The sequence below is a fragment of the Benincasa hispida genome, chromosome 5 (assembly GCF_009727055.1).
Source record: "Benincasa hispida cultivar B227 chromosome 5, ASM972705v1, whole genome shotgun sequence".
NCBI classification, from domain to species: Eukaryota; Viridiplantae; Streptophyta; class Magnoliopsida; order Cucurbitales; family Cucurbitaceae; genus Benincasa; species Benincasa hispida.
This window is the reverse complement of record NC_052353.1, coordinates 6,458,078-6,530,166: the sequence shown is the minus strand read 5'-3', so window position 1 is coordinate 6,530,166 and position 72,089 is coordinate 6,458,078. Positions and strand designations below refer to the sequence as shown.

Here is a 72,089-nt window from a genome sequence, read left to right as displayed (position 1 = left end):
AATACAACGAGCTCTTACAATTTAATCAATCTAAAAAGTAACCTAGAGCCAAAATCGAAAACATCCAATTTTGCAAACCAACATGCAAACATTCATAATGCATAATATGAAAACCCACCTCTAATCGATTTTGTTTAGAAAAATATGAAATGAAGATGTAAGAAATTGGCTCTAATACCAATTGATGGGATTAAATCTCCCGACGGAAGCGTCTTGTGAGAACGCCTTGCATCCCACAATTCAATTTTTACAATAAATAAAATCATTATACTAAACAAAATGTATAAACATGTAAATTAGCATACATTATGGAAAAAATTAGAACGATTCTTACCTTTGTAGATTCCCTAATGTCACGAATAAGCCTCTCTAAGGATCCAACAAATGGATCTCTAAACGGTCTTGATCATGAATAACTCCTTGAGCGATCTCAAACATTACCACGAGAGTAACCTCGTTATTCTCTTAGGATCCTAATAGGGGATAGGTGGTATCCAACTATTGGGAGAGAGAGGAGAATAAGGTTTTTGGAGAGTAGAAAGGCTCAGAGAAAATTATGCACAATAACAGTAGGATGTTGTGTATTGTCAGAGTTTCTCTGCATGAGACTATATGAGAATCTTTGTTTCAGTTTATTCTCAAAGGGCCATAGGGAGATCTTTATATAAAGAAGGGTCAAACCCTTTTTCTAATATTTTTCTTTTCTATAATTAATTAAATAATATTTATTTAATTAATTATCTCATTTAATTAAATAACACTTATTAATTAATTAGCCCAATTAAATAACACTTATTTAATTTTAATTTGCACAATAATTAAATAACTATTTATACATTAAACCCAATTTAATATATATATATTTAATTATCATATACATCCCACGTATGTGTGCAAAACCTCCCTATTAATTAATTCTTTGTGAATCTAATTCACTTGAATTAATTAATTTGAATCTTATTCAAATATTACTTTAGAATTTAATTATAGATCATATCCGTAATTAATTATATATTAATCACATTAATATATAGTTTTCTTAAATTAATTTGAACAATTCAAATTATCCCTTTTAAATATTCTTTAGTGAACTAACGATGGGACCTGGTGGATCTGTAGATCAGAAGCTCCAACAATATGAGATTAATTGGCTAAACTCATTAACCAAATTAATCAATATCTGTTAACTATGGGTACATCCCACTAAAGACTCACAACTGCACTTTTCTCACCACAAATATATTTATGTGTCCACGAATATAGATCAATACCAACAAGTTAGTCCTTCAAGAGTGTTCGTAACTCCAATTGGGTCAAATTACCGTTTTACCTTTGGGTTACCTTTGACTCTTTAAGTACCAGTGCTCCTCTAATGAATAACCTATTTATGGTTCAACCAAGAAACAAAAACCTCTCTAAGGTCAACGAAAGGATAGAGTCCTTTGTTTAAGTCTCGTAGATAATACTTAAGGGAACACTCATTTACTTACCCTTAAGGCAGGAAGGAGTGAATTCCATCTTGTATTATTATGTTCCTAGCTCCCCACTTGGACTTGTCCCCAAAATGGTAGGCATATTGGGTCAGCGATCTGGCCACCCTTACCCATGCAAATCAAAGGACAATCCCTCGTGAACAGGAGTGCATAACATACTCAGGATTAAGACTAAGTCGTCTAGGTTATCCTATTGATATAGAAACCTAACTAGTCGACGAAATTGCATCTAGTAGTTACTATTTCGCAGTCCAGTCTTATACAAACTTATTGTATAGGATACCCCCACTCGTATGTCACCTACACAAACGCGTTGGGTTATTACGTTCGTATCAAATACAAAGTGGGTTGTATCCAGTGTTACTAGGATAAGGTATCTAGCCTTATCCTATAGACTCTTTAGGTTGTATCTTGAACATTGATCCCTGTATGTCTCCACATACAGTTCAAGACTCATAAGACAACATTTGATGTTAGTTTATTGGATTTAGGGTTATTAAGACAATCTAGACAACAATACAAACAATAACTTTTATTGAATTAACACCTATAACTCTTTATTGATGACGATTAATTAATAACCTTTACTATCTGCGAGTTTTAGGGCATGAAACCCAATAGGAAAGACTGGCCGCATAACTTGACATGACTTCGCATGAGGCTCTTTGTTTTTTTTTCCTAAGTATTAGTTCCTCTCCATCTCACCCAAGAGCTGAGAGCATCACATTCTAACACTTAGAAATTTTTTTCCTTCCTTTGGCTTGGCTTCACGCCTAACTCTCCTTTGCATTCAACTCTCAATTCTTACTAAGTGTTAACTGCTCCTTAACTATTCGAGAGCACTCCTCTTCAATATTTAGAAAATTTTCCTTCTTCTTTTACATCACATACATACTCATTATATTTCCATATTAATTTGGAGGGCTAAACATAATTAATTAGTAAAAACAAGTTTAAGAGTTTACACGCCACACCTAAGGCGACACGAAGCCGAGCATGGATCTCACGGTGTGAACTTTTAGAGATGTGAGAGTTAAAAATTGATATATCCCATATACCATTTTTCTCCCACTAAAGTGTTCTACCATTTTAAGGTTTTATAACACTTAGTTAAATTCCGACTAATGAATCTATCTAAGTCTAAGCCTACTATAACTCTTATAATAAGGTCTTTACTCTAATATTCAAGGTGAATTAAACCATTTAATTAACCTAGTGACATTGAATGCTAACAGGAGTAAAGTTAATTCAACTCAAATTCCGGGTTAGTTCCCAGGTAGGGGATATTCTGTAAACCTTCATTTTAAGTACCCAACCTAGATAGAACTTCACCAGTAGAATTCGCGCTAAAGTCCTGTTTGTCATATTAGTCATATTTTAAATCTATTAAAACAATAGGACTTATTTCTAATCTTATTAGAATTAATGTGATCTAAGGTCTAAATTGATTTAAACATTTTAAAATTAATTCAAATTCTAAGATTTTATGTTGCATGCAACTCTTTATTATAGGTCGATAGTTACTAAATATTAATTTCGTAATATTTAATTTTATAACTATTACAAAATTAATTATTAGTCCTATAATCATACTTTCTATGGTTTATTTGATTAATAATCAAATTCTAATTAATAAGAAAACCATATTATATGCATTTCATGACTTTAATATAACAATTATATTAAACTATGTGTCATACTCAATGAAAATTAATTTTCAACTTTATTAATATAACACTTATATTAAACAATTCTCGAAAATTAACCAATGATACACAAAACATTAACAAATATAACCCTTTATAATTACCTAGGTAATGTCATGCATCATGCTTTTTCAATTTCATATATTTAACATATCAAAATATATTAAATAACACATGATATATATATATATATATATATATATATATCATGTATTATTACCATACATTATAACGCTTATAATATACTAAAATGCATGAATATGTTTAACCTATGATGAGATTTATCTAAATGACATCCAAAAAGCATTTAAATAGCAATGAACCGATAATTTGGCCCTTAGGATAAAATAAAGCAATAAATTACTAAAATTTTGCGAAATTTATCCTAAAACTACTTCTGCCGCTCTAGAACCGGACCAAACCAACTTATGAAACCAGGCCAACCCAACACGAACCAGACCCAACTAACTTTAATCCAGCTGAACTGGACCGTTTCACCAACCCAAACTGCTTCACCAAGCATGCTTCGTAAACCTTAACCCTCACGAAAACGTAACAAGTAGATTATGGGCAATTTTGAGATATGTTCATCCATTTTCGTAAAAATTGGTCTCGATCTTTATCACAAACAACCTTAATTCTAGAAACAGACTTACAAAAGACTCAATTTACGTGATAAAATGCCCAAAAATTTAGGGACTTTTACAAATTGATCTAATCAAACATGTAAATTTATGGCAAAAAATTTACCATAAACATTCATTCGCAAACCACATTCATAATGCAATTCAACCCATCAACCAAGTGAAAATTTCAAAATTCTAAATTAATTTAACGAGTTGGCTCTGATATCAATTGCACGGTTCAAAGCCTTAGTGCAGCGGAAGAAAATAGAACCTTACTCCAAATTAATTTTGAAATTTTGAAATACCAGTACATTGGGAATTCAGAATATCACAGAGATTTAAAAAAATAGACCTACTGTAATTTAAATCCAGGTTAAGCGTGCGATAGAAATAATTTTATAGAGAAAGGAAATAGATACTCACATTCATATGACGACTTAGATGAAATGATCAATTCTCCTTTGGATTGGAATTTCTTGAAACACCACCAATAGGCTACATTCCTATTTTCTTAGAATTAAGGTACGTGAGTTTGTGGAAACCAAAAATATGGGAAAAGATAGGAGAATTTTGAAAGAGTATTTTTTTTTTTTTTTTTTTTAATAGAACGATTCTATGAAGCTATTATTCATCCTTGCGTTCATCAAATTTACAGGTTTTAATCAAAGAGAGAGGGAAACATGGGAACCATCCCACATTTCTGTTAACTCTCTATGTGGGAGTTAAAATTTGATTTGAATAAACCAAATAACTTGATTTAATTAATTAAATCTTATTTAATTAATGATTTCATTTAAATCATAATTAAATGAAACATTTCTCACATAACCTATAATTTTAATTCAATTAATTAAATTAAATTAGATTAAATAATTATTTAATTCTCCAATTAAATAATTACTAAATTAAATATCAAATATTTAATTTAGCCTACATTTGAATCACATTCAATTTTATTTCTCTCATAATCTATAGTTTTAATGTGCATCTAATACACATTAATTTTAATCTATAATTTTAATATGAATCCAATTCATATTAAATTAACATTTGAACCCCTTCAAATATTTAATTATCCCATAAATTAATTCTGAATCATATCCAAAATTAAATTTATATTATAAAGTTTAATTAAAATGTAAACTTTATATTATAATGTATCATTAAACATTATATTATTTCCTTAATTTTTGAACATTTTAAACTCTATTCAAGATATAGTTATCTCAATTTCCTTTACGAGCTAGGAAAGGGATCTCATGGACCTACAAATCAGAAGCTCCAACAATATGAGATTAATTGGCTAACTTGTTAACCACATTAATCAATATTAGTTAACTGTGGGTACACTCCACTAAAGATCCATAGCTACACTCTTCTCATTGCAAATATATTTCTGTGTCCACGGATATAGACCAATAACAAAAAGTTAGTCCTTCACGAGTGTTCGTAACACCAACTGGGTCAAATTATCGTTGTGCCAGGGTTACTTCATTATCCTTAAGTACCAGTGCTCCTCTAATGAACAACTTGTTTATGGTCCAACCATTAAATAGAAACCCTCTCGGACTAATGAGAGGGTAGGACCCTTTGTTCAAGTCCCGAAGATACCACTAAAGGGAACACTCATCTACTTACCCTAAAGTTAGGAAGGAGTGAAATCCATCTTGTATTATTATGTTCTCAGATCCCCTACTTGGTTTTGTCCCCAAAATAGTAGACATATTGAGTCGGCGAACTGGCCACTATTACCGATACAAATGAAAAGACAATCTCTCGTGAATAAGAGTTTATAATATATTCAAGATTAAAATTAAGTTGCCTAGGTCATCCTATTGAAATAGAAACCTAAATAGTTCATAATCCCATCCATCTTGTATTATTTCACGGTTTGATCTTATGCAAACTCATTGCATAAGATACCTCCACTTGCACATTTGTATTAAATACATAGTAGATCATATTCGTAGTGTCACCAGGATAAGGTACCTAGCCTTATCCCTATACTATAGATCTTTTAAGTTGTATCTTAAACATTGATCCCCGTATGATAGCTTAGGATGCTAGTTTATTGGATTTAGGATTATTAAGACAAAACAAATACAAGACAATCAATAAAACTTATTGAAATAACATCAATTAGTCTTTATTGATGACAATTAATTATTTACATTCTATGAGTTTTAGGGAATAAAAACCAACAGTCAGTCCATGGGGAAAAACTTACTAATTCAAAAAGCAAACACCATTAGTAAGTGCATGATAAAGTCAAAGTATATTATTATGATTAAACGAAATTCATGAACCCGAAAAGCAAATAGAAATCCGTATAAGATATATGACTCAGGCGACTTATTACTTGTAGGCTTTCTTGTACATTGCAAATTTCCTTTTAAGTGCTCCTTGTAAGCAACTTAGAGTTTTCATAAATATCATGTGGCCCTAGCCATATCTACAATAATCCTCCCATACATGAATCAACCCCAACATGGTCCAGTCCATGTGTTGCCTCCATTCCCTTTCCATCATAGCCAACTCGATGAAATAGAATATAGTCATCTTCATCGCATCCTCATCACACTCGAACTCATAATTCGGGAAATCCTTGTTCAACTCAGTCCCATTCATATTGAACCTATTGCTAAAGTACAACTTCCTAAACCTAAGAGCTCTATTCATATCAAACTCAACTATACGCTTGGGCCTATATCTCAAACTCGTCACTATATCAAACTCCTCTCGATCGAAAGAAACCTTTTTACTCAGTAACTTAAAGCCAATGATGTCTTCCTCATCCTTTTGTGCCTCCCCAAAATAATATAATGACACACCCATTAAAAACTAACTTAACATCCAAAAAATGACCAAAAACTGTTTACCTAAACATTTACAACTGTCTAGGTGTTAAATTATTTTTAATATTCGAGATTTTTTTTAGCCAAATGAGAACGACAAGTTAGATTTGCCCAAAAATAGTAAAAAGTACGGATCTTAGGCACCAATACCATCTGTCATACAGACCACAAGCCAGAAATGGAACTCATCAATGAAATAGGCAAAATAACAACAAAGCATACACATAAATTTAGAATCTGCCTTAAATCTTGGTGTAAAACTCGCTTGAGACCGCGTGTTAACAATGAAGAACTCGGGCCATTTACACCAGTGTGCCACAAGATTGGGGTATTGGTCCTATTCTATATAAGATCTCGGGGACGACCTCGGGTCACATTTACCCCAAGATCGTATACAAAATGCCCAAAACTCAATAGTCTTCCACCTAATCTCGGTACACATCCACGGGCCCACTTCACCGAATCTCGGCCAAGATTTAAACAGATTTAATCGAAATAACTTGAAGTATCCACAAAATCATCAATAACAGACAACATACATAAAAAAGGACCAAATATTGAAAAAAAGATAATATCTAATCCAGATTTCTCATATATTTCACCTAGACTCTAAAACCCTAACCAAAGTCTAATTTAAGATGAAACCATAGACTTAAAGAAGGAAATATTGAAATCTCTAAAATAAGGAAGCTTCAGGATGCAAATAACAGTGGAGAAGGAAAATTTCAAATTTCAAAGCGAAAGTAGGGATATCTTGAGCGAGGTGAGAAGTTAGATTGATTTCTATGTATAAAGGGTTTTTTAAAGCAGAAGTATTTTCGTCCTTTCAAACGATTGGATGATTTGAACTCATAATGTTTCAAATTCAATCTCGGGCCCGATCTTGCTCGAGAAGGCCCGAGAAAAACTATTCCAAGGAGTATTCAGAAAGTGTGCTACTTTTGAAATGTGAAAAATAAATAGGGTTATTTTGGGTAATTTTCCAATTACATATGAAGTTAGAAAACTCGAGGAGTAAAATACTATTAAACTCAAACAGGGTAAAAAGTGTAACTTTTTATAATTTTAATATTTAGTTGATTTTACATTTTGTAAGGGGAAGGGCAATTTCAAAAATTTCAACATGGGTGGGACGGATTTGATATCCAACTTTTGGGGACCCACCAAAAAGGCATTTTATGAAAGCTGGGCCTGTGGGCAATATGATCAGTTTATACTCTCATGCTCATGCTATGTGTCACGATCGTATTTTTTCAATCGTACGACACCATAATTCACTTGTGATCATGGTCAGCCTTAAGTAATGCTTAAGTCCCAATTCATTTTTTGCTCGACTCTTTAAAACTTCCTCGGACCTTAGGCAACGTTATATCATCCTCAACTAAACTGAACTCATGCGGAACTGAACTTCATTCAGCCATACACGTCACCCGTACGTGTATTTTCCCTCATGTGCGACTCTAGCCGACTTGTCTTTACTCTAGGCTAAGTCTTAAGGCTAGACATTGCCCATATATAAGGCTACAGTCATCAAAATACAATGTCGCATCTCTCTTCGTCATCTTGGTTCCCAAAAACACGTCCCTTATACTTCTACATCGCTTCAAAACTTCATCCAGATGAGTTTTGACCCCTCATTGGGCCAAAACAGGTTTATAACCTTTTACCAAGACTTACCGGTGATTCAGACACTTATCGGGGCTTTTTGGGACATAACAATGCTTATTGGGATCTACTGACCTTCTTCGGTGCCTACTGGGCTTCTACTGGCCTAATGGTCATCTACCAGGCTTTACTAGGCCATTACAATGCTTATCAAGACAACTCGAGCAAGTATCGGGCCAATTGAGAACTATCGAGTCCTACGGATGCTTTAGGATGCCATTTCGAGTATCGGAATGTCATCAACTTTCTCTCTCCTATTCGGGTATGCTTATCGAGAACCATCATCAACCGACCCATGGGCAACAATCTAACTTGGGACTTTCCAAACATAATCGAGACTTAGACTCTTCCGAGTCTTTGTCGAATCAAAACGGCATACTAGATGTTACATCGAGTCTTTAGCCCATGGAAAAAGGCACAATTCCGGCACACTCGTGCCGTTTGATACTGTCCATGAGATCCCATTCTCGATAAAAGACACCAAAGAAACTTGTCTTGTAACGCTCGCCCCCGCCATGACACACACATGTACCATAAGATAGCTCACTTAGGCCACAAGGCCCAAGAGTGGTGGAGAGCTAACATCATGCCTCCCCCTATAGTGCATTCTGAACATATCTTTGCCACCCATGTATATGAAATGTGCGAATGGTCACTCACCAATGTAGAGCACCCGTTTGAACTCCGGTTGACATGAAATTCGACGTGCTTATATATTTTATCAATATGCATTTAACTCTAGAGCCGCTTGTCCAAACTCGCGACGAAACCCCACCTTCTGAGGTCACGGCCTGAGGCCCCATCTGGGCCCCACTACGGTTGGCAAAAATTCCTGCAGGGTCGGGTTCCTACCACGAATGGGATTAGGAATCCCTGGTTTGATCAGAAATGGGGTCAAATCAGGGATTCTAACTGGGTCCTCGGTCGCGGGGACCCAATTCCCTGGCGGGGAATCCTTGTCTCCGTCCCCACCAAGGCGGGGACAGAGGTGGGGATTGGGGGAAATACCCCCCGTGGGGACGAGGATGGGGAATCGCCCCCTGCCCTGCCCCGCTTCAGCCCCATTGCCAACCCTAGCCCTCATGAGCTTATCATTGATACCACCGATGACATGGTTGCTTGTCGTTTTGCTTAATGTTCAACATGGCATGCTTGCCCACTTATGTTGGTGTGCTGGATGATGTACTGTCCTTCTTGATCACATCATGGCACTTCGCTCAGTCCTCTATCTTTGCCAGATGTGTCGACACTCACGTGTCACCACTTTACTGTCTGCACAAGTGGGTTCATAATCTACTATCTCAAAGTAGATTGTGACGCTATGCAATAAGCTTATTTATTCATACAAAATGTCACACTTGTAGTTAAGTATTAAATTTGATTTCAATTTAATTTCTAGACTTTAAAATGTTAAAATGTTATCTTTGAATTTTAAATTCTATTTCAATTTGATTTTTATGTTTCAAAATGTACACCGTTAACCTCGATTTTTTTTAAATTAAATACTCCCTTTCAATCTTTGACATTAATGTCTATTAATTGATTTTAAATAATCATGACGTAAAATTTTAAACTTAAGGGATTGTTTTGGAGTCTTTGGATTAACTTTTCAAATGTTTAATCTTGAAAATAAGTCATTTTGAAAAAAAAAATATAGTGTTTGGTAACCACTCAACGCAGCTTTTGAAATACTTTCAAAGTCTATTTTAAACAATTTTTTTTATCAAAAGAGATTGAAAAAATGACTTTTCTGAAAAACAATTTTTTCTTTAGTCAAGGGCCCCTAACTTAATTAGTTATAAATTTGTTTTATTTCATTTAAATTAATTAATATACATTAATACCAAAAATCTCAAAGATAAATTTGTAATATTTTGAAACCTATAAATTAAATTGAAAATAAACTCAAATCTTGCCTAACATTTTGAAATTTAAGGACGAAATAGAAATTAAACCTAAATTTTGAGGACCAAAAATGTATCTTTCTCCTATTTTGTTTAAAAATATATAGTATTTTTATTAAAAAAATCTATATGATAAAAATAAGAACCATATGTTAATAGGATTTTATCTACCTAACATTTTGAATTCTAAGGAGAAATAGAAATTAAACCTAAAACTTGAAGACAAAAATGTATTTTTTTCCTTTTTTTTAATATATAGTATTTTTATTGAAAAAAATCTATATGGTAAAAATAAGAACCATACGTTAATAAGATTTTATCCTATACATTAATGCTCAAATGTAAAAAGATGGAAATATTTCAAATTCTTATCTCTGTTTTGATCCAAAGAAATTTAAAATTATTGAAATTAAATATTCTTGTCTGAAATTATAAATAAATACAGAGCATACTACATAAAACTTGAATTTAAGGGGTGATATCTTCGCATCTCAATTAATTATTTACTATTATGAATATTATAATAATAAATAGATGCTTATTATCTTAAAAGTCATGTGTCACCTTTATGTTGTTCACGTGCCTTGTAATTATTCATGTTTAGTGTCCATGTAAGTCTACATCCTACTTGCCACTTTAGATATAAATAATGACATTTGGTGGATCTTAAAATTACACACCCATTGGACAAATTCCATACAAATTGGAGAAAGTGGAGAAATTTGAGAAGATTCTCATTTCTCATTTTGTTATTTTATTTTATATTTATTTATTTTAATATTACATTATATTTTATTACCATCCGTGTTCCTGTTGTGTTCCTCAAATTCACAATATGTTATCAACACGAGTTCATGTCGTTTTTTCCGCTAAAGGTAAGTCCTAAAGGTATGTCGATTTTTCCCTCTTCGTTATAATAAATAAATTTAATGTTATTTTTCATATTCAATATCTATTAAATTTTTAACATAAGTACAATATTTTATGATAGTGCTGCCATGATAAATCTCACAAAATTAGGTCCTTGATATTAATGACAATAATTATTTGTCATGGATACTTGATGTCGAAATCCACCTGGATGCTATGAATCTTGGGGAGACTATTAAAAAAGGAAATATGACATCTAGTTAGGATAAAGCAAAAGCTATGATTTTCCTTCGTCATCATATCCAGGAGGGATTGAAAATGGAGTATCTTACAATAAAAGATCCTTGTATCTTATGGAAAAATTTGAAAGAGAGGTATGATAATCAAAAGACAGTTATTCTTCCTAAAGCTCATTATGAGTGGATGCACTTGGCTACAAGATTTCAAATAAGAAAGTGATGACAACTCCGCATTATTTACAATCAGTTCAAAATTGTTATTATGCGAAGAGAATTTCTGATTCTGATATGTTAGAGAAGACATTTTCTACATTTCATGTCTCAAATATGCTCATGTAGCAGCAATATCGAGAGAAAGGTTTTAAACAGTATCCTGAATTAATTTCATGTCTTCTCGTGGCCGAACAAAAAAAAAAAAAAGACTTATTGATGAAAAATCATGAACCTCGACTAACCAAAACAATACCATTCTCTGAAGTGAATGTTGTGAATTTTAATAATAATCATGGTCGACGTCATGACTATAACAGAGAAAGAAATAATGATTATTTTCGTGGTGATTGTTTTAATCATTCAAATTTCAAAAGAACCACACAAAATGATGATCACAAAGGAAAAGCTCCAGAAGATAAGAGTTCAAGAAATGTTGAAAATACATGCTTCTAATGTGGAATGACTGGGCATTGGTCACGTACTTGTCGTACATCAAAACACTTAGTTGCCCTCTATCAAGCCTCTCTGAAGGAAAAAGAGAAAAATGTGAAAGCAAATTTTGCATATCAGGATAATGATATATTTGACCCATCCCATATGACAAATTTGGATGTCGCGGACTTCTTTGAATATCCTAAAGAGAAGATTGGCGCAGTTGATGGAACATCAAGTGTTTCTTTTGATTTTCATAATATCTAGACTTAATATTATTGTTTACTTTTATCTATCTTTATGTTTTTTTTAGTAACTTTTGTGTATTTTAAGTGTTGTTTTTCTTATTGTAATGATTTTCTTTTAATGAAGAAACATGGATCATTTTCATATGTTGGATATTTAAAAAATGAGCAAAGAAGATCTATGTCTGGCAGACAATGCAACTACACATACAATACTTACAAGTAAAATATATTTTTCCAAACTAACAATGCTGGAAGCAAAAGTCAATATGATATTAGGTTCTGCAAACCTGATCGAAGGTTTTGGAAAAGTAAATATTATTTTTCCTAGAGGAACAAAATATACAATTGACAATGCATTGTTCTCTAGTCAATCAAAGAGAAACCTTCTAAGTTTTAAAGATACATGTTTCAATGGTTATCATATTGAGACTGATAGTAAGAATAATGTGAAATATCTATATATCATATCCACTGTCTCAAATGAAAAATGTATATTGGAAGAGTTGTCTGTTTTATCTTCTGGATTATATTATATTCATATAAGAGTAATTGAAATATATGCAACAATGAGCCTGAAGTTCATGAATCTAAACATATTTATAATTTGACATAACCGATTGGGTCATCTAGAATCTATAATGATGAGAAGAATTATTGAGAATTCAAATAGACATCCATTGAAGAGCTAGAAGATTCTTCAATCTAATCAATTATCATGTGATGCTTGCTCTCAAGGAAAATTGATAATTAGTCCATCACCAGCTAAAGTGGGGATTGAATCACCTACATTTTAGAACGAATTCATGGTGATATATGTGGACCTATTAACCCACCAAGTAGACTATTTAGATATATTATGGTATTAATAGATGCACCTAGTAGATGGTCACATGTGTGCTTATTATCAAATTGAAATCTTGCATTTGCAAGATTACTTGCTCAAATAATTAAGTTAAGAGTACAATTTCCTGATTATACAATTAAGACTATTTGTCTTGATAATGCTGGTGAATTTACATCCCAAACTTTTGATAATTATTGTATGTCAATGGGAAAACTGTTGAACATCCTTAGCTCATGTTCATACATAAAATGATTTAGCATAATTATTTATAAAACGTTTGCAATTAATTGCAAGACCATTATTTATGAGAGCTAAGCTTCTTTCATCTGTATGAGGACATGCTATTTTGCATGTAGCGTCATTTGTACGCTTTAGGCCAATTGTTATCATACGTACTCGCCGTTACAATTAGCTTATGATCTTAAGCCAAATATTTCCCATATGAAAATTTTTGGGTATGCAATATATGTTTCTATTGCTCCACCACAACGTACTAAGATGGTTCTACAAGGAGGTTAGGAATATATGTTGGATATCATTCCCCATCAATTATTAAATATCTTAAACCCCTAATAGGTGATGTATTTACTGCACGTTTGTTGATTGTCATTTTAATGGACATTAGGGGGAGGAATTAAGAAGTTGGAAAAAGAAATTGCATAGAATGCATCATTATTGTCTCATTTAAATCCCTGTACAGATCAATGTGAACTTGAAGTTCATAAAATAATCTATTTCCAAAATATAGCAAATCCATTATCAGATGCATTTATAGATACAAAGAAAGTAACTAAGTCAGATATACCAGTTGCAAATGTTGCATAAAAAATTGATACCCCTGTTGGGAATGTTCTAGGACTTGTAGTTCGTGTTAAACATTCTATTTTATCAATAATAATGACTTGTTGATTTTGTATCTTATTATGAAAATCCAATAAACGTATCCTTGGCTATAGTCTGAATGTTGTAACTTTATGTAGTGACATAAACAAGATCAAGTTGACAATATATAGCCTAAATGGTCTAATAAGTATATGGATGAAATTGGGTATTTTATCCTGGTAACATTATTGGATGCGGCCCACTCTGTAGTTGTTACGAGAAGTTGTAAGGTGCTACAAACGATGTGATCCACAAATCGTTCATGTTGAGACATGAGAATGGGACATCCTATGCAATGAGTTTGCATATAGATTGGACCACGAAAATAGTCACTTTTCTTTATAACGACCGTTTACTGTTAAAACTGACTATTTCATTTATTATATAACCTAGGTTAACTCGATCTTAATCCTAAGCAAGTTATGAACTCCGGTTTGTTTGGAATTATCATTTGATCTGCAAACAGTAAGAGTAGTCCAACAACACTACTCAGTAATCTTACCATTTTGGGGAGAAGACTGGATGAATAGCTAGGGACATAGCCTTGCAAGATGGAATTCACTCCTACCCTATTTAGGGTTAGCAGATAAGTTGTTCTCTTAAGTACTGACTCCAGGTTTTGAACAATCGGGGCCCCGCCTTCTCATGATAGAGAAAAGATTTGATTCATAGAGATTATGAATCAAAATTGTTCAGTAGGAACAAGATGTAGTTACAGGGGTAAAACAGTATTTTTGACCTAGCTGTGATTATGAACAACCTGTTAAAAATCGATTTACTGATTATGGTTATTAAGTGGACATAATATATCTACAGTGAGGGGAGTTCAACTATGGGCTATAGTGGAGTGTCCCATTAGTTAACGAATGGGGTTTAGATCGGACAAATGAGTTTAGCCGATTAATCTCGAATCATTGGAGCCCATGATCTGTAGGTCCGCAAGGTCCTCCTACTAGCTCGTAAATGGATAAGCTCTAGGATAGCTTGAGAAATTAATTTGAAATGTTCAAATTAAATGGAACAAGAGAATAAATATTTAAATATATAAAGATGATTATTATAAAAAAATTAATTTAATATTTGATATTAAATTAATTTATGAAATTAATTGAAGAAAATAAAATTTTGAATTAAAATGATTTAAAATCATTTTTGGTATTAAAAAAGAATGGAAATTCGTTTCCATGGTTCACAAAATGGAAAAAGAGTTTTCTCCATTACCATCATCTTTATGCTCACACAAAATGCATTATCTTCTCTACTTTAATTCTCCAAGCATGAGCTGCAAGTCATGCACTCCATCTCTTTGCATGTTCATCAAATATATATAAAGAAGATTGGAGTTGTTGGAGAGGGGATAATATAGAATTTCGAGAGAAAATTTTCTGAAGAAGAAGCTGTCTTCTTCAGTTAGGCTGCTGTGAGTTTCTTTGATTTCTTCACATCTTCAAGCTGTTCTTGAGTCTCAAAACTCTACCTAAAGCTCCAAGAACATAGTAGGGAAGACTTTAATGTGGTTCACGTTGATAAGAAATGAAGACAACAGCTGAACAGACGTTTTCTTGGAGAGTTCGTCAAAGGTATGTTCTGAAAACCCACTTTTTGAGAAGAGCATGCTTTAGTTTTTGCTAAAATTAGTGAATTAGAAAGCTTATGGATCTTTGATACTTCTGCTGCGTGTTGTTTAACTCTTTCAATTGGTATTAGAGCATCTTTTAAGCTTTCAATTTGGTCTAATTTTGGTAAGGTGAGTGTTTTTTTATGAGATATATGAAACTGATGCACTGATATGGTTTTCTCTGTTTTGGAATTTTAATTCTCTTTAATTTCTCAATTAAATTTGTAATTGGCTCTTGTTTGATGAGCATTTATGTGTTAGCAAGAGTCTTTAATTTATTTGGAGTCATTAGAGTTGAAATTAAGATGTAATTGAAGAAACAAGCGAAGGAGGTCGAGCTGTTGTTCGAGTTTTTTCAGCTTCTGCTTAAATTTGTTGCTAAGGTTTAGTTGCTAAACTATCGTTTAGCTCCAGACATTACACGATGAGAAGAAAATCTAGACGATCATTTAGTAATATGCACTGGTCGTTGTGATGTTGAACACTAAACGATTGTGTACATGCGAGAGCTAAGCGATGCGTTCATTTGCTATACGATAACATTACACGATCATTTAGTTTTTGTTGTGGAAACTAGACGATTCGTTGATTTTGCTAAACGATGGCGCTATATGATCTTCAACAACGATGCACGCTAAACGATGCGATGAAGTATTACGCAATATCACTAAGCGTTCGTTTGGTCGCGGAGATAAGCGATTGTGTAGATAAATGCTATTGGACGCGATGATGTTCTATACGATGGAGCTATGCGATCGTTTAGCTGCGGGCGATCACTAAACAACGACTTGAATGCGCTGGGCGATGGTGTTATGCGATCGCTTAGTAGTATGCGATGGAGCTAAGCAACTGCACTGCGATGGAACTAAACGATCGTCTAGTCCTATGCGATAGAGCTAAACGATCGTCCAACTTTCAGGAAAACTATGTGATCGTGTATTTCCTCTCAACCCCAGGTGATTACACTAACGATTACATCCAGGTGTTACACGATCGACCTTAGCAGCATATTGAGGTTGGACCGAGAGTAACCAGTTCGACCGGTTTACTTAAGGTTCAATCCGATTCAGCCTCAAATGGTTGTGGTTGGTCCGGTTCAGGCTTTGTCGGTCCAGTTCAGACTCGTCCAGCCCGGTTCAAGTTGTTTTGGGTTTGGTTTGGAGCGGTTCGAGTGGTTCAAAGAACGGTTATGAAGCTATTGTAATTAGTTAGCTGCTGTTTTGCTTGTTTATGCCAATGAAACCATAACAGTAGATTTAATTTTTAGCGATGAGCAATTGTTGTGATGAATTATAAATAAAATTCATGTTATTGCTATACAATGTATGCTATGTAGTATTTAAAACCCCACCAATAAATGCATGTTTACAGTGCAGTTGACAATATGTTATATTGTTATATATATATAGTATGCATTTTAGGTTATGTTATATAATAGTATTATTAGAATACTTTTGTTTGAATGTATGTGATGTTAAGTTGTCTAAATTTAGTAAAGTGTTATAAATTTGGTTAGACGTTTTAAAAATCCATAACAAAGAACAGTTGCATGCTCACTTAGGTTAACAACTAATTTTAATCGTTAAAATAGATTGTTGCCTTATAAAATACGGTTACAAACTCATATCGATTCATAAACCTAAGGCAGGGGGTACTTAAGTTGACAGTTTATGGAACACCTCCTACCTGAGGATTATGACTGAACAATTGAGAGTTGTTAACTAATTTTATGAGCTTCGTGAGTGATGTGAGGTAATAAAATGGTTTATCACCTAGACATTGTAGGTTAAATCCAATTATAAGAGTTATATTTGGGTAAACCACTTAGATTTAGGTTGTATGAAATTAGTCGTCATGCCTAAGTAAATTACCCAAACATTATTTAGGTTGTATGAAATTAGCCGTCATGCCTAAGTAAATTATCCAAACATTTAGAACACTTCAGTGGAAGATTAACAATATATTTGATATATAGTTATTAGTTTTCACGTCCTCAAGAGTTCACACTGTGAGATCCATGCTCGACTTCTTGTCGATTTTACCTCGATTGCTCCATACGGAAAGTGTTTGCATGGGTCAATAATAAGATGAATGAGAGAAGTGGTTCATAGTAAGTGGGTGACAAAAATGTGTCATCATTGTCCTACGGTCTCTTCCATTAGTTTGAACTGTGAGATTCCTATGTTGCGCCTGCTGTTGTTTTTATGCGGCACTAGCTAGTCGTTAACCGCAACAATCCCTACGGAAGGTTGTAACAAAGGATTCAGAACAACCCAAGCTTTAGTAAAATGAATAGGGTCTTATAGTTCCATCTTGGATATTGTCTTCTCTCTCAGAGGCATATTCATACCGTCCTATAAGATCTGAAAATGGCGGGTCACACTTACAAGAATTACTAAGTGTTAGTAAAGATCTTGACCGAAAATGATAACCAAAAGAACTATTGGGATATGAGTTATTCTAGATAATAGTATTTGGTCGAGAACTGTCTTGCTTCTGTGAAGGAATTCTTGACTTCCCCACGGTAGCACTTGTTCTAAATTACTTAAGTATTGTTGCAAATAAATAAAGATTTATTGGGTATTTTATTAGTTTGCTAAAATGGATTTAGATGCATATTTAATAGAATTTTTTAAAAATGTTTCAGCAATGTCGAATTCGATTATACAACTGCTTGCTTATGACAAATTTAACAGAGAGGGTTACTCCAATTGGAAATCAAATATCAATACAATATTAGTAGTAGATGACTTGAGGTTTGTGTTGACGGAGGAGTGTCCTCCAGTTCCTAGTTCAACGACGACCCTGAAATGTTCGGGATGTTTATGATAGGTGGGTAAGGGAAAATGAAAAAGCCCGGGCCTATATTTTGACGAGTATATCTGATTTACTTAACAAGAAACATGAGGTCATGACCACAGCTCGTGAGATCATGGGATCATTACAGGAGATGTTTGGGCAACCGTCATCGTCTGTTAGACATGAAGCTATTAAATATGTGTATGTGACACGTATGAAGGATGGGACCAATGTGAGAGAACATGTTCTNGTCATCGTCTGTTAGACATGAAGCTATTAAATATGTGTATGTGACACGTATGAAGGATGGGACCAATGTGAGAGAACATGTTCTTGACATGATGGTTCATTTTAACATCGCAGAGGCTCACGAGGTTATGATAGACGAAACAAGTCAAGTGAGTATGATACTGGAATCTCTTCCTGAGAGCTATCTGCCGTTCAGGACGAATGCTGTCATCAACAAAATCACTTAAAACTTAACGACGTTGTTGAATGAATTGCAAACTTATCAATCAATGATGAAACTCAAGGAAAAGGAAATAAATGTTATTTCTAAACCGAAAAAGTTTTACAAAGGGTCTACGTCTGGTACGAAAGTTGTTGATGATAAGAAAGCCGGTCCTTCTTCTTCTTCTAAAGATAAAACCGTACAGATGAAATAGAAAAGAAAAGGGAAAAAGAAAACCACTGCGAAGAAAAACAAAAACAAAACTCCTAAGGGAAAATATTTTCATTATGGAGAGATTAGGCATTGGAAGCATAATTGCCCAAAATATCTGGCTAAAAAGAAAGCAGAAAAGAATAAACAAGGTAAATATGATTTACTAGTTGTTGAAACATGTATAGTGGAAAATTCTCACCTTACCTGGATATTAGATTCAAGCACCGCTAATCATGTTTGTACTTTTCTACAGGAAACTAGTTCTTGGAGAAGACTTTCTGAATATGAGATAACTTTTAAGGTGGGCACAGGTGAAGTCATTTCAGCTGAAGCAGTGGGATGGGAAGTTATTTTTTTGGAGATTTTTTTATCTTACTCAAGAATGTGTTCTTCGTACCTAAGATGAAAAGGAATCTGATCTCCATTTTTTGTCTTTTAGAGAATATGTATAGTGTATCTTTTAAATATAATGAAATGTTTATTCAAGAGGTGTTCATATTTGTTCTGCTAGACTTGCAAATAACTTGTACATATTACAACCAACGGAAGCAAAAGCTATTTTAAATATAGAGATGTTTAAAACGGCTGAAACTCATAATAAAAAGCGAAAAATTTCTCCTAACGCCTATCTTTGGCACCTCAGACTTGATCATATTAATCTCAACAGGATTGAGAGATTGGTAAAAAACGGTCATCTAAATCAGTTAGAAGACAGTTCCCTATCTCCATGTGAATCATATCTTGAGGGAAAAATGACAAAGATTTTTTTCTGACAAAAGTCTTCGTGCCAAAGAACCTCTTGAACTTATACATTCAGACCTTTGTGGTCCGATGAATGTTAAAGCTTGAGGAGGATATTAGTACTTCGTCAGTTTTATTGATGATTACTCTCGATATGGCTATATTTACTTAATTAGTCACAAATCTGAAACTCTTGAAAAGTTCAAAGAATTTAAGGTTGAGACTGAAAATCAGTTAAGTAAAAGAATTAAAACACTTCGATCAGATCGAGGTGGTGAGTATATGGATTTACAATTCTAGAACTATCTAGTCGATCATGGAATTCAATCCCAACTCACAACACCTGAAACACCACAAGAAAACGGTGTTGCAGAAAGGAGAAGTCGAACCTTGTGTGACATGGTTCGTTCTATGATGAGTTATGCTCAATTACCTCAATCCTTTTGGGGATATGCAGTACAGACTGCAGTTTATATTCTAAACGTTATTCCATCCAAAAGCATTTCAGAAATACTATATCAATTGTGGAAAAGACGCAAAGCAAGTTTATGTCATTTCCACATCTGGGTTGTCCAGCACACGTGTTGGTACAGAATCCTAAAAAATTGGAAACACGTTCGAAATTATGCCTATTTTTAGGATATCCCATGGAAACAAAAAAAGGATACTTTTATGATCCCCAAGAAGATAAAGTGTTTGTATCGACAAATGCAACTTTTTTGGAAGAGGATCATATTAAGAATCATCTTCCTCGCAATAAACTAATATTGCAAGAACTGTTTAAACATACTACAGATAAATCAACAAGAGTTGTTGATCAAGTTGGTCCATCAACAACGGTTGTTGCCCATCATGTCCATCCCAAGAGTTGGGGATGCCTCGTCGTAGTGGGAGGATTATTCAACAACCTGAACGCTACATGGGTTTAACAGAAACTCAAAATATCATACAAGATGATGGTTTAGAGGATCTATTAACCTTTAAAAAGGCAATGAAAGATGTTGACAATAATGGATAAAAGCCAAGGACGACGAACGGGAGTCTATGTACTTCAACTCAGTCTGGGAACTTGTAGATCAACCACAAGGTGTTACACCTACAAGTTGTAAGTGGATCTACAGGAGAAAACGAGACCAAACTGGCAAGGAACAGACCTATAAAGCCAGACTCATGGCAAAGGGTTTTACCCTCGTGGCAAAGAGTTTTACCCAAAGAGAAGGAGTTAATTATGAAGAAACTTTTTCTCTTGTTGCCATGATTAAATCAATAAGAATAATTCTTGCCATTGCCACATATTATGACTATGAAATATGGCAAATGGATGTCAAGACAACTTTTTTGAATGACTATCTTGATGAAAGTATTTTTATGTCTCAACTAGAGGGGTTTGTCGAAACAGGACAGAAACAGAAAGTCTGTAAGCTTAATCAATCCATTTATAGATTGAAACATGTGTCTAGATCTTGGAATATAAGATTTGACACTATGATTAAATCTTATGACTTTAAACAGAACGTTGAGGAACATTTTGTATACAAGAAGATAGTCAACAAAACTGTAGCATTCTTAGTTCTGTATATTGATATCTTGCTCATTGGGAATGAGACAAGCTTTCTTGTTGACGTAAAGAAATGGTTAGCATCACAGTTCCAAATGAAAGATTTGGGTGATGCTCAGTATGCTCTAGGAATACAAATCTTTCGAAGCCGAAAGAATAGAACATTAGTACTGTCTCAGACATCTTATATCGACAAGATGTTGTCAAGGTATAAAATGCAAAATTCCAAAAATGGTTTATTACCATTCAGGCATGGAATTCATTTGTCGAAGGAACAATTTCCTAAGACACCTCAAGAGGTTGAGGAGATTACAGAATTCTATATGCTTCTGCAGTTGGCAGTTTGATGTACACTATGTTGTGTACACGTCCCGATATATGTTTTGTAGTTGGAATCGTCAACAGGTTCCAATCTAATCCTGGACACGGTCATTGGACCGCTATAAAAAATATCCTCAAGTATCTTAGGAGAACGAGGGACTATATGATACCTAAGGATTTGATCCTTACGGGATACCGATTCTGATTTTTTGACCGACGTAGATTCCAAGAAATCTACTTTAGGATCATTTTTCACTGTTAATGGAGGAGCATAAAGCGTATCGCTAACTCCACCATGGAAATGGAATACATGGCTGCATGTGAAGCTGTTAAGGAAGCAGTATGACTACGCAAATTCTTAGCTGATTTGGAAGTCATTTCAAGCATGCACCTACTAATCACACTGTATTGTGATAACAGTGGTGCAGGTTTTAACTCAAAGGAACCCAGGTTCCATTGGAGTACCCCCAAATTGCCCAACAGTCTTGAGCATTTGGAGCATAACAGATTTCATTTCAAACCTGGTTCCATCAGGCGTCGGATATATGATTCTTGGAGAGAAATCATATAGCACAGGGGACGTGTACTCTCTCATAGGACGCGTGCTGTTGTTTGCCATCAGGATTGGGTTCTGTGCAGCGTGTGCCAGTTGCTGATTTTGTTGTTCTTCCCCCATTGGTCTTTCCCTTTCTTGCTGTCTGAGTAACTGTTGCCTCAATCTTTGACGACGGTTGGTTCTATTTCTGTGCCGGAGGTCCATTCAATCTCGGGGTCGTATCTAAACTCAGGAGTGTTCTCCCTGTTCATACACGTTCACAAGCCTAGGCGTAGCTTGTAATACTTCCTTTAATTGAAGTGTCTCTACAACAAATACAAACGGAATTTCTGGTTAGTTCTTGTTGCTGAACTCCCCAGCAACGGCACCAAAAACTTGTTCCACTTTCTATCGTGTGGTTTGTTAGGAGTGCTTAGAGTAAAACAGATTGGAAAATAAATTCTAAGTATGAGTGCTGTATTGTGCCTTGATGCGTCCAAATATGTGCAATGCGTCGGGACGTTAGTGTTATACATAGAGAGCACACAACTCCTTAAAATGACGTTCAAGTTTTCCTTGATTAAACCCAAGTATAAATCTAATCAAGGTTCTTGGCAAGTCAAGGGTCGAACACAGGGATTCAGTTCACTAAACACAGAGAATGCGTTGTACTTGCAATAGGGGTTTTTCTAAATAAATGCAAAAGATGTGTTATTTACACTAACATGATGTGCCTGTGCAATGTGATACAAAAGAGTTGAGTGGAAAATGATGGTTCATGTGAGAATGGAGTTTTTGTAAGTGGACGCGCCGGTTAAAGATACTTGTACACAACTTATGTAGTGTGGATGAAATGGGATGGTTTGCTTCTTTTTTTTCATGCGTTAGACTCCATTCAACATTTCTTAATGCAGATGACATACAAGTCTATCTCTAGGTTATATGCGTCTAACTTAGAATGCAAGCAATACCAGTAAGTCTATCTCTAGCTGTACTAGGCGTTCTGCTTCATGCGACTTAGCTATTCTTTCAAACAACTAAGTTAAAAATGCTTTCATCCAGTTGTCAAGTTGGGTTAGGCGTTGAAACAGAATTATACATAAAGTACTAATGCTTTCAACATAGAAGACAAACAGTAGCAAGAGTGAGGATAAAATATATGACTTTAACAAAAGGTCAATGAGTCTTTACAAAGAACTATATTCAATCAAAATGATATGAAAATGATATTAAGAGAGAGAATGAGTCAAGCTAAAGAATACAATCTCTTGTAGTTCTTTGGCTCAATCTTGTTGTGTACAATCATTTTAAAGAGTCGAGGATAGAGTATCTTTCTCAAGAATAACTTTCTCCACTCCCTGGCCAGCGGTGGTGATGGTTCTCAGTTCCTTCAATCGTCTTGTACCTCGGCACAGCTTCTACAGCTAAAACTAAGTCTAAAAAATTTACAGAGAGTATGGAGTTTCTAATTGTCTCCTTAATTCTGGAGGGTCTTCAAGTATTTATAGGCGCTGATCTCGTCCACTTGGAGGATGGGCTGCATTTAAATCCATGCCCTGGACAGCATTAAATTCCATGTCCTGGTTGGCCGCCTGACCTCTTGGAAGCTTTTCAGACGCCGCCTGTTACAGGTGCCCATGCTTGCAAGTAGTGATGTGACACAATCAGCCCAAAGTAACGAATCTTCTATGCGTGAATTCCTGCCGACGCATGGTTCATGTGTCGACGCTTGTCTAATGCGTTTTTGTTAGTTCTTGCGTTGAAATCCTGCAAAGTAGTGCGTTAGCGCCGCGATAATCAGTGATAAAACTTCTTTTACATGAATTTGCTATTGTTCAAGTAAATCCATGCGTTTCTATTAAAAATGAGGAGAATTTATCATTAAAAACCCTAATTGTTTTAACTTAAGATCAAAGATAACTTGTATTTTTTACAAGTTATCAAGTCACAAGCGTGGAAAACACATTGCACGAAAGTACCATCTCATCCGGGAGATTGTACACAGAGGAGATGTGCTTGTCACAAAGATAGCCTCTGAAGACAATCTTGCTGATCCATTCACCAAGGCCTTCTCAGCTAAAGTTTTTGAGGGCCACCAAGTGAGACTAGGACTCCGAGTAGTGCAATCGCGGCTAAAGTTTTCGATGTCCTAATTTATTGTATTTTTTCTAATGTATCTCAACATTATATTGTATATATTTGTTCTCACTGGAGTTTTAGTCCAAGTGGGAGATTGTTGGGAATGTCCTAGAACTCGCAGTTCGTGTTAAACATTCTATTTTATCAATAACAATGACTTATTGATTTTGCATCTTATTATAAAAATCCAATAAACGTATCCTTGACTATAGTCTGAATGTTGTAACTTTATGTAGTGATATAAACATGATCAAGTTGACAGTATATAGCCTAAATGGTCTAATAAGTATATGGATGAAATTGGGTATCTCATCCTAGTAATACTGTTGGATGCGACCCACTCTGTAGTTATTACAATAAATTGTAATGTAAGACCCTAACCCTTAACCTGGACTATATTGGGTTAAGATAGGGAAATGAGGCTTGGTAAAAAAGGTTGGTATGGAGAGCACATCAAAGGCACGGGCAAGTAGCCCTTTTGAAGTTATTTGATGCAAGAATGCGCCAATGGGAGGGTGTTGGGCCATGAATATTTGAGAGGTTATTTGGATGTTGAAAGAAGCTAAAGTGACCGAGAGGAAAGGCTATGCAGGGACAAGCATGCGACAACCAATGTCTTGAGAGGTTTGCAAAGCATGCAACAGCCTCAGGTTCGCGGACATAGGCGCTGTGTGTCGGTGTTACGCGCGCTGGACAATCGTATAGCAAAGGAGTGGTGCTAAACGATGAGGTAGATGATCGTGTAGCAAATGAGCAGTGCTACACGATGGGGTAGGCGATCGTATAGGCGGGTGCTGGACGATCATGTAGTAAATGTGCAGAACTAAATGATGCGGTAGGCAATCGTGTGGTAAAGTGCGATACTAGACGATGCGGAGTGTCGCACTAAATGATAGCGCTATGCGATGGGCGTCAGCGCTAAGCGATGGACGCGATAACTAAGCGATAGATGCAAGATATCCACGATGAGCAAGAGCAGTGCGGTAGGCTGTGTACTATGTGATAGGCACAAGCGTTATGCGATGGTGCTATGCGGCAGCATTACTAGTTGATGAGCTAGGCGTTGAGACAAGCCATGGTGGACGCATGATGAAATGTCTTTACGTTGCTGAGGCTGGGGTACATAAGGCTTATGAGGTTAGTTGCGTTGGTTTTGAACAAGAGACTAAGGACATACAAAAAATGGTCATTGGGGAATGCATTAGCAAAAGGCTAGGCGATAGTAAGCTATACCAGGAGGCGTTGAATTGAGACCTAGCTTGACTCAAGGGTTATTATGCAATGGACATCCGAGGGCATGTGGGCACATAAGACAAGGCTAATAGTATGCGTTGGTGTTGAACGCATGGTGTGAACTATGCGACCAAGGCAAATTGAGGTTAGTGTCATGTTTCGCAAAAGCCTAGGATAGACGCATAGGGGTGATAGGGTAAGGCCGTGTGAGGATTAAGAATTGGCCGAGATTTTACTATGCGTTGGAAAGGGTGTTGCCATGCGTTGACAAGCCTTGTTGTAGGTGCGCTTCGAGGTTATTGCATGAGGTGATTGCGATGGAATGCATAGGCAAGTATTGATCGCAAGGATGCCAAGGGCATGGTAAATTGAGGCTAGGGGAAGGCCGTATATTAGGCAAATGCTAGCCAAGGGGGGGACGCCAAAGCATGCGCGAGGATAGGACTATGCGAGGTTGGTAAGCGGCTCACAAGCAAAGCTTTCATATGATGTTGGCTATGTTTATCTACTTAAGTGGGCTTCATAGCTCATGTTTTCCAAATGTTTTTCTTCCCCCCCTCCCCAAGGTAGCGAAAGCAGAGCGTTCAGGGAAAAGCCACCAAGCGACCAACACCAGGAATTGGTAATCTCTCATAGGACGGGACTCGGATCGGGGTAGTTGAAGGTCATTAGGATAGCTAGAGCATTTATATAAAATTGTTAAGAATATTGTAGACGTTCTTAATTGTTAATACAAATAAAGAATTGTTGGTATACTAGCTGTCCTAGATGTGAATAGAGTTGGGCAGTTGACATCACAAAAGGGTGATGTTGGTTGTCTTCACACCTTCTTTTGGGTCTTAGATTAAGGCTCGGGAGAAGGTGTGACAGGTTGGTATCAGAGCATAGGTTTACGTAAAACCTGGGAAAAAACGGAAACCAAGTCGATACTAAGTCAGTATCAAAACAAAGGTTTATGTAAGATATGGGAAGTTACGTCTAGTAAGGTTTATATAAAACCTAGGGAAGTTGAGAATAAAAATTGACACTAGGTTAATGTCAGGACAAGGGTTTATGTAAAGCCTGAAAAGGAATAAGAAAGAAAATTGAGTTGATGCCAAGTCAGTGTCAGGAAAAAGGCTTACCTAGGATTTGGAAGCCGGGTATAGTTAAAACTAGTTTGAGCCAAAACCTGAAAAGGTGGATAAAATGGGGTGCAGGTTAAAAACCTGGGAAGGAGATGAGTAAAATAAGGTCCTAGTAGGACCAGGAAAAGGATAAATGATACCAGGTGGGTATTGGGAAACAATTAGTAACGAGTTTGGTTTGAAAGTCGGGAAAACAAAAAGGGTTACAGGAAACCCGGGGAAAAAAGGGAAATAGGGTAAAAAGATTAGTTAAAATTAGATAGTAACTTGAATGACTTTCACTGTAGGAGATGAATCTGAGCAGCAGACCCTGGTGGTGGTAGAAATCCCGAACGCAGGAATTGATCCATGATGCTAACTTAAGGGGAAACCGTGAAACAATTGAGCATTGTTTATCTGATAACTTTGAATATCAAACTTCTGTGCTTAATTTGAGTTTATCGGAATCTCGAGTAAATAGGGGATGTTCGAGGTGTGGTAAAAACCACAGTAGTTTGTGTTTGATGGGGACCAGGATGTGCTATGGTTGTGGTAAAATGGCTATATTCGGAAAAATTGTCACTATTTCCAAAAGAAATCTAGGGAAATACAAGAGTGAATTCAACAAGAAAATCATTTACAAATAGCTGCGGACTCTAGCAGCGGGAGCAAAAGGTTGAAGCTAGTCTTGACATATGACCAAGAATTGAAAATAACTAATATAGATGGGAGTTCATCCTAAGATTTGGTACGATGGGTCAAGACGGACGTTCCCCGACGGATAATAATTGAGTTTGAAGTGCGACCTACTGGTGGACCTAATGAAAGGGAATCTTATAAGTTCTGCATCTTTTGCCAAGAGCTCGGACATGTGCAGAAGAACTGTCTGCAGAGGGATGATAGACCACGAATTAACTTTAGGAACTTGTATTTCCGAGACCGGAATTAGGGAGTAAAATAAAACTTTAAAGGGTGAAAGTGTGAATATACTTAAAATGTATATAACTTGTGTTAATAAATAAAGAGTAATATAATTTGTATGCTGGGTGTATGTTTAATCTATATGTGATTTCATGTAGCTAAGATGCTGAGAAGGGGGAAGCATCGGTCAAGACAACACTATAGGGATGAGAGTGGAAGTGCATCAAGTCATCTAAGGGAATGGACGAGGGATAAGGAGTAAATGCACTTCCACTCTCATCCCCAAAGTGTTGTCTTCTCACTTCTCAGCATCTTAGCTACACGCAATCACATTCAGATTAAACATACACCTAGCATACAAATTATGTTACTCTTTATTTATTAACACAAGTTATATACATTTTAAGTATATTCACACTTTCATCCTTTAGAGTTTTCTTTTACTTTCTAATTCCAGTCTCAGAAATACAAGTTCCTAAGTTAATTTGTGGTCTATCATCCCTCCACAGACATTTCTCCTGCACATGTCCGAGTTCTTGGCAGAAGACGCAGAACTTGTAAGATTCTCCTTCATTAGGTCCATCAGTAGGTCGCTCTTCAAACACAATTATTATCCGCCGAGGCATGTCCCTCTTGACCCCTCGTACCAAATCCTGGGATGAACTCCCAGCTATATTAGTTCTTTTCAATTTCTGGTCATATGCTAGGTCTGGCATCAACCTTTTGTTTCTGCTGCTAGAGTCCACAACTATTTGTAAATGATTTTCTTGCTGAATCCGCTCCTGTATTTCCCTAGATTTCTTTTGGAAATAGTGACAATTTTTTCGAATATGGCCATTTTTACCACAGTCATAGAAAATTCCGATCCCCATCAAACACGGACCACTGTGGTTTTTACCACACCTAGAACATCCCTTATTTACTCAAATTAGGCACAAACATTTGATATTCAATGTTATCAGTTAAACAATGCTTATTGTTTCAGGGTTTCCCTTTAAGTTAGCATCATGGATCAATTCCTGCGTTCGGGATTTCGGCCACTACCAGGGTCTGCTGCTCGGATTCATCTCCTACAGTGAAAGTCATACAAGTTACTATCTAAGTTTAACTAATCTTTTTACCCTATTTCCCTTTTTCCTGGGGTTTCGTGTAACCCTTTTTGTTTTCCCGACTTTCAAACCAAACTCGTTAGGATAGTTGATTGCGAGCAAAAGCTTACATACGATACTGGCTATGCGAGGTTAGTGAGCCAAAGAGATCACATGACATGGGTCCATGGGGGCATAATGAACTAGCTTGAGGTTAGTGGGTGATGGAAGAGTTTGTGTAGATGCAGGCAAAGTAGGCAATGGCTTGAGGAGCGCATGGTATGCGATCCAAGAGGAGGCAACTTTAAGGCTTTGGGGCTAAGGCATTAGTGGAAGGCCGAGAGTAGATGGGTGACAGACCAACTTGCGATTATGATACTAAAATTGCGATCATCAAATGAGAAATGTGACCATTCGAAGAGATATGTGATCACCAAGGAAAACTTGCGTTGGAAATGGCCTAAATATGAGGTGGCTCAAGGACATTACATGCAAGGTGAATCCTTATCTACTTAAGTAGGAGGTGTAAGGCTAGTATGACATGAAAAGTGAACCCTTTGCGTTGATAAACTAAGGTTAAAACAGCTCAAGGTCGTGGTGGCAAGGGATTAGCGTTGGTAGCACGAGGGAAAAACATTTGGATTTGAGGTGTCACACGGAGAGGAGCCCAGGATACCTATAAATAGGGAGCTTGGTGTGAACATTTTACGTGTGCCATTTCCAAGTTCTAAAGTCCCATAGAGTGAGTTAAAGTAAGGTCCTAGGCTGCCATCGCATTCAGAGTGTTGAGGAGAAAGGAATTGTGTTAGGAATGTAGAAGGCCCAGACTGTCACCCAGACCCGACGCACGGCCTTGAGTTGAAACCTAGCTTGACTCAAGGGTTGTTATGCATTGGACATCCAAGGGCATGTGGGCGGATATGACAAGGCTAATAATATGTGTTGGTGTTGAACGCATGGTATGAACTATGCGACCAAGGCAAAGTGAGGTTAGTTTCATGTTTGGCAAAAGCCGATGATGGACGCATAGGGGTGATTGGGTAAGGCCGTGTGAGTATTAAGAATTGGCCAAGATTTTACTATGCATTGAAAGGGTGTTGCCATGCGTTGATAAGCCTTGGTGTAGGTGTGCTTCGAGGTTATCGCATGGGCTGACTATGCGATGGAATGCATAGGCAAGTGTTGATCGCAAGGATGCCAAGGGCGTGGTAAGTTGAGGCTAGGGGAAGGCCAGATATTAGGTAAATGCTAGCCAAGGGGGGGGACGTCAAGGCATGTGCGGGGATAGGAAGCTTTCATACGATGTTGGCTATGCGTTGAATAAATGTTTTGAGGTTAGTAAGCACTAGCATGGGCGACACAGTAGAATCATGGGCCATGCGATGATACCATGGGATGCGTTGATTAAGTTTGAGAATAGTTGATTGCCGACAAAAGCTTACATGCGATATTGGCTATGCGAGGTTAGTAAGCCAAAGAGATCGCATGACATGGACCAAGCGATGGTCCCATGGGGGCGCAATGAACTAGCTTAAAGTTAGTGGGCGATGGAAGAGTTTGGGTAGGCTCCGGCAAAGTAGGCAATGACTTGAGGAGCATATGGTATGCGATCCAAGAGGACACAACTTTAAAGCTTTGAGGCTAAGGAATTAGTGGAAGGCCGAGAGTAGATGTGTGACAGACCAACTTGCGATCATCAAGTGGGAAATGCGATCATTCGAAGAGATATGCGATTGCCAAGGAAAACTTACATTGGAAATAGCCTAAATATGAGGTGGCTCAAGGACATTACATGCAAGGTGAATCCTTATCTACTTAAGTAGGAGGTGTAAGGCTTGTATGACATGCAAAGTGAACCCTTTGCGTTGATAAACTAAGGTTAAAACAGCTCAAGGCCGTGGTGACAAGGGATTAGCGTTGGCAGCACGAGGGAAAGACATTTGGACTTGAGATGTCGCATGGAGAGGAGCCTAGGGACACCTATAAATAGGGAGCTTGGCGTGACATTTTACTTGTGTTAAAATAGCTCAAGGTCGTGGTGGCAAGGGATTAGCGTTGGCAGCACGACGGAAAGATATTTGGACTTGAGGTGTTGCATGGAGAGGAGCCCGGGGATACTTATAAATAGGGAACTTGGCGTGACACCTATAAATAGGGAGCTTGGTGTGAACATTTTACTTGTGCCATTCCCAAGTTTTCAAGTTCTAAAGTCCCAAAGAGTGAGTTGAGAGTAAGGTCCCAGGTTGCCATTGCATTCGGAGTGCTGAGGAGAAAGAAATTGTGTTAGGAAGGTGGAAGACCCAGATTGTCGCCCAGGCCCAACGAATGCCCAGCGGCCAGCGCATGCGCGCATCACCAGTGCGCACGATCACTGCACGCCTTCTGTGCGAGAATTGGTGCCTCTGATGCTTTGCCCAACCCCTTGTGCACGCTGACATGCCCTTTCACGAGCACCAGTGCCCAAATTTAGTCAAAATAACCTCCGAACGGGCTGTTTGAGGGGTTTGGCTGATTTTGGTCATTTTAAGTATGGTAAGTTGGTAAATTCGGTATAAGAGGAATTATAGTATTAATTTGGAATTTCCTTGAAAATGAGAGGAATTCTAGGGAACGCTTCAAAGGGAACTAGGTAAACTTGCAGAAGAGAATCCCTGCAAAAAACAGTGAGTGGTTATTGTGTTGTTGTATTGTTAAATGTAATCTCTCTCTATATATAGGTAAATATACATAGGGGATAATGTTAATTGGCATGATCAGAGATATATGTTTATCTTGTTACTATTCTTGTTAAGATATTGCTTGTATGTTTGTGTTGGAAACTGAAATTGTACCCGGAATATATAGTTAGCATGCTTGAAAAGGTACTTGGCGGGAAAATATAGTCGGCTTCGGTTGGCTGGAAAAGATAGTTAACTTCGGTTGGCAGGAAAAGATAGTCGGCTTCGGTCGACGAAAAATTATAGTTGGTGACGACCGGCAGGAAATATAGTCAAGTTACCTAAGCATAGCTAGTGGTAAAATAGTCGATGTGTACATTGGCGGGATAATAAGGTACAGGGAAAGTTTCCACAGAAATTGTTGATATATTGCTTTAGGGTACGTGTGAAAGTACTGGGGAAAATATATGATCATGTCAGGGATAACCAATGGTAAAAATGGGGATGTTTACATTACGTGGTAACCAGCGGTCAAGCTGGGGTTGATTATTTTAACCAACAGTTGAGTTGGGGATAATCTAGCAGATTGGCTGGAGAAATAATATTGAACTTGTGATAATGTGCTTTTCTGAAATCAAAGTTATTTGTTTATTTAAAGATACTACTCACTGGGCTTCATAGCTCATGTTTTCTAAATGTTTTTCTCTCTCTCTCTCTCCCCCCCTCCCCCCCGGGTAGCGAAAGCAGAGCATTCAAGGAAAAGCCACAAAGCCACCAACACCAAGAATTGGTAATCTCTCACAGGGTAGGACTCGAATCGGGGTAGTTGAAGGTCATTAGGATAGCTAGAGAATTTATATAAAATTGTTAAGAATATTGTAGACGTTCTTAATTGTTAATACAAATAAAGAATTGTTGGTATACTTGTTGTCCTAGATGTGAGTAGAATTGGGCAGTTAACATAACAAAAGGTTGATGTTGGCTGTCTTCACGTCCTCTTTTGGGTCTTGGGTTAAGGCTCGGGAGGGGGTGTGACATGTAAGGTGCTACAAACGATGTGATCCACAAATCGTTCATGTTGAGACATGAGAATAGGGGTTTCCTATGTAATGAGTTTGCATATAGACTGGACCACGAAAATAGTCACTTTTCTTTATAACGACAATTTACCGGTAAAACTGACTATTTCATTTATTATATAGCCTAGGTTAACTCGATCTTAATCCTGAGCTAGCTATGAACTCCTGTTTGTTCAGAATTATCCTTTAATCTGCAAACGATGAGAGTAGTCCAACAACACTGCTCAATAAGCTTACCATTTTAAGGATAAGACCGAATGAATAGATGGGGACATAGCCTTGCAAGATGGAATTCACTCCTATCCTATTTAGGGTTAGCAGATAGGTTGTTCTCTTAAGTACTGACTCTAAGTCCTGAACAATCGGGGCCCCGCCTTCTCATGATAGAGAAAGGATTTGATTCATAGAGATTATGAATCAGAATTGTTCATTAGAGGATTAATAGGAACTTAAGGAATAAGATGTAGTCACAGGGGTAAAATGATATTTTTGACCTAGTTGTGATTACGAACAATCTATGAAAGATCAACTTACTGATTATGGTTATTAAGTGGACATAATATATCTACAATGAGGGGAGTTCAACTATGGGCTATAGTGAAGTGTCCCATTAGTTAACGAATGGGTGTTAGATCGGACTAATGAGTTTAGCCGATTAATCTCGAATCGTTGGAGCCCATGATCTGTAGATCCGCGAAGTCCTCCTGCTAGTTCGTAAATGGATAAACTTTAGGGTAGCTTGAGAAATATATTTAAAACGTTCAAATTAAACGGAACAAGAGAATAAATATTTAAATATGACTTAAATATATAAAGATGATTATTGTGAAAAAAATTAATTTAATATTTGATATTAAATTAATTTAAGAAAATCAAATTTTGAATTAAAATGATTTAAAATCATTTTTGGTTTTAAAAAAAAGAATGGAAATTCATTTGCATGGTTCACAAAATGGAAAAAGAGTTTTCTCCATTACCATCATCTTTATGCTCACACAAAATGTATTATCTTTTCTACTTTGATTCTCCAAGCATGAGCTGCAAGCTATGCACTCCATCTCTTTGCATGTTCATCAAATATATAAAAAGAATATTGGAGTTGTTGGAGAGGGGATAATACAGTATTTCAAGAGAAATTTTTCTAAAGAAGAAGCTGTCTTCTTCAGTTAGGCTGCTATGAGTTTCTCTTGTTTCTTCACATCTTCAAGCTGTTCTTGAGTCCCACAACTCTGCCTAAAATTCCAAGAGCATAATAGGAAAGGCTTTGCGGTAGTTCACGTTGATAACAAGTAAAGACAACAACTGAACAGACATTTTCTTGGAGAGTTCATCAAAGGTATATTCTAAAAACCCATTTTTTGAGAAGAGCATGCTTTAGTTTTTGCTAAAATTAGTGAATTAGAAATCTTGTGGATCCTTGATACTTTCGCTACATGTTGTTTAACTCTTTCAAACCCAACACAACAAATTGTCACTAATGAGTCTGAAACATGTCAGAAGCGTGGTAGACTAATGGGTTCCAAAAATAAAAATCATCGAAAATGAAAAATAATTAATAGTGAAAAAGACTTGGTTAAGGATGTAAATACCCATGAAGAAATCCTCGATATGACTGGTGAAAAAGGTTAAATACCTAAAGATAATAATGAGATTTTAATAAACTATGTCATGATAGAAAAAAGATCGAATCAAATTAATGTAATTATTGACAACATTTTTGCATATAATGTTGCTTTTGATATTATATCTGAAAATGAGGATTCTGAACCAAAATCTGTAGAAGAATGTCAACGTAGAAAAGATTGGCTTCTGTGGAAAGAAGTAATTGGGGCAGAATTAAACTCATGTTCAAAACGTCAGGTTTTTGGACCAGTAGTCCGAACACTAGAAGGTGTTAAACCTGTGGGATACAAATGGATATTTGGGAGGAAGAGAAATGAAAACAATGAGGTCACAAGATATAAAGCAAGACTAGTTACACAAGGTTTTCACAAAGACCTGGTATTGCTTTTGAGGAGACATAATCTCCGGTGGTGAATGCAATTACATTAAGATATTTAATTGGCTTAACTGTGTAAAAAAGTCTGAATAAGCATCTTATGGATGTAGTCACAACATATTTATATGGACATCTTAATAATGATATTTATATGAAGAATCCCAGAATGATTTAAGGTACCTGAAATATATACATCAAGTTCCCGGGAATTGTATTCAATAAAGTTATAAAGATCATTATATGAATTGAAACAATCAGATCGGATGTGGTACAATCATATAAGTGGATATTTATTGAACAAATGATATCAAAATAATCCAATATGTTTGTGTGTTATTATAAATAAATCACAATCAGGATTTGCTATTATAATTTTATATATTGATGACTTGAATATAATTAGAACTCTTGAAGAACTTTCAAAGTCAATAGAATATCTTAAGAAAGAATTTGAGATGAAAAATCTTGGAAAAACAAAATTTTGCCTTGGTTTGCAAATTGAGCTTAGCAGATGAAATATTTATTCATTACTCAACTTATACAAAAAAAAAAATGAAAAAAATTTATATGGACAAAGCACATCCATTAAATATTCCAATAGAAGTTCGTTCATTGGATATAAAGGAAGATATATTTCAACCTCGAGAAGATAATGAAGAACTTCTTGGTCTTGAAATACCATATCTTAGTACTATTGGTGCACTTATATATCTTGCTAATAATACAATACCACATATTGCATTTTCAATAAATTTATTAGCTAAATATAGTTCTTTTCCTACAAAAAGACATTGGAATGTAATTAAGCGTATACTTCGTTGTCTCCAAGGAACAAACGATATAGGTTTGTTTTTTTCAAATAAATAAAATTTTGATCTAGTCGATTATGCAGATTTTAGATATTTATCTGATCCACACAAAACTAGATCTCAAACAGGTTATCTGTTCACATGTGGAGGAATTGCTATATCATGACGATCGGTGAAGCAGACTATGATGGCCACTTCCTCAAATCATGCTGAAATTCTTGCAATTCACGAAGTTAGTCGAAAATGTGCATGACTAAGGTCAATGACTCAACACATTCGTGAAACATTTGACTTGTCTTCTAATAAAAATCTTCCAACAATATTATACGAAAACAACACAACTTATATAGCCTAAATCAAAGAAGGATATATTAAAGGAGATAGAACAAAACATATTTCACCGAAGCTTTTCTACACTCACGATCTTAAAGAAAATGACATCACTGTACAACAAATTTGTTCGAAGAATGATTGGCAGACTTATTTACAAAGACATTACCAACCGCAACTTTTCGAAAAATTGGTGCACAACATTAGAATTCGACGACTCAGAGATCTTAAGTGAGGTTTTTATGAGGAATAATAAATATATTGTATTATTTTAAGAGTATATATTATATGAAATATGTACTCTTTTTTCTTCACTAGGTTTTTTTCCATTGGGTTTTTTCTAGTAAGATTTTAAAGAGGCATATTTCATATAATATATGAACATCTAAGGAGAAGTTTTATGAATATTATAATAATAAATAGATATTCATTGCTTAGTATCTCAAAAACTATGTGTCACACTTTATATTGTTTATATGCCTTATAATTATTCATGCTTAGTGTCCATACAAATCTACATCCTACTTACCACTTTTTCTATAAATAGTGTCATTTGATGAATCTTAAAATTACACACCTATTGAACAAATTCCATACAAATTGGAAAAAGTAGAGAAATTTGAGAATTTTCTCATTTCTCATTATTTTATTTTATTTTATTTTACGTTTTATTTATTTACTAATTTTTATTTTAGTATTAGTTTATATTTTATTACTATCTGTGTTCTCGTTGTGCTCCTCAAATTCACAACATTTACGTGTTTTTTTTTTTTATACTTACCTCAATTTCTTCTATTATTTATAATCTTGAACAAATAATCATAAATTAGAGATAGTTAGGAAAAAGATATTATGATCGAAAATTTCTCTTACGTTTACAACATCCTCCAAAAAAGAATTAATAAATAAAAATCAGGATAGATAAGGAAGACGAATGTAAGGTCGAAAATTTCTGACGTTTACAACATTCTAAAAAAAAAAAAAAAAAAAACACAGAAAAAATGAATTAAAAAAAACAGGGGTAATTAAGGAAGAAAAATGTATGGTCAAAAAATTCTCAAATTGACAACATTATCTCGACTTCGGGGAAGAGAATTGCTTCTCAAACTATGTTTCTAAAAGCAAACAAATTTTTTGTAGAAGGAAGATGCCATTTGCCAAAAGTGTTAAGAGGATTGAAGAGGTGTGGGAACTTCATCATTAGGGAAGTCCAATATAATATCATCAAATTCTTTGTTATTCATCATTTAATTTTGGTACAAATATTTTGTATTTAGTTTCCATTTCATCATGTTAGAGTTTTAGTCAAATTCTGAGTTTAATTTTAATTTAGTCTCTAACTACATTTTGAAATATTACAATTTTACCATTATTATTCAAGTTTTATTTCAATTTGTTAATGTCTATTAATTAATTTAATAAGAGTCAAAAGAATAATAATTATTTTTCACTATTTTTTCGTCACCATTAAAATTAAAATTAAAATTTCACTTAATAGTTATTTTAAATTAGTTAATAAACTTTAATACTAAAGATGAGAACTGATAATTTAAGCTAAAAGTGCAAATCTTGAAATTTAGGAACTAAATTGAAACAAAATGTATGTTGAAACTTGGAGAGAAAATTAAAATCAAACTCAAAACTTTGAACTAAAAATGTATTATTAGAAATAAGTATGATTGATTTGGAGCAATCTTATGTGTGGGTGACATTCTGATAATTTTTATAGGAGTCGCAAAGACAACATAAGGCAAAAAAAATGTTGAGACCATCAGGTACCAACATAAATTTAATACCATAATTTACACAATAGTTAAGTTACTTTAGGGTTGTTTTCAAATATAGGAAAATATCATTGTTTATAAGTGATAGACAGTGATAGACATTGACATTTTACTATATTTAAAAATATTTTTAACAATTTTACCATTTAAAACAATTATCCATTATTTTATTTATTTATTTATTTTATATGTAAAATAAATATTATCTAACACAAAACAAAACTTATTACACACGATGTGACAACAATTCCAAGAACCTTAGAGATAAACACAATAAAATAAAGCACGAACAGAACACAAAGTTTGGTAACTCAATTCGATGCAATACCATCTACGTCTAAGGGACAGTGTTCTTAGGAAAGATAATTTCACTAATATAAAGTCAAACGATTACAACGTTGTGCTTATCTATAAATAAATAACAATTACAATAACACACGAGTAGCTTTACTTCGTGAATGATCACTTAGACTTGCCCTAAATGTGAGATCCCCTCTCAATGAAACCCTAAGTGTGAGAATATTAGTGAACGATCACTTAGTTTTCCCCTAAGTGTGGACTCTCTTTTAATGAACCTTAAGGTCCCCCTTCGGTAAGCAGCCAGGTTGAGGTTGATCCAAGCACATTGTGAGGTTGTTATATTGCCTCGAACGATGCACCAATCCTTTGAATCCGGTACCAACGGGTATCATCCCTCCCCTAGAACAACGTTCTCTTTCAGACCTTTCAACCAGGAGAGCGACTTTTGCTAAAACTCGAGCTGTTTCTTACATGAGATTCCCTCTCACCAAGAACTTTTATCTTTCCACCTTTAAATGAAAACCAGATCACTTGGAAAACTTCGATTCTCCCCAAGTATGAGAATCTCTTGTAAGACCTACATTAGAATCACTCAAGACCGACGATAGCAAAAGTCTCACAATCACATGGATTGACACACTTGTATTTTTCACATCAACACAAGACAACGACTCGATAATACTTCAAAACGACAAACACTAAAAAGAGTATAACAAACTCTAAAATAGCATTGTTGGAATGCATTGAATTTAATTGTTGGCACTCCGAACAACCAAGTACGAGGATCTCGCTGTTTGATGTAAACTCTCTAACCCTATATAAACTCTCTAAGCCTAGAGGTGTCGTTTGATGTAATTTTCTGAAAACATTCTCGCTAATAATACTGTTCTCCCTCTGCTCGTGGACGTAGCTAACACATCGTTAATGAATCACGTATATCTGTGTGTTGATCTTCTCTATCTCTTCGTTCATTTTTGTGTTCTTAATTGTTGATTTCGTAACAATAGCAAAATGGAAAAGAAGAACCAACCCCTCAACATAATCTATAAAGCCTCAAAAAAAGGAAATAAATTTGTGATAAAAGATCACACGAATCAATTTTCTAGATACGAAAAACATAATTTGTCAGGAATAGCATTCATAGGGACATCTTGTGTAAGATACCTCAAGGAACACTTGGTATGACACATCTTGAGAAAAATGTCATAACATCTCTAAAAAAATATTGCCAACACCAAATCTCTAACAAATATGTGGGAAGCCTGATCATGTGGGTCTAGTTTTGTCAATTTATTATTATTTTTTCTTGGATCACTACAGTAGGGAGCTTGTATGTTTGGTCTCAATCGATTTCATCAACATAATAAAATAACAAGAATTATTGGGAAACCATGGAACAATGACCCATATGGGGGTAGTAATAACCTATGCTTTGCTTTTACTCTTTTAGGCTAATAATTACTAGACAATGTTTGAGTAAAGATGCAATTATCTTTTAACCCTTCCACTTTAATCACAAACAAAAAATTGGAAAGTATTTCTTTTAGACAATAATTTAGAAGAGTTTTTCATGCAAAAAAAACGATGATTTGACAATAAAGTAGAATACACAAAGATGATGGTAACTTATAGAATGCACCTATATAGTACTTTTCAACAATTAGTCTTTCGACCACCTTTACATTAATTAATGGAAAATTTCATACTACTACTATAGTATGTATTGATTGCACTCATATTTTGACAGATTATTAGATGATATATTATTTTAATTCATTAATCCTATATTATTTTAAAACCCAATTTTTGAACCACAAGATTTGGAAAGATTCTGATTTGAAATGAATTTATTTGTTTGGATGCAAAAGAAATTCAAAGAATTTGAAATGAGTTATGATTTCAAATCTTGTTTTTACCATAACAATTTTCCATTTAAATTTGGCCGGATTTGCAAGGATTTCAATCTTTAAAAAATTTGTTTCCCATTTGGCCCCTTCTTCATTCACAGTCCATATCTATTGATCATTTCTTTCAAACTCAAGCTCATTTAATCAAACTAAAAAATAACCTACTCAACCAAAATAAAAAAAAATATAACAAAGAATCAGAATCTTCATATCTGGAAAAAAAAAAATGTTGAGATTGAGCATCGAACTACTTCAAAGAACAAGCCAGTTTTTCCCTCCTTACTCGAGGTTTGAAGGCAGGACATGGATGGACTAGCACCTCAAAATCCAGCATTTGGGGTTATTCAGCATTAATTTTTAACTCTCAATATTACTCTTCCAATATCAAGTATGGAAGTTTTTTCTTTTCCTACTAGGATGACATCGAGTAGAAATGAATGGTGTACATAAGTTATAATGTGAAATTGAGGGGGTTGGGATTGATACCCTAAATCTCGTGGGTCCTGTAGTTTGTAATTGTATTGTACAAATAATTTATTTATTTAATAAAATATGAGGTATTTTTATTCGACATTTAGTAACATTTACCCACAAAATCAATAAACAAACACCTAAAGTTATCTTCTGTAACTTAAACATGTATGTAGAGACATATAGATGGATTGTGTTTAAGTGATAACTTTAATTAATATGACCCGCTATATAGATGTTACAATTATTGTAAAGTTCTATAAATGATTTGATCATAATTGATTATGTAGAGACATGTGAGTGGATGTGTTCTATACAAAAGGGTTTTTATAAGATGGACCACGAAATGAATGGTCTCATTATATAACATCGTTAATAGTAGAGATTTACATTCTACAAGGATGACCATAGGTGACATGACTTGAATCCTGAATAAGTTGTGAATTCCTGCCGATGAAGGCAATCCTTTGATTTGCATGAGTGAGATTAGCCAATTCGCCGACTCAATATACCTACCATTTTGGGAATTCGTCTGCTTGGGGAGTTGGAAACACAGCTACACAAGACGAAATTCACTCATTCCCTAATGTCGAGGTAAATAGATAAGTTTCTCTCAGAGTTAATTCCAGGACTTGAACAATGTGGTGTCACGCGCTCTCTTGGCCTGAAAGGGGTTTGGTCATAGTTAGACTATGACTTATTGTTCATGAGAAGGATCAGTGGTACTTAGGAGTTAGATGTAACTACAGAGGCCTACTTGTACTTACGAGCAATTTATGAAGGGCCATCGCGCTGTTGATTGGTTATATCCAATGGACACAAAAATATATTTGTAGTGTGAAGAGTGCAACTGTCGATCTTTAGTGGAGTGACCAACAATTAATGGAAGTTGGGTAATTTAATTAAAAGAGTTTAATTAATTATCTAAGTACCATTGGAGCTTTAATTTACATTGACCAAGAGCAAACTGAAAGGTCAGTGGTTAGTGACAGTCTGAGCCCAGAACTGACACCGTTCGATCGATGATCACCCTTAAGAGAAGTTCTAGTAGACTACCTCTCACATGAATAGGTGGCTACCCAGATCTCCCAACCGACAAACGTAGTTAGAAAATTAGACACCCAATATGAGAAACTTCATTCCCGACCTATGTCCAATGTGTGCAATGTTAGTGCCATCTATGCTATGAACTATGTTGAGAGCCTCGAGGTGCCTGTTGACGAGTTAGTTGAGGTTTTAAGTGAAGAAATAGGTGCTGATAATGTTGATGAGCAAATTGCCAGCTTGCCCAAAAAATGAAGTATAACATTTGATCCACCTTAAAATTTGAAAGTTGATGTCCCTCGTGCTCCTTTCCTTGGGAGGTTAGCTATTGCTAAGGAAGTTGTGCACAAAGAGAGGTGAAATCTATCCAGTCTTCTAATGAAAAGAGCTCTACTGCAATGGGCAAGAAGGATTAGGTTGAGGTTTCTAAAGAAGAAAAGAAAGAAGAGATGGTCAAGTAAAAGGTAGTCATCCCAAGTAACATACCTATTAAGCAGGAAGACCCATGTATGTTTTACGTGCCTTGTCAGATAGGCATTAGAAAATTTGAGCAAGTTATGCTAGATTTAAGGTCTGCTATTAATATTATACATGTTCCTATTTTCATTAAATTTCAGTCTCATATCCTGCACTCACATGATATTTTGGTGCAGTTAACTAAATACTCTATTGTTAGGCCATTAGTATTTGAAATGGTATTTTTTACCCAGATGTAAATACGAACAACCTGTGAAGGATCGACTTATTGATCATGGTTAAATCAAGTGGACAGAAATATATCTACAGTGAGAAGAGTGCAACTAATCGACTTTAGTGGAGTGATCCAATAGTTAATGAATGTTGGTTAATTCAGTTAAAATAGTTTAATCAATTAATGTCAGATCGTTGGAGCTCAGATTAAACCTTAGAATAGTGTGATGAAAAAATTTGAAACGCTCAATTATTAATTATATACGATATAACTAAACATTTAATTATCCAATTAAACGAAATTAGAGTGTGAAAAATATTTAAATATGATTTAAATATACGTGAATAAGGATTCATATTAGGAATTGATGGGTTAATAATTTAATATTTTATATTAAATTATTTTGATTAATTAAAGTGTTTAATTAATTAAGTAATTGAATTCATTTCATTTAAAATTAAAAAATTTGTGGTGGTCTACAAGCGAAGAGAAGATTTTAGCTAGAGATTGGATAAATTGAAGAGTTCTTCAAAGGTAGTATTTTCTGAAACCCGTTTATTTTGAATTGATCTTTCATGCTTTAGATCTAAAATTAATGTAGTTAGAGTGCTTAACATTCTAATTGCTTCTGCATATTGAATGTCAACACCATCACTCTGGATGCGGGCCATTTTGTATCTGATACAAACTAAGTGATCTTGAATCATTCATATGGAGACATGAGTGGGGACATTCTATACAATGAGTTTGCATAAGACCAGACCACAAAATAGTCACTTTTACTTCATAATGTCGTTTATTGTTAAGATTGACTATTTCAATACGATGACCTATGTAATGCAATCTTAATCATGAGCTAACTATGAGCTCTTATTTATTTGAGGTTATCTTTTAATCTGCACGGGTGAGAGTGACCCAAGTTCGCCAACTCAATATGCCTACCATTTTAGGGATAAGATCGTGTAAATAACTGGGGACATAGTCTTGCAAGATGAAACTCACTCTTATCATTTTAGGGATAGTAGATAGGTTTATTCTCTTAAATGCTGACTCCGAGTCTTGAACAAGAAGCTCCATCCTCTCATTGGCACGAGAGGGACTCAATTTGGTGGTTAGACCACAAAATAATTGTTCATTAGAAGATCAGTGAGACTTAAGAAACAAGATGTAATTACAGGACTAAAACGGTAATTTTGACCAAACTGTAATTATGAACAACCTGTGAAGGATCATCTTACTAATCATGGTTATATCAAGTGGACAAAAATATATCTACAGTGAGGAGAGTGTAGCTATTGGATTATAGTGGAGTGTCCCAATAGTTAATGAATGTTGGTTGACTAGGTTAAAGAGTTTAGTTGGTTAATCTCGAACCATTGGAGCTCATGATCTGCAGGTTCATTAGATCCCTCTCCTAGCTCATATCGAACTAAACCTTAGAATAATGTGATGAGAAAATTTGAAACCTTCAAATCTTGTTTAGGAAGCAAGCGTTAATTATATTCGATGTGCTCAACGTGTTATATTTGAAGAGTTGAAAATATTTAAATATGATTTAAACATTGTACACATAAATAGGGATTCATGATCAGAATTGGTGTTTAATTATTAATCTAACATTTGATAATAAATTAATATTATTAATTAAATTGTTTGATTAATTATTTAAAATTAATAATTAGAATTAGTTTTATTTAAAATTATGAAATTTTTTTTTTAAATTTTGAATTTTTGAAATTAAAGAGTTAAATGTTTTTTTTTTTTTTTTTTATGACAGTGGGTTTATCCCATTTTTCCCACTTTAAGATACCTAATCCCACTTGATTTTTGATGAAATTGGTGTCACTTTGAGAGGAAATTGAATTTGCATGTTTTCTTCTTTAAATAGAAGAAAAATTCCTGAAATTGGGGTTGGATGGCTAGCTTATGAAGCTAAATTTCTGTCTCAAATTTAAACAACACTAAAACTCTCACAAACCCTTTTCAACTTCAATTTCATCACAAATTGGATCGCACAATTCGTTCTAAGGTTGGAAAATAGTAGGGAAGACTCTAGATGTGGTCAACGAAGTATTTGTGATAAAAAATAATAAGAGGATTGCTACAATTTTGAGCTACACTAAGGTTTGTACATCAAACTCTATTTTTCGAGTTTTTAACAAGTATGCTTAATTTTTAAAATTAAGGTAATTAGAGTGCTTAAGATCCATATTGCTTCTACACTTGCATGTTATTTACTCTTACATCAAGAAGAATAAACCATCCTTCAAAGGTCAAAAAATTCAAATCATTGATGAAATGTTATACTTGCCACAAATAGGGTCACTTCAAAAGAAATTGCCCATAAAATAGAAATGGAAACTATGGAAGAGACAAAGAAGGTAGAAAAGACAAAGAATATGGAAGAGGTAGGTAACATGAAGATGGAGATGTCTCTATTGAGGAAGATGCATTTATTTTTTTCAGAGATGCTAGTTGCCATTGAGGAAAAAGCCATGAAACAGGATGTGAAAAATTTGAAGGAAGACTGGGTCCTAGACTCAGGATGTACCTACCACATGACTCACTCAAAAGACTGGTTTGTGACTTACAAATCAAGTGAGGAAAGAGCTGTTTTATAGGAGATGATCACAATTGCAAAATTGTGGGAACTAGCTCAGTTGGTTTGAAACTTAAAGACAATAGGGACATCCTCTTGACAAATGTGAGACATGTCCCTAACCTTAGAAGAAATCTAATATCCATTAGGATGTTGGATGACCAAGGGTGTTCTTTCCATGGGAAGAATGGACAGTTCACAATTTCAAAGGATCCTAAGACAATTTTCACTAGTGAAAAATTCAATGGGCTCTATTTCATAAAGAATGTTGTTTCTTCTAGCTCAACTCTCATTGTGCTGTTTCACGTCAGTGAAAATGGCTTGAATGAATTGATGAAACAAGGCCTATTCAAGAACTATTGTGAACAAAAAGGTCGAGATATTGTGAACATTGCGTGTTTGGAAAATCCAAAAGGCTGAAATTTTCAAAGGGAGAACACTCAACCAAGGCTATCCTTGAATATGTTCATGCAGACTTATGGGGTCCATCAAGAACACCTTTATGGAGTGGTTCCGGGTATTTCTTATCCATTATTAATGATTATCTAGGAAGAAGACATAGACTTTTATGTTAAAAACTAAGGATCAAGCCTCTGATCGATTAAAAGAATGGATGACTAGAGTTGAGAATCAAACTAATTGTGAAGTTAAATACTTGAAAACTAATAATGGAATGGAGTTCCTAGGGTAGCATGTTCACTGATTTTTGTATTAAAAATGGTATTACAAGACATAAAACAGTTAGCTATATTCCCCAACAAACTGGTGTAGCTGAGAGGATGAATAGAACTATCATGGAGAGAGTTAGATGCATGCTTTCGGAGGCACAACTACCTAATATTTTTTGGGCTGAAGCGGTTGCTATCGCCACTTTCACTATAAATAGAAGTCCTTGTGTGTCTATCAATTTCTTAACTCCAGGGGAAAAATGGACAGGCACTCCACCTAATTTGTCTTTTCTAAAAACTTTTGGTTTTGTTGGCTATGTACATGTTAGATAGGGCAAATTGGAGCCAAGGGCTGTCAAGTGCATGTTCCTAAGCTATCGGGAAGGAACAGAGGGCTACAAACTGTGGAATTTCGATTTGAAGAAGAGTATTATCAGTAGAGATGTAACCTTCAGAGAAACAGAATTCTATATGAGGTCAGGAAAAGAAAAACAGCCCATGAAAGAAACTGAAGTTGCTGGAAATAGAAGCTTAGAAGTGGAGATTTCAAGTAAATCAAATGTTGTTCCTAAACAAGATGAAGCTTTTGACAATTCTCATGAAAATCCTAATGAAGAAAGGAAGTTGATGATCAATCCCTTGATCAAGAAGCAGTAGAAACTTAAGAAGACTTGACCAACTACACTTTCTCAAGAGATAGACAAAGAAGACAAGTGAAAGTACCTGCTAGATATGCACAAGTTAATAGTGTAGCTAATGTGTTGAATACAGTTGAAGAGTTATGTGAAGAAGAACCTAAAACGTATGAGGAAGCCTTGCCAAGGGTCAGTGGGATTAAAGTGGAAAAGAGCGATGGATGATAAATGGAGTCATTGCACAAAAATGAGACTTGGACCTTCACACGACCCCCAAAATAGAAAATAATACCTTATAAAAGAAGAAGTCAAGTATAAAGCAAGGCTAGTGGCAAAGGACTTTATACAAAAAGAAGGCATAGATTACAATGAAATCTTCTCACCTGTAGTCAAACACACATCCATTTGAGTACTTCTAGCAATTGTAGCTTGTTATGATCTAGAGTTAGAGCAGATGGATGTGAAGACAGCTCTTGTACATGGAAAGTTAGAAGAGTTGATCTACATGGAGTAACCTAAGGGTTATAAGGCTAACAACAAGAGGAAGTTAGTTTGCAAGCTTGAAAAATCACTCTAAGGTGTAAAACAGACTCCAAGATGTTGGTATAAAAGGTTTAATGACTACACCACTAGTATTCAATTCTTTCACAGCAGCTATGACCCTAGTGTATATTTGAGAAAGGGAAAAGGTGATGATTTAATAGACTTGTTACTCTATGCGGATGACATGTTGTTAGCTGGAAAATCCTTGACAGAACTTATGAAAATCAAGAAGCTCCTCAACCAAGAATTCGATACAAAAGACTTGGGGTTAGCCAAAAGAATACTTGGGATGGAGATCTTGAGAAATCTGAAATTTTTGTTTGTCAGCATGATTATGCAATGAAAGTCTTGAAGAGGTTCAACATGGCTACTGTTAAAGTTGTGTTAATGCCCCTTGCTCATTTTAAGCTTTCTAAAGAAGACTCTCTTAAAGATGAAGAAGAAAGAAGCCAAATGGAAAGAGTTTCTTACTTAAATACCACCGACAGCTTGATGTATTTGATGATATGTTCAAGACCTAATTTAGCTTATTCATCTAGCTTAATTAGCAGATTTATGAGTGAACCTGGAAGGACGCATTGGAAAGCAACAAAGTGGATGATGAGATACTTAATTGGATCACCAAGGAGAGGACTCTTTTATAAAGGATAAAGAAGTCAAGACTTCAGGCTTCATGGCTATGTTGATGCTGATTTTGCAAGGAACTTAGACAGAAGAAGGTCCCTGACAGGCTACACTTTCCTATTGGAAAACAATGTAATCAACTGGAAATCTAACCTACAATCAATACTAGCCTTATCTACTATAAAGGCTGAATTTATAGCAGCAAAAGAAGCAGTAAAAGAAGCTACATGGCTACAATGCCTAATTTCTGGGCTAGGTTTCAAGCAAAATACAATAGATATACTCTGTGATAATTAGAGTGCCATTTATCCCAACAATTTCATGAACGAACAAAGCATGTACATATAAAGACGCATTTTATCAGAGATGCAATTGAAAAAGGAGTGATAAACATGAAGAAAGTCATCACAGATGAAAATGCAGCAGACATAAAACTAAAGTTGTCACACGAACCAAGTTTTAGCACTGTTTAAGTTTGCTCAACTTGGCAGATGTTCCAGATGCTTAAAGCTTAAAAAGGAAAGCAGCAGTTTCAAGGAGAATTTGTTTCAGGGGGAAGAATTGTTAAATCTGAAACCAACTACTCCAACAAATTGAAATTAGTTTCTTACCTGATGGTTAAAACAAAATTAATCTCCACCCTTGATCTCCTTATACAACTCAGAAAATACATGAAAAGAAGAAGAAAAGGAAGGTATTAAAGCTGTATAAATACATGCATTCAAATGAAGGAGTGAAAAAAAGAGAGTGAGATTCATTTTTGTAATCTACAATTGAAATTTGAAATTTCTGCTAAATAAAGAGTTTTACCTGCTACTTTCACAGTGGATGTAGGTGTTTAAACACTGAAACACTATAAATCCTTGAATTTCTTCTTCTTCTCTTTGATGTGTTCTTCCTTTTGCCTGCTGGTTATTTGCTTTGTTCTTCATCTTCTTTGAGTCATCTGAAAGAGCTTTTCCATTTGCATGACTAAAAGGAGAGAAACGGGAGATTGCTTTAGTTTGAGTGTACAAATTGGCAAAGAATGAAAAGAAGTGCAATAATTACCTTGGCAGTGACTTCACATGGGAGAGAGAAGAAGTTTTACTAATTCCTTTTGAATTTTTCTTTTCTTTCTCAACTTGGGCCCACTCTCATATTTACTGCACAATTTATTAATTGTTATTTTAATGAGACAACTTTTCTAACATGAGAGGAAGAAATTAAAAGGAAAAAACAACTTACGTGGAATGCATAGTTATTATCTCATTTAGATTCCTTTACAGATCAATATGAATTTGAAATTCAGAAAATAATTCATTTGTAAAATATAGCAAATCAATTACCAGATACATTTATAGATGCTAAGAAGGTAATTAAATCTCATATACTAACTGCAAATTTCCCATGAAAAATTGATATCTCAGTACAAAAAGTTATCACTAATGAGTCTAGAAGAGGTTAGAAGAGTGGTAGACCAGTGGGTTTCGAAGATAAAAATCCTCAAAAAAGAAAAATAGTCAATAGTCAAAAGGACTTGGTTGAGGATGTAAATACCCATGAAGAAATCCTTGACATGATTAATGAGGAAGGTGAAATACCTAAAGATAATAATGAGATTTCAATAAACTATGGCATGACAGAAAAAAGATGAAACCGAACTAATGTAGTTATTGACAACATTTTTTAGTTTAATGTTGCTGTTGATATTATATTTGAAAATGAGGATCCTGAACCAAAATTTGTAGGATATGAGAATTCACAGGTTCAAAAAATGGATGACTAGAGTTCAATAATTTCAACTCTAAATTCACTTTACCTCTTATGAAGATGTGGTTGTCTGAGAAATGCAATCTCTGGTCCCAAATTACTGGTTATTTTAAGTCATGGTGGAAATCAATTCCATAGTTTGAGAGGGGGTTTTGTTCACAAGTGCTCCACTTGTAGCTACATCGATACTACTTTTGTTCTGTTGTAGTAATCTCTTATAAAAGTAGTGAATCAGGAGATGATCTGGGATCTGATGATTGGGGAAACGAGCGTAGAGGCGCTTGAACCTCTCCCAATACTCGTTGAATGACTCTACATGCCCCTGTAGGGTGCTGTAAATCTCTTTCCTTATTCTGATGGTTTTAGATGTTGGGAAAAATTTATTTAGAAACCTTTTCTTCATCTCTGTCCAAGTGGTGATGTACCTTGATTGAAGACAGTACAACCAGTCCTTCATGTCATCCTTCAGAGAGAACGGGAAGGCTCGTAGGTTGCGTTGCTCCTTAATTACATCATGAGGGTGCATTCCACTACACATGATGTGGAAGTCCTTCAGGTGCTTGTATGGATCCTCACTTGTATGTCCAGAAAAAGAAGGCAATAAGTTAATAAGATCAGTTTTGAGTTCAAAATTACCTGTGGTCTTAGGATAAGTGATGCAGAGGGGCAATTGAGTAAGGTCGGAAGCTGAAAGCTCTTTCAAGATGAGCTCTTCAGGTTGTGCCATCATCCCTTGTTCAAACTCCTCTTTAGAATGCTCTTCTTCAAATGTGCCTTCAACACAGATTTTCTCTTCTAAAGCTCATCGTTCTCTAACTTCTTTTCTTCATCTTCTTTCATCCATACCAAGCTCTGCAAAATACAACAAAGAATTTCATGATGGAACTCTAAATAGAGAACTAGTGAGCGAAAGTGGATTGTTCCAAAGCCCATTGAGAAAGAGCACAAACAATTACAGTCTAACATAAGAAATTATGCATAACGAGTAAATTACAACATGTTTCTTTTAAAATAAATACAAAGGGATCGAATATAATACCTTTGAAGAACTCTTTCTTCACGTATCCCTCGATCGTTCAGCAACGCATCCAACAACACGAACTTGAATGCAATGATCAAAACTTGATCTCAACGAGCAACTGGATGAACTTCAAGAACACCACCACAAGAGTTACCTTGGTATTCTCAGTATGAGAATCTAAGAGTTGTGGGCTCTGTATGACTTTGGATAGAGGAATGGAGGAGGTGAACGATCAAGTATGCGACAAAAGAAGGAAGTCTATCATATAGGATTGATACTCGATCGTGTAGTAAGAAAAAGCCTGTCGTATTAGACTTGCTATTCGATCGTATAGCAACGAGTAACTACCGTATAGTAAACTTGATACTTGATCGTTTAGTCTGAGGCTATCGTTTAGTAAAACTATTTTACTCGAGAGTGATGTTTTTGTGAGAATGATTCGAATGATGAATCATCATCTGATTTGGAAAACAATTTTCCTTTTTTACCTCACAATTACCATAAACCACAAATAACCTCCCACTCAAGTCGGTTATTAAGAAAAAGAATAATTAATTATCACATAATTAATATATTATAAATAAATATAATAACTAACTTATCATATTATATTTATAACCTATAGTTTTAATATTGCATCATATGTAACATATAAACCATAGTTCTTTTTCTATTTTATGACATTTAATATAAATCATATTTATATTAGTTCCTCCAATCAAATAATGTATCAAATACATCATATTAATTATATCATATATAATTGAATCAATTTAATTATATCATATATAATCAAATTTCCTCTTGTTAATTTGAACACTTCAAACTAACTCAAAATCTTATTCTCAACTTGAACTCATTTAGTTACCAAGGGGACCTTATGGACCAGTAGCTTGTAGTTCCAACGGTACGTGAATAACTGACTAAACTCTTTAATCACGATATCTACCATCCGTTAACTGTCGGATACTCCACTAAAGACTGACAGCTGCACTTTTCACACTACAAATATATTTCTATGTCTATATAACCAATCAAAGTGTGATGACCCTTCACAAATCGCTCGTAAGTATAGTTGGACCAATTTACCATTTTGTCCCTGTAGTTACATCTAACTCTTTAAGTACCACTAATTTCTCTAATGAACAATAAGTCATAGTCCCACTATGACTGAGTCCTTTCTTCCTAAGAGAGGGTGTTGCCACTATGTTCAAGACCCGGAATTAGTCCTTATAGGAGCAATTTATCTACTTACCTCTACTTCGGGGAAGGAGTGAATTCTGTCTTGTGTAGCTGAGTTCCCAGCTCCCCAATCAGATGAATTCCTAAAATGGTAGGCTTGTTGAGTTGGCAATTTGGCTACTCTCACCCATACAAATCAAAGGATCGCCCTCATGAGCAAGAGTTCCCAACTCACTCAGGATTAAGGTCATGTCACCTATGGTCATTCTAGTAAAATGTAAGTCTTAATTATCAATGGCGTTATATAAAGAGATTAATCATTTCGTGGTTCGATCTTATACAAACTCTTTATATAGGATACCCCTGCTCGCATGTCTCTAGATGAATGGTCAGGATCAGACTATTTTGTAGCACTTTACAACACTTGTAACATCTACAAAGCGAGTCGTATCCACATTGTCACCAGGATAAGATATTTCTCCTTTATCCATCTACTACAGATCATTTAGGTTATTACTTAAGGCATGATCCACTTGTACATCTCTACATACATGCTTAAGTTACATAAAATAACCACGGATGTTAGTTTATTGGATTGAGTAGATGCTTATAAAATAACACTTATTTTTATTAATAACAATATGTTTACAGAATGTTTACAAACTACGAGACAACCAGGAGATTTAGGACACCAATCCTAACAATCTCCCACTTGTCCTAAAGCCTCGGGAGACTAATGTATAATACAAAACAGTACAAAATATAATAAATTAAGGCATACTCTATACTCCAGTAACATATCCCACTTGCCCTAAATAAGGTGCCGCATATCCTATAGACCTCTCTAGATGACCCTCGAACACTTTAGGCGTGAGAGCCTTTGTAAACGGATCAGCAACATTGTACTCCGACGCGATCTTCATGACAATCACATCACCACGATGCACAATCTCCCGGATCAAATGATACTTCCGTTTTATGTATTTGCCTCTTCGGTGACTTCGAGGTTCCTTAGAATTTTCTACAGCCCCATTGTTATCACAATAGAGTGTGATTGACAAAGACATATTTGTAACAACTTCTAAATCAATAAGGAACTTCCTAAGCCAAACAGTCTCTTTAGCAGCTACGTATTCGGCTTCCATAGTGGAGTCCACGATGCATCCTTGCTTGAGTGAGGATGTCAAAATTACCAAACTACCGTTGAGGGCAGTGCTGCAACCCTCCATTGACCCTTGCGTGACGCTGAAAGGCCGTAAGCATTGATTTTGGGATAAGCAATCAGTGTCGCAACGTCAGGCCAACGCTCCAGCTCGACGCTGTTGGACAGAAGCAAACAAACAGGGCAGTGTTGCAACGCTCAATAGGGGCATTGCAATACTACGAACTCCAATGAACGGGTGGCTTCTGCTCGCACGCAATGCATCGTCATAGCAGCGTTGCACCTCTCCTTCGATGCTTGAGGTCTGAGTCGACAACTTTGAAACACTTTTACTAGCATTGAAACGCTGCAATCGTTTTACAAATAGAAGGTTTTGGTTTCAACTGAAGGTGTGAAGAAAATTACAAAAAGGGAGAAAGATTTCGGTCTGCGATTGGAACGATTTCTGGACGATTTTCCACCAGATTCCTCATTCTTTCCTCTTCATTCATTAATCTTTTCCATATGTTCTTCATCTTCCACATTTTTGTTATTGATTTGAGGAAGATGCAAGGCTAGGCAATTTCTTTCTTGGGTTTAGTTGAATGTTCAATTTTTTGAAGATTTTTATTCTAATTAATTATACCGAATTCTATGAACTCTTGGGTATGATTTGGTTTATTTTTAATGGAATGTGATTGAATTGATCTGACAAATTGATTTTATTAAATTATTGTTTGCAAAATCTTCATGGCGTTGTACATAATTGTTGATTATGTTGCAGGAATTAGGATTGCATATGTAGGCTAAAATTGTTTCTGATCTCACTAATGTTTGCCCTAGTTTAATCTTGCCCAAATAATCATGCTATAAGATTAGGCTTTCCAACTTGTAGGATGACACAATACATGAACTTTTTCCAAATGCAATTTAGTTTTTGCTTGGATTTTGTTAATAAAGAAAAGTTTTAAATTAATTTAGGGCCAATTTGATTTAATATCGACTTTGGCTAATTGGGTATTTGGTGCGAAATAGGTGTCAGTAATTCTATCTTACCAAAAAAAAAAATGAAATTTATAATACTCTAACTACAACTAGAACTAACACGTAGTAATAGTAGAGGAAGAGGTCGATCCCAAGAGGACCGCTATTAATTGGCCTAAAATAGACTACTTGAATTCCAAAATGCAAAATATTAAATGGGGGTTATTTGTTTTAAGAATTAGAACCTAAGTGCAAAAGACAATAATTGATATAGGAAATTTATTGATGAGAGAAATAAGAGAGATTGTGAGATAAGATTAATTGTAATGAAATCTTGGGGATTTTATATAAACTAGGCAATTCTATCATTGACTTAACAAAGAATCATGCAATTAGATTATTCAATATTTCATTAAGAATAAATTCCTAATGGCCTAATTAGCTAATTTCACAATTAACCCTAATCTAGGTCTTAATTGGACATTTCACAATTAATCAAATTGTGTTAAACTCATGGGCTTTCTTAACTATTCCAATCTTGAAATCAAAAGACTGAAATTCAAGATTGATTGCATGGATGTTTTGAATTAATAGATTCTTTAAAGAAAAGAGGAAAAGAAGTCCACATTTTATATAAGACTACTAATTCTTGCAACCATAATTACAATTTTGTTATAGAACCATGTCATTTTTGCATACAAAAATTGATTAATCTTGAGTCGTCAATTCAATCTTAATCCATTTTATTTTAAATCTCAGCAAGAACATTCAAAATAAAGTAATTACATGAAAGAAAATTTAAGGAAAAATCTCAAGAAAATACCAATTTACATAATTCCCCAAGATAAAGGATTACCCACTCATGGATGATGAAATTCTTCAAGTAATCTATTGATAGATGCATATTAATACAAAGTCTGAATATAAATCGATCGAATCTCACAAAAAATTACAAGAATCACTCTTGGAAATTTGAAGTCTCTCTCTAAAAATGAGTTTTTCTTCTACGAAGTTTTCCCTCTAAAAATGATCTCTCATAAAAAGAAAATGATATCCCCTCTATTCTGCTGAAGAGCTGAACCAAAATTTATACATGCAGCATAGTATCGTGAGGCATCGAATTTTTGCAGTTTAAAAAGAAGCGAGCTTTCTGACTTATACTCGATCCTCGATGCACGATGATACTTTACTCGATGCTCGATGTTGGATGGTCTTTACTTGATAGCTTTTACTCGATGGAATTTGATGATACTCGATGAAAAATGAATAAGAAGAAACTTGATAGTACTCGCTGACTCGATGGTTGATTACTCGATGATATTCATTGACATTTCCTCGATGCATTACTCGATGGAATGAAATATAGAATACTTGATGCTTGATAGCCTTTTATTCGATGATATTTGATGGTATTCTGCTAAATACTCAACGATACTTAATTACTCAACAGCCTTACTCGATGACATTCTAGGTATTTACTCGATTCTCTTCAATTTGTTGATTTTCTTGGTCTTTTTTTTTTTTAATCTTTTTGGCACGATTTTCTTGTAATGACTCCTAAATGCCCCGGAGACCATTTTGCCTACAAAATTATCAATTAAAGCAAATAGTCAACATAATTTTGGGGGAATTAATATAGAAAATATACATCATTTAAAAACCTAACATTGAGTTGTTAGTATCTCTAATAGGTTATGGAGTTCACAGATTCGATGCAATTAATTAGCATCTAATGATTGAAATTTGAGATATAAACTAAACCCAATACTCTTTTTATTGATTTACTCCAACCCAATTATGTGCTCATTCTCGTTCAAACTTCTTTTCTTTGCATGTCTACTTTTTATTTCGTTTCTTTCACAAAAAAAAAAAAAAAAAAACAAAACCCCCCTTGTCACATGGAATTCTTTAATCAACCTAGCTAATCAATAGTTTTCCTGTGGATTCGACCCCGTTCTTATTACTTTTACTGCATTTTTGGTATAAGTCTTAGGATTGGCAAACATATTTCTTTTGTTCGAGTCAATGATTGAATGCAACAACGTTTCTATTAAATCTAACAACGAAAATCGGGTCATACAAAAAAAGAAAAGTTCAAGAACCAACAAAGAACTGAAAACCCTTAAAAAAATATATTTGGCTCCCCGACAACAACACCAATTTGGTCAGATCAGATTTCGTCACCCGATTCTAGACCAAATAATTTAATTGTATCCATTCAAAATAATGTAGTAGTGATAGCATGGGTCGAACTCAGGAGCTGTTGAATTTCTTAGTTAAATGGTTTTTAGTCCAAGGGTAACCAAAAGAGGGAGTTTTGTGAAATTTGTTACAAATAAATTTAAATGCATAAAATAAAATAAAATGTTGAAATTCAATTTGAGAAACCCTAACTCGAGTTGTGACGGAATTCTCCTATTAAATGTATTCGATCATAAAATTCTCACTACTAGAGTCAAGTAATTGTTTATACCTAGCCAGTTAATTCATCCTAAACAATTAATTAGCCCAATTGAAATCAATGAACAACATGTAAATTCAACTTGGCCTAATTGCATTAAGAACTAGGGCAAATTTAGGCCGAACATCTAACAGGAACAACCTTAATTAAATATTCATTTCATCCGATTCTAGGTTGGTTAGAACAATACTTCTAAATGATTTGCAAGCTAACCCAAACCTATTGTTTTTAGTTGATTAACACAAGATTAAATGTCACGTATCAAATGTCAATCAAAAGCGATAATTAGAAAATTCCCAAGCGTCCAATAATATAATCATAAACATTCAAGAATAGAATTGAATCTGACAATTATAATAAACTAATTTGAAAACTTAAGAATGCATAGGTAGAAAAATCATAATTTGAAGCTAGAAAAGATTACCTTAGCCCATAATATTCATGAAAAGTACCAAAGAATCCTCTTGATACATTCTCAAACTAAAAAGAGAAGAAAAGATGAGAGAAATCGATGTTGAATTGGCTGAAGTCGGTAGAATGGCAGAACTCTTTTGATAATCTAACCTAATTCAGAAAGAAATTGATTTATACTACAAGTGCAACATTGCAACGTTGAGGACAACATTGCAATGGTCCAACTGGAGCATAGACCTCAGGCATAAAAGTAGTGTCGTGACGCTGAAGGGTTTGGCCGTGTGTGCATTTCTTCAATACGTCCATCAAACTTCGTAGTGTTGCAACGTTGATGGCAGCATTGTGACTCTCTCATGCATTTTCAGCTACTACCTTGCAGCATAGCGCAAGAGCGTAGGGCGAGCGATGTGACGCTCTAGCAATGCGTTCAATCTGTCCTTGAGCGTAGAGCTATGCTCTTCAGAGCGTTGCAATGCTTCAATGCAGGGGCATTTTGGTAATTTTTTCTTTGAAGCCCAGATGCTTAAGTTAACTCCAAATTACTTCAATTTAACCTCGAATAACTCCAAATGGTCGATTCTACCTCTTACGTGTCCAATACCTATAAAATAACATAATAAACACATACAATTCAAGAACAATTTCAAATTAAGATAATACATTTTTTGTGCTATCAGTCGCAATTAGGCATAAACTTCAATACATCCAAAACAACAATTAACCTGTCAATCAAAACCTCAATACAAAACACATCCATAAAATTGCTATAGAGAAAACCATACCCCAACTTTCCCAGGAATAATGCAATGCCGAATCATCAAATTCGCGGTCCCATCAGGCTTCGTCTCCAGTTTTGCAATAAAACCCCGAAGAATACAAGAAAAATCACGAGAAAAAAAAAAACCATTGATCCTTTCTCAAATAGAAAAGAAAGTCAAACAAGAAAAAATGCCCACATGGAGATGAGCACGTGCAATACTATCAGACATGGTTGAGTATGTATGAAGAAATTGGAAAAAAAAAATAACCCAGAACAAATCTTCGACTTCTGAATCAGGAATTCATAATCGACGACAACGATGAAGATTTTAGAGAGAGGGGGAGAAAGTGAAACTCGCAAATGAAGCTTACCAGCAGTGGCAATAGGCGACTGATGAGCGACATGGTTAGTGATCGATGGACAAGCGACATAACGACGATGGCAAGCAACCATCGATTGATCAAATTTCTTGAGATTGGAATGTGAGAGCAAGAGAGACAACTAAGAAGGGGGTTTAGGGGAAAGATGTGCGTGAGGAGGAAATATATTTGAGGGTACAACGGGAATACAAAAAATAAAATAAAATGAAAATTTGAATTTATTGTTATTTCTACAAAATCTAAAAAAACCCAAGTTGCATTTGTAATTCCCTTAATTAGTTTTGCCACCCATTATAATTTCCTTTTTACTAACCACTTTTATTATAATGATCTGACTAATTTTACATATTATCAACGCCCTTCAATTAAAAGGTTGCCTTTACTTTACTTATTATACATACAAAAATACTGGTCTTTGGTTGTGCACTCTTTCTCTCTCTCTTTTTTTTTTTTTTTTTTTAAAAAAAGATACACAATTGGGTCAATAGGTGCATCTGTATATCTCCACCAGGTGGGCACATTCTTAGTACCCTCATCATATCACACTTCTTTCATTAATATTCAATAAGACTAGTAGAAGTATATAAAATCAAAAAAAAAGGAAAAAGGAAAAATTGAGGGTGATGATAGAAGGACCATAATCCTTGAAGAGTTTTGACCTGTGTGACTAATAACCCGCAAGGGTACAAATGTCTTCTCAGAGATTTGAAGTATTTTTATATGTGTCCTTGAAAATACGATTGTTCCGTTCAATCTAAAGTGTCATAGCACAACAATCGATGTTATTAAAGGAATGTAATTTCTTTGTAGAAGTGTGTGAACGCTGTGCAATTGGCTATTCGAAAAACATAAAATACAGAGAACAATGTAACAGTACAAGATAAACATTTCTCAATAAGCATGATTTTAAGATGGAGGAGAGATCAATATGAAACTTACCCTTGAAGGCTCTCTTCACGGTATTTCCTCTCCAAGTCACGAACAACACAAACTTAATCTCCGCTGTACAAATCTTCCCATAAACACACTGATTATAAATAATGGACACAACCAAAAGAACTTTCTTGCTATGCTCTGGCAAGGAATATGGATTATGGGATGCTTTTGTGATTTTAGAAAAGAGAAGAAAGTTATAGAGAATTCTTGAGTGAGAGGGAGATATGGAGAGTTCTCTATCTCTTGTTCTTTTGTGTAACTCTTACAGAAAAACAAGATACTACTCTACTATTACGTGAGATGAAGGAAGGGAGATATAACTCCCTTCTCTCCGACGTATGATAACTCCCTTTTTGGGAGTTATAGAGAGTTATTATTATTATTATCAATTTAACATATATATTAAATCCCATTTAACATATATAAAAAATTAATAATAGTAGCAAAATAGTTATACGTTAATTAGAATACAGACAATTGCATCTGTCTCTTATACACATCTAGATGTGTATAAGAGACAGATATCATCTCACTTAACCTATAGTATTAATATGAATCTTATTCATATTAAATTTTAACCTGTAGTATTTATATGAATCTCATTCATATAATTAATACTTGAATCTTATTAAAATATATCACTTTCATATATTATATTGTATTAATTATAAATCATATTCATAATTAACTATATATTATAATGTATCAATATACATTATATCAATTTGAATCTCATTTAAATATTTATCTCTCTCATTAATTATAAATCATATTCATAATTAACTATAATGTATCAATATACATTATATATCCCTTAAATATGTATTAATTATAAATCACATTCATAATTAACTATGTATTATAATGTATCAATATATATTATACTTTATATTGATCATATTAGCATAAAATTTGCCTTAAATAATTTGAACTTTTCAAATTATACAAAAACCATTTATTACTTGTTTTATCCTCAGTGAGCTAGTAAGGGAACCTAATGGACCTAGAAACTAGAAGCTTCAATAATACGAGATTAATTAGTTAAACTCTTTAACTAAATTAATCAATATTCATTAATTTTCTATCATTCTACTAAAGATCGACAGCTGCACTCTTCAAATAGTAGATATATTCTATGTTCATGGATATAATCAATCAATAGTGAGTTGACCCTTCACGAATCACTAGTAACTACAGTTGGGTCAAATTACCATTTTATCCTTGTAATTACATCTAACTTCTTAAGTACCACTGATCCATCTAATGAACAATTGGTTATAGTCCAACTACAAACTAGACCCCTTTCAGGCCAGTGAGAAGGTGGGCGCCTCATTGTTCAAGACCCGAAATCAGCCCTTAAGGAAACAATTCATCTATTTACTCTTAAGATGAGAATGAGTGAATTTCATCTTGTGTAGTTGTATTCCTAGCTCCCCACTTAGACAAATCTCCAAAATGGTAGGCATATTGAGTCGACAAATCTGGATTGTCACCTGTACAGATCAAAGGTATACCCTCATAGGTAGGAGTTCATAACTAATTTAGGATTAAGTTTAAGTTACCTATGGTCGGTCTTAAAACTACAAAGTGAGTTATATTCGTAGTGTCACCAGGATAAGGCACCTGACCTTATCCATGTACTAAAAACCATTTAGGTTATTACTTAAACATGATCCACTTGTATGTGGACCACATATATGTTTAAATTACATTAAGTAACCTTGGATCTTATTTATTGGATTGAGGTACACAATTCTAAATGTCAAATAAAACTTCTTATTTCATTGAATAAACTACTTTCTTTTATACATTACAAACCACGGGACTTAAGGCACAATTCTCAATAGTTATTTCTCATGGTTTGTTTAATCAAGCAAAGGTCCTTACAGAGTAATTGGATGGTGATGTTTCTATTGTGCCATCCCAACTAATTAGTCACCTTGGTCCATAAATTCAAAGCAACACTACAAAAAATGAATAAATTCTCTATATCTTCACTATGGTTACTGTTATGCGGTTAAAAATCTAAATCAAAATTTTTACCTTTCCAACATGCGGCCTAAAAGGTTCATGACTCCTAGTTAGCCTTCTCACGTCCCGGGATTGTCTCAGATACTTGAACTCCTGAATACAATAGGACACAAAAAGCATACATTGACCAAGGGGGAAAAACCTTTGCTTTTCTTTATTCTCTCTAAAGCAATAATTACAACTCAAAGTATGTGTATGGAGTGGGATGAATCCAAATGAGAATCTCACCTCCTATTTATAAAAATTACATATAACAACTTCTACTCATAAGGAGTAGTTGAGATATTTGGGGAAGTGGGAATCTTAAAAATAGTAAAACCGATTTGCTATTCTTTGTCTCATGTAATTCCCTTCACTAAAAATAGTAAATGACCAAGCCAAGCTTCGTTAAACTTAAGAACTTGACTTGTTCCTCACTCAAGTTTCCTCAACTCCGATTTTTACAACATACCGGCCATCTAGTCATTTTCCTACTCTGAAAAGACCCACAAAGTTTGAAGGAGAGATTAGGCGTTAGCAGTTCATGTCGATCGCTCAATGTTTTGCCGACACTGCTTGTGCATGGGCCTGCGCATCAGTCGTTCTGCCAGTGCGTGTGCGTACACACTGTCTCACACACACGCACGTGTTGCATGCGTTGCCTGACACCCGTGTGCAGGGTGTTGAATTTTATGTCCTAAAACTCGTTGTTTGTGAATATTAAACATATTTTATTTTACAATAAAGATGTTATTGAGATTTATTCAGTAAAATTATTATTAAATATTTGAATTGCACCTTTATAAAGCCTAAATCAAGTAAACTAAGAAGCACTGACTATAACATGAATACTTGAACTATATCTGAAGACATACAAGTAGATCAAGTTTGAATAAATAGCTAAAACAGTCTATAGTATAGGGATAAGGCTGGGTACCTTAACCTGGGGACACTATGGATGGGGCCCACTTTGTATTTGATACAAACGATGTGATCTTGAATCATTCACGTGCAGACATGCGAGTGGGGGCATCCAATGCAATGAGTTTGCATAAGATTGAACCACGAAATACTCATATTTACTTTATAACGTCGTTTACTGATAAGACTAACTATTTCAATTCGGTGACCTAGGTAACTTGATCTTAATCTTGAGCTAACTATGAACTCTTGTTTATTCGGAATTATTCTTTAATCTGCATGGGTGAGAGTGGCTTAACATCATCGACTCAATAAACCCCCCATTTTAGAGGAAAACGGATTAGATAGTTGGGGACATAGTCCTACGAGATGGAATTCACTCCTACCCGATTCTAGGGATAATAGATAGGTTATTCTCTTAAGTTGTTGACTCCGAATCTTGAACAATGGGCCCCATCCTCGCGTTGGAATGAGAGGGACTCAATTTGGTAGTTGGATCACAAACCAATTGTTCATTAGAGGATCGGTGGAACTGAAGGAGCAAGATGTAATTACATGAGTAAAACGGTAATTTTTACCCAACTGTTATTATGAATAACCTGTGAAAGATCGACTTACTAATCATGGTTAAATCAAGTGGATAGAATATATCTACAGTGAGAAGAGTGCAGCTACTGGGCTTTAGTAGAGTGTCCCGATAGTTAACGAATGTTGGTTATTTGGGTTAAAGAGTTTAGCTGGTTAATCTTGGATCGTTAGAGTTCGTGATTTGTAGGTTCATTAGGTCATCTTCTAGCTCATATCAGACTAAACCTTGAAACAGTATATTGAGAGAATTTGAAATGTTCAAATTCAGTTTAGGGAATTATAATTAATTATATGCGATATAATTTGATGTTTAATTATGAAATTAAACAAATTGGAGATCTGAAAATATTTAAATATAATTTAAATATGTACATGAATGGGGATTCATGTTCGTGATAGGTGTTTGATTAATTTAACATTTGATATTAAATTAATTAAATTGTTTAATTAATTATTAGAATTGGTTTTATTTAAAATGATTTAAAATGAATTTAATTTAATTTAAAATTAATTTTTTTTTTTGAATTTATGAAATTCAAAATTGCATCTCTTTTTTATTTGAAATTTATGAAATTTCAAATTAATTTGTGCTTAGGAGGAAGCCTTTGAGTAGAATGTTGGGTGATTTTTGGATCAACGAACGTCCACTGCTAATGGTCATTCCAGTGGGCAGAGGGTAAGTTGGGGTTTTTCTCTTCTACTGGAGCAGTGGAGTTCTGTATTTCCTATGAAGTAGCGCTCTTTTCGTACTAGAAGGCCTTCAATTCTTTTGTGTCCTTTACGTTGTCAATTTCATGCGTCAACAAAGATTTACAGAGGTAGAGGCCTACAGGTTTCATTGGATGGGTGGCTTGACATGCTGTGATTGTTATAAATGGAATTCCGACAATCAACTCTTCGTTTCTAGATAACATCTTTATAGTCTTGTTGAAATTATATCTTGTCTTTCTTCATGAGTATGTTAGTGTTACTTTTTCATCATACATAATTTCTTTTGTATTTACATTTCTAGTAAATGTATAACATACTTGATATAGATGTACGAGATGTATCAGAATGTTCAATCTTATTTTAAACCCTTATCTTGCAAGATATATATGGATTAACATGTTCAAATCTAAGAGCAAGCCTATTTTTTATATATACTAACTAGAGGATCTAAATGCTTATTTTATCTGCTGGCTGGTATCTTTTTATCATGTTGGCCTTATGAGTTTCCTTATGGAATATCTTCCATTGCGACCTGCTCATTAGAAATTATTTTGAATAATATTTTCTTATCTGTGTCGAATACCCTTGTGTTCGGTTGTTCTCTTTCATTAATTGAAGCTTTTAGAATACCTTGTTGGCCTGGACCCGAGGCTTATGTGTAAGATTGCCAACTGTATGTAATATATTTATCTAGACAGGATAAAAAAGTTAATACTTTTTACTTCATGGAAAATATGGAAGCAATAAGGGTAGGATGCTTAATTTATCATGCAAACTCTATAATTTATAATGTGAACTTAAAAGTATTTTCTGGATGTTGAATATTGATTGACTTGTAAACTTGAGTAAATATTTCTTCCCAGTGTATTACTAGTTTATTTACATTTTTATTTTCAAATATGTGCTTGTATTAGTTTGTAATTCTTGTTGAATATTGCGATTGTTTTAGGAGCACAATAAAGATGTGAAGTTTGATAGGCTTATTTGTTTATCTTCATTTCATGAGTTTCGTTACATTTTTTAGTTTTAGTTGATTGAGTTTGATAACGACCTTATTTGAACAAATCCTGTTCTATAGGTTTTCGTTGTCCCAGATAACTATGATCCTCTTGTTTGCAATCACAAACCACTCAAAATTAATGGTCAAGTACACTTCAAGACTCAGGGAAGGCTGTATGCTTCAAGCTTCAAAACTCTTCAATCATTTACCTGATGGCAGTTCAATCGTGTAGACGAAGCACCAAATAACTAGACGATAGTTCAATTATGTAAACGATAGTACGAGGCACTAGACGATCGTATAGACCATAGTTGTGAAGAACTAAAGTTCGTATAAAAGACAACTGAGGAACTAGACGATCGTATAGACGATGCAATGCAAAGCTGAACGATCATGTAAACTATGCGATAGGAACTAAACAATCGTGTACACGATACTTAAGTAAATTCTAGATGATCGTAAAGAAAGAAAGAAAGAACACAAGAATTTAAGTGGTTCGGCCAAAGACCTACATCCACTGTGCAAATCAAGAGGGTCTCTTTTATTACTTCTTCTTTGAACTTCTTATAGAATGAATGCCTTGCTCTCTCTCATTCTATTCTCTCATTTGTTTTCTTTTATACAAGCGCTCAATGTCAATGACGAAGCTCTAGTGGTTACAAAAAACATAACAGAAAGAAGATGGCAACATTCAACTGCCTGCAACTTCATTTCTTGTCTTCGTTTCTTTCTCTAACAATCTCCACCTTTGTAAGCATCCAAAGTACCTTTCCATCTTTGCATGTTTAGCTGACTTAAGCTAATCTTTTTCAGGTAACTCGAATCCGAGGAGGTCCAAGCATTGACCAAGCTTGCTTAGTGAAATTGTTTTGGCAGCATATCAGCTGCATTGTCTGAGGTATGTATTTTTACTATCTCAACTTCCTCTTTCTCAATCTCATGTCTGATAAAATGGTACTTGATGTCAATGCACTTAGTTCTGCTGTGAAACTGTTGATTTTTAGATAAGTAGATTTTGTTTTGATTATCACAATATATTCCTACCTTTGTTTGTGTAATGTTGAAATTGTTTAGTAAATCTTTCAGCCACAAACCTTCTTTCACAGCCTCAGACAGTGCTATAAACTCAACTTCTGTTGTGGAAAGGGCCACAACAGACTGCAAACTAGCCTTCCAACTTATCAGGTTGTTTCCCCATAGGAAAACATAGCCATGTTGGGGTTGATGCCCTAAACTCTCATTTGATCCTGTAATTTGTAAACACCTGTATTGAACAAACGCTTGTGATGTAATAATATGAGATATTTTCTTCACTGTTGTCTATGAAACATGAGATGTTTTAATTGCTTTACCACAAACCAATAAACTAAGATCCTTGGTTGTCATTATAACTCAAGTATGTATGTGGAGACATATAAGTGGATCATGCCTTAAGTAATAACCTAAATGGTCTGTAGTATATGGATATAGGAGGGAAACTTTATCTTGGTGACACTACGGATGCAACCCGCTTTGTAGATTGTTATAAGTGTTGTGATGTGCTACAGATGGTCGGATCCTGATCATTCATGTGGAGACATGCGAACGGGGGTGTCCTATACAAAGGAGTTTGTATAAGACCAGACCATGAAGTGTTTAATCTCGTTATATAACGCCGTTCATCACAGAGACTTCACTTCACTAGGATGACCATAGATAACATGACCTTAATCGTGAGTTGGTTGGGAACTCCTGCCTTTAAGGGAAGTCCTTTGATTTGCATGGGGTGTGAATGGCCAAATTACCGACTCAAACCTAGCACTTTTGGGATTCGTCTGATTTGGGAGCTGGGAACTCAACTACACAAGATGGAATTCACTCATTCCCTGAAGCAGAGGTAAGTAGATAGATTGCTCCCTCAAGGGCTAATTCTAGGGCTTTAGAACGATGGGTGCCATACATCTTCTCATTAGCCCGAGAGGTGTTCACTCATAGTAGGACTATGATGTTATATTCATTAGAGGGATCAGTGGTACTTAAGGAGTTAGATGTAACTACAGGGTAAAACGGTAATTTGGCCCAGCTATACTTACGATCATCTGTGAAGGATTAATCGTACCTGTTGACTGGTTATATCCAATGGACAACGAAAATATATTTGTTGTGAGAAGAGTGCAACTGTCAGTCTTTAATGGAGTACACCAGCAGTTAATGGATGGTGAATCTCATTGGCTAAAGAGTTTGGTCAGCTATTCACTACCGTTGGAGCTTAAGCTATAGATTTATAAGGTCAACTTGGTAGCTCAATAGATTTAAGTTGAGAATTAGTTTTTGGGTCAGTTTGAAGTGTTGAAATTGACAAGAGAGAGTTTGATTATATATGATATGATTAAACTTGTTTCAGTTATATATGATATAATGACAATTATGAGTATTGAGATACATTAATTGGAGGAAAATGATATAAATAATGATTTATACCAAGTAAGGAGAAAAGAACTATGGTTTCAAAACTATAGGTTATAAATATAATATGATAAGTTAGTTATTATATTTATTTAATAATTAAAACAATTATGAGATGATTGTTGGTGGTTTTCTCCTTAACTGTGCGTGAAGGTGGGAGATTTTATTCAGTTTCTTACTGAAGGATAAATGAAAAATGTTTTCATTTTAAAAGAGAATTGTAATATTACTTCATTGGTTGCACACTGCCTATCGTTTAGCTCAATGAGAGCCTACACGACAGCCTTAAGTGTTTGTCTAAATGATCTTGTACACGCATTGTTTCCTAAACGATCGTGTAGCTTTTACTAAAGCAATCACGACGCTGAGCAAGTTCACTGCAACGATCGTGTTAAACGATACAAGCTACATTACCTAAACGATTGTATACCTTTAACTAAACGATCAATCACACAAGTTTTACGATAGACAAAACTTCTCCCACTTGCTTGGTCGTTGAGTGCGATCGTTCTTTTCTCCTTCCCTCTACCAAATCCAACAAAACCCACACCTCCTAGATTCTCACTTCTGAGAATACTAAGGTCACTGAGTGGTGGTGTCCCAGTGGTTGCTTGTTCATGGATAAGACTATTCGTTTGCTTAGTGACAACAAGAAGATTTGGGTAGACGATTGCAGCGACAGCGAGAGGTACTGGTTCCAGTTCCTGATGAGAGCGAGAGAAAAATAGAAGATTAGTTTTTCAAAGGTAAGTCTCTCGTTCCTATGTATTTATTGTTAGAAGCATGCCATAATTTTTTTTGAAATAAATAACTTATTTGGATGTTTATGAATGCTTGTATTTCCGTCATAATGAATTTGGAACGATCTTACTTCCATTCATAGGTTCTCTTTGATAAGAGTTCCTTCAAGCCATATAGTGAGTGCCTCCTCTCCAAGTCCTCTGCATAATCAGCATCAACATAACCATACATTTCATCATCGGAAGGCTTATTTTATCCATATAAGATCCTTACTTCCTTTGATGAACAAAGATACCTCATTATCCATTTGACTACTTCCCCAATGTCGTTTACCAGGATTTGCTATGTACCTATTGACCAAACTTGTAGCATAGGACAAATCTGGTCTGTTGAAGTCATTAGGTACATTAGAGATCCCACTGCCTAGGAATAGGGAACAACCTTCATATGGTTTATGTGATCATCATCTGTGCTTTTAGAACGGTTTGCAGCTAAAAGCTTAAAATGAGGAGCAAGTGGAGTACCAACAGGCTTAGCACCATCCATCTTGAACCTTTGTAGTATTTTTCCACAATATTCTGATTGACTCACATGCAATCTTTCATGTCTTCTATCTCTTTCAATTTCAATGCCTAGAATCCTTCTAAATTCCCATAGGTCTTTCATGTCAAACTCTTTCTTTAGGAGTATCTTGACTTGCCCCAACTCTTCCTTGGAACTTCCAGGCAGCAACATATCATTTACCTAAAGAAGTAGGTAAACTGGTTCCTTGAAGCTGTTTTTGTATATACACACATCAATCATAGAATCTTCTTTTGAATCCCATTTGGAGATCACTTCATCAAATTTCTCATACCAACACCTTGGTAATTGCTTAAGCCCATAGATAGACTTATTTAGTAGACACACCCAATATTCTTCTCCTTTCTTCACATACCCTTGAGGTTGCTTCATGTAAATAGTCACATTCAACAATCCATGTAAGAAATCTATCTTCACATCCAATTGGCCTAACTCCAGGTCCTTTTGAATCACTAAGGAGAGAAGTAGCCTAACAGATGTGTGTTTCATCATAGGAGAAAAGACTTCAATGTAATCAATCCCTTCCTTTTGTGTGAACTCCTTAGCAACTAGTCTTACCTTGCATCTAGACTTTTGAACCCCTAGAATTTCTTCTTTGAACTTGTAAATCCACTTACATGAAATAGGTTTGTACCCTTTAGGCAAAGGTACTAGTTTCCAGGTATCATTTTGGTTGAGGGACTCCATTTTATCATCCATTTCCTCAATCCACTACCTAGCATCAGAGCTATTGGTTGTTTCCTCAAAACTGGTGGGTTTATTGTTACTTAATGAAATGGCAGCACTTAAAGCAACATTAGCAAAGTCAGATTCTTGATAAAGTCAGATTCTTGATATCTTGTCGGGGGCATAAGGTTCTTCTAGTTCTGTCTCTTGCTAAGGAATACTTCTGTAAATCTCCATGTGTCTTTACTTGTTCACTTGACACAAGTTCAATGGTCTCAGCAGTGTCATCTCCTTCAACTTCTAGAGTCTGAGGCTTCATCTCAATGCTTATGCTATTAGTTTAGACATGGATGTAGATGGTTTCTCGGACATCATAAACATCTCATTTTCTCTGACCACAACATCTCTGCTATTAACACACTCTTCTCAACAGGATGCCATAGTCTAAAACCCTTCCCCAGTATAAAGCCTAAAAACATGCATTTGACAACCCTAGGTTTCATCTTTCCTTGGCTTTGATGCACACTATACATCCAAACACCTTCAAGTGTTCCAGCTTGGGAGGATATCCTATTCACCTTTCTTCTGGAGTTTTCAACTCAATGGACTGATGTGGGCACCTATTTAGAGTGTAGATCATGTAGGAAATAACTTTGGCCCAATATTTATCAGGCAAAAGAGCATTGGACAACTGACATCTAACCCTTTCAAGCACTATTCTGTTCAATCTTTCAACAACTCCATTTTGTTGAGGTGTATACCTCACTGTTCTGTGCCTCACAATGCCATTTTCCCTACAAAACAAGTTGAACTCCTCTCCACAAAACTCTAAACCATTGTCAGTTCTCAAGTGTTAAATATGTTTAGAGGTTTGCTTTTCAATCAAGGTCTTCAGTTCTTTGAATCTATTAAACATTTCATCTTTGGTTTTTAGAAAGTAAACCCAACTCTTCCTTGAGTAATCATCAACAAAGGAAAGAAAGTACCTTTCTCTACTTAGTGAAGGAGAGTGTGCTGGCCCCCATAAGTTAGAATGTACATATTCAAGTATCTTCTTAGAGGTGTGCTGTCCTTTAGGGAAACCTTGCCTTGTTGCCTTGCCAAGTATGCAATGTTCACAAAACTTCAAGCTGTATCCAACACTTTTAGGAAGAATCCCCTATTTTGAGAGAACTTGCAGCCCTCTCACACTAATATGAGATAGCCTTTTGTGCCATAGCTCATCTTCTGTGGGTTCTTCATCAGTTGTCGTCAAGGCCGCATGTGCCATTTGCACATTTTTAATGACATACAAGCCATTAACTTTGGTTGCCACCAACACTACTTTTGAGTCTTTAATTATTTCAAATGTGTCTCCAACTCCTCTGTATTCACAACCAATGAAGTAAAAAATCCCCAATGATAGGAGATTTCTCTTAAATTTAGGAACATGCCTCACATTTCTAATCAACTTCACTAAACCATCTTGGATCTTCAAGGAAACAGACCCAATTCCAACAGCCCTGCAAGTATTGTTATCTCCCATGTAGATCAGCCCTCCATCCCACTTCTTGTAGGTACGAAACCATCCTTTAGATGGTGTCATATGGGCTGAACAACCATAATCTATCACCTAGTTTTGAGTCTCCATAGAATTATGCTTTCCACACTCTTCAGTGGAAATTAAGGCATATGAATACACAAGGGAATTTTCTCCCACAGCAGCCTCAATCTGTTTTCCTCCCTTGTTCTATTGGTTCACCTTCCTCTTCAAGGCATATTAGTCTTTCTTCACGTGTCCTAGTTTGTGGCAAAAATAACACTTGATCTTAGACTTGTCACCACCATTCTGCTTTCCCTTCCCATTGTTCTTTATTTTCCCCTTTGAAAATAAGTCTTCTCCTCCTTGCTGATCTTTCTTGCTCATCTGCAACTCTAGTTCTTTGACTCTTATTATAGAAATTATTGCTTCTGTAGTGATTCTTTCTCTGCCATACTTCATGGTTGTCTTGACATCTTTAAATGATCTTGGTAGAGAGTTAAGTATTCCCCAATATTGTCTCCTATTAATTTGAATTCTGATGACAGTCTCTTAAATTCATTCAAATTATCAGTGAGAGACTTTGCAACATCCACTTGTATGGGAAAAATCTTTCCGTCAAGAAGGCTTTATTTGGTAAGTCTTTGTTGAGATAAATCTCGTTTAGTTTGTTCGAGAGGTCATAAGCAGTAGGCTGGTCAAAAATCTGCCTCAAAACACTGTATGTAACATTCAAGACAATAGTTCCATAAGCATTTACCTCTATTGTCTCTTTTCTCTGCATTAGTGAGTGTTTCAGGGTATTTTCTAGGGTCTGTAATGGCCAGAAGTGCCTTATGCTGTCCCAAAACTGCCTTAATCTTCGTTTTCCACAATTCAAAGTCTGTCTTACCATCAAACTTCTCGATTTCATACCTAGTTATAGCCATTCTTAAACTTCCAGATTGACTTATCTGATTTGAAGTATGCAAGAATTTAAATCTTCGATCTGTCTTGAACTGTTCTCTGCTCTGATACCACTTGTTGTCCCAGATAACTATGATCCTCTTGTTTGTAGTCACAAACTATTCAGAATTAACAATCAAGTACACTTCAAGACTCAGGGAAGGCTGTATGCTTTAAGCTTCAAAACTTTTCAATCATTTACCTAATGACAATTCAATCATGTAGACGAAGCACCAAAGAACTAGACGATAGTTTAATTATGTAAACGATAGTACGAGGAACTAGACGATCGTGTGTAGACGATAGTCGTAAAGAACTAAATGATCGTATAGACGATAGTTGAGGAACTAGATGATCGTATAGACGATACAATGCGAAGCTAAACGATCGTGTAAAATATGCAATAGGAACTAAATGATCGTGTACATGATACTTAAGTAAATGCTAGACGATCGTAGAGAAAGAAAGAAAGAACACAAGAATTTAAGTAGTTTAGCCAAAGGCTTACGTCCACTATGCAAATTGGGAGGGTCTCTTTTATTACTTCTTCTTTGAACTTCTTACAGAATGAATGCATTCCTCTCTCTTGTTCTATTCTCTCATTCGTTCTCTTTTATACAGGCGCTCAATGTCAACGAAGAAGCTCTAGTGGTTACAACAAACATAACAGAAAGAAGACAACAACATTCAACTACCTACAACTTCATTTCTTGTCTTCGGTTCTTTCTGTAACAGTTTTACAATTGTGTCTTTGAGTTCTAAGTTGATTGAGTTTGATAAATTTGTTTAGTTGTCTTGTGTTTGTAAGTTTTGTTGTTTATTCATTTGACATAATGTATTTGTATTCAATTGCTAATACTATTTTCTCTTGCTTTGATAAGCTTTAGTTGCTTGGATTGATAAGGATTACAAGAAAGTTGACCTAGTTTGACCATCTTTCCTCTTTCATCAAACACAATGTGTTGATTGAACTAGAAGTCATAACATTTTGCGAAGAAATTCATTGGTCATAGGTACTCCTCCCTCTTTCAATTTTATCGGTATGTCCAAGTAGCACTTGATAGGGATGAGCATCGGTCGGTCGGAGTCAGTTTTTGTACCAAACTGCTACCGAACCTACTATGGTCGGTCTAATAAATGTTCAAACTGGGCGAGGAGTAAAAGTTAGTTGGTTGGTTCTGTCGGTTTTGTTCTTTAAATTTTTTTTGAAAATTTGTCGCTTTTGAATTTTTCCCAAACCGACACCACCGACCCCTCCTTCTCCGATTGACTACCTTCGGTTTGGTTAGTTAGCTCAATTTTTCGGTCTATCATGCTCACTCCTACTTGATATATATCTTCAATGCCTCATACAGCAACTCCCCAAACTCAAGAATTCACCTAATGTTGAAGTAGAGCACCTTCGCTTGGTAATCAATCAATGCTTCACGTGTTGAATATGCTTTATTAAACTTTTTATACCGTTGAGTTTCATATATATGTCTGTGGCTGGATCATTAATCTTTGTAGTTGAATAGTATTAATAGAACTACAAAGCAATCACTCTTTAGCAGAGGAAGTAGTTGAAATGTACGATGCTTATTTTGTTTTAATCCTTGGGCTATTAGTTGACACTTTATTGGCCAAACAAGGAACTAAGTTGGTCTTAAAAGTTCTACGTATCATATGAATGAATGATGAATTTATAGATCTGCTCTGGTATTGCTCTGGAATCATCATTATAAAATATAGAATACTGTTATTCAACTCAATTTCTAAACTTCAGGGACAAATTGGTCCCTTTATATGTATATTCTTCATCTTCTTGAATTTACTAATATTTGTGGTAGGGATTTGAACTTCTAACCTTTTGACATATAACCAATAGATAGAATTTTTGTTGTTTTTGTTTGTTATACATAATACAAGTTTGCAATCATATTCTAGAGGAACTTTCTAAGCATCTCAGCTTAAACTGGTGTATATGTAGTTGCAATAAATCTATTTATGAACTAATGCATGTGTAGTTGTCAATTAGATTGAGTGTTGGAATGTTGTGACTATCTTGTAGTTATGATAGTTACGGTATAGTTTATGATTTCTATGGAGTG

General features: G+C 35.0%; 1 long non-coding RNA gene across 1 annotated transcript; it reads right to left on the bottom strand.

Moving 5' to 3' along the window:
• Positions 1–37,711: 37,711 nt before the first annotated feature.
• LOC120078018 lies at positions 37,712–47,843 on the bottom strand. Its single transcript, XR_005481890.1, has 2 exons — positions 47,452–47,843; positions 37,712–38,235 (listed from the first exon to the last, which is right to left on the bottom strand). It is a non-coding gene; the product is annotated as an uncharacterized LOC120078018 (long non-coding RNA).
• Between the last annotated feature and the right edge of the window lie 24,246 nt (positions 47,844–72,089).